The 70,195-nt window shown below is 37.6% G+C and overlaps 1 protein-coding gene across 1 annotated transcript; it reads right to left on the bottom strand.

The window, feature by feature from the left end:
* Window positions 1-9,476: 9,476 nt before the first annotated feature.
* Window positions 9,477-60,609, bottom strand: LOC584378 (neuropilin-1). Its single transcript, XM_030992430.1, has 19 exons — window positions 60,342-60,609; window positions 52,513-52,697; window positions 49,915-50,067; window positions 44,456-44,603; window positions 42,708-42,892; window positions 41,472-41,624; window positions 39,649-39,775; window positions 34,661-34,681; window positions 33,554-33,738; window positions 28,209-28,361; window positions 27,892-28,033; window positions 20,550-20,599; window positions 20,006-20,153; window positions 18,904-18,953; window positions 18,363-18,510; window positions 17,159-17,196; window positions 16,346-16,493; window positions 13,623-13,771; window positions 9,477-9,722 (listed from the first exon to the last, which is right to left on the bottom strand). The coding sequence occupies exons 1-19, from the start codon at window positions 60,406-60,408 to the stop codon at window positions 9,663-9,665; spliced, it is 2,310 nt and encodes a 769-aa protein (XP_030848290.1). The 5' UTR covers window positions 60,409-60,609; the 3' UTR covers window positions 9,477-9,662.
* Between the last annotated feature and the right edge of the window lie 9,586 nt (window positions 60,610-70,195).

The raw sequence follows: 70,195 nt of genomic DNA, 5'->3' as shown, positions 1-70,195 counted from the left end.
TCTGAATAACAATTTGGTCCACCCATTTTACCCGTGACATCTACATTTAAACACGGATGCGGATACTAGGATGCAGTCCAGTGTAGATGGCATCAAGGGGAGTAAAACCCAATCAAAACAAGTCCGAGTTTAATAGTTTTTGTTTTGATTCTCTCATTCTATACTTGTGATGACAATAATGTTTTAAATTACTATTTTCCACCATTTGTCTATAATAGATAAGATAATGTACGGGTCGTGCCAAGGGAGCCTACTCTCGGACTGTGAGGTCATCATTCAATTGTTTTTTCTAAAACCATGTTAAATCTGGTCAAGGCAGCTGAGGTATGAATAACAACCTTCCAATAGAGCACCGAGTAATATCGAGTTTATCCTCTTGCACATCTGCTTGGTGGGGATAATTGGTATATTTGTTACTCGGGTCAAGGTTTTATAAAAGCATCCCTTCTATAATTCGGCGTACTAGTAAGAGATCCCTAAAACGACTCCCCAAAAGGGGATTTCTATAAAATGCTATACATTTATAGCGTGTTTAGCGTACCATCAAATATTCTACTGATTCTCTCATTCTATACTTGCGATGATAATAACGTTTTAAATGACTATTTTTATCATTTTTCTATAATAGATAAGACAATGTACGGATCGTGCCAAGGGAGCCTACTCTGGGACTGTGAGGTCATCATTCAATTGTTTTTCTAAAACCATGTTAAATCTGGTCAAGGCAGCTGAGGTATGAATAACAACCTTCCAATAGAGCACCGAGTAATAGAGATCCCTAAAACGACTCCCCAAAAGGGGATTTCTATAAAATGCTATACATTTATAGCGTGTTTAGCGTACCATCAAATATTCTACCGTTGTGCAAAGTAGAGCATTTAACTTTGAATTGGACTTAGTAACATTTTTCAGATGAGGGAAAATGGTGCTCCGATAGTTACTTCAATGTTAGATGTACATCCTTTGTTATTTACTCTAGCTGTACACTGCTAATCTCAATCTCATACGACCATCAGACCGACACAAAATGGAAAGAGAGAGACTTAGAGAGTAAAGAACATGTATAGCACCTCCCGCCCCCGCCGGTAGTCGGCCCTGCTGTACCGCCGGGGCATAACGCATGATATAATCTAAACCTTTCTATTACATAATAGAACATATAGTACATCAAATACACCACAACATGAACAAAACAAAAGAAATGTAACAAAAACAAAACAAATCTATCCCTTGAAACGTTTTGCACATAATATAACATTTATCATTACGCAACGCGGAAATACATGTTTTGCCACTTTGCCATATGCTATTCAAATTTGTTTTTTTTACTTTATGCAATATTTTCTTCAGTGGATTTATAAGACAAAATATAATTATTAAATTGTTTCAAACTAGGCATACCCTCTTGGTATTTACAACGTAAAATGAACTTTTTACCAAGTAAAGTAAGACAATTAAAAGCTGAGGTGGCGTAATTCCAAATAAAATGATTTTGCCTGTAAGAAAATAATCGGGATTAAAATCCGCCGCTCTTCCGCTTAGCGCATTCCAAAAGGCTGCAATCTTAGGACATGTGAAAATAAATGATCCATTGTCTCGGGTGTCGCATTGCAAAAAGAGCACAGTGGGCTATTTTTTCTTTCTATATGTGCCTGTCATTCGTTAGTTGGTATTAGGTTATTCATTAGTTGATATTAGGTTATTCAAAATTTTAAAGTGCGTAATTCGGAGTCTGGAGTCAATTGTAACATTTGCTGGCCGAGTGAAAAGATTTGGCACTTGTTGCTCATTCATACAGCTCATTGAAACGAGTAAATACTTTAAAAATTTCTGGTTATTAAGTCTTAGAAGTTAGATAAAGTTGCTTCGTCATTATGTTATGGATTTGTTTGAATTCGGAATCACAGAAAACACTAGGAAAATCTTTTAGATCTTTAACAAGATGGTGATAGTGCTGCAAAAAGAAATGCTTCCATTCTCCTGTTTTTTTTTAATAACAGTCTAACAATACAAAATACCCAGTGAATTTAAGTCCTTTTTTTACAGTCTTTCCATCGCAGTGGACGTCCAAATTCATATCCGCAACTTTTACAAAACCCTTTTCTTTTATTTCTGGTTTAAATATAGATTTTCCATTTAATATAATGGTTTTGTTATTCCAAAAACATCAGTTAGCAATATCGATTTTTCTATTTAAAAAATGTCCCTGAACCCTTTTGACACTCTAATGTTTAAATATTTCATATCAAAATTACATTAAAAATATATTCTCCTCCAACGGGTGAAAATAGTTCTGAGCATATGTTTTTCCAACCTATAGAATTTGACGTGAATACTTTTGTAACCCATTTAATTTTCTGAGCTTGAGGAATAGATTTAATACAAGTCATCTTTAAACATTCCTCATTGTACTACTTTACGAAGGCTTCACGTTTTATTCTTTCTGGGCCGCCCCATACGAATTCGTATAGTACCGTGTTAACCTATGAATAAATGGATCGGGAATGGACACAATGCTGGCTACATATAACAGCTGGGAAATAACAACAGTTTTAACTATTTGAATTTTTCCATATAGTGACAGATTCCTGGCTTTCCATAAGTTCAGTTGAGATTCGATAACATTCTTTGGAGTTGTTCCATTCTATCTTCAAAAGAGTAGGAGATATCGTTTCCGAGAATTGTCAAAACATTATCAAACTTTATATTTATTTGAATTGCTAGGTTTTGTACGTCAATATCGTTTGACTTTAAGTCCAGGATATTTTGGTTTATTCTTATATTTATTGCCAGAGTTTCTATCGCTAAAATAAAGAGGTACGGAGAAAAGGGGTCTTTCAACACTTATATTAGAACTTGATGATTTAGAGTTTACATTTAGACAAATGTTTGGTAGTAAACTTTACCCTATTTGTTACTTACCACAATGCCCTCCAGTCCAACAGATTGATACAAGGACCAGAAGCAAAATAGTTGCGTTTTGTTCCATTGCTGAGGGCTGAGGCCGGCCGGCAATACAAACACTCAAAATTATAAAATAGTAAACACCATAAAACAAGCAGTGAGGCGTATAGACTAGGCTGTCTTAGAAATGATCCGACCATCCATCTGAGGAGCTTTAATAATTCATTAAAAGTAAATGTAAATGATATTATATAACGGATATAAAGATACCAATCATCTGATTGGTCACAACCACATGTATGACATTCACTATTATAAGATGGGTTCTAGAAGCTGAGAAATCCGATTGGTCAATTGACATCAAGTGGGCTGGCATTTAATTTTTCCCACCGTTCAAAACATCTCCAATCAAAAACTGATAGCGCATGCTCGATATCTACCGATATCGCTTTTGCGTAATTCAATCTCAATAGGCAGGCGACAGATGCAAGGACGCACGAGATGGGCATGAAGTTAACAACGAAAGCGCGCTTTTCCTCAATAGACATTTCAAAATACATTTTGAACGGGGTTTTTACTTAATGGGTTTCATTTGCCTTTTTAAGAATCCACAAACGGAATGCGGTATGTAAAACAAATGTTGACTGCTTAATTTTCGGGTCATGTTAAAACTATAGCTCCTCGGTGACCACAAGCCTGCATTACAGTTTTGAGATCACCTTGGGCTATAGTTTTAAATGTGCCCCTCACAATAGTGAACTGTGAACGTTTCGTGGAAGCCACTCGCTAGTGTAACATCCCCTGCAATATGAATTATCTGCGTCCTTCTAGATATCCGAAGGGGCATGTAGTCAATTACGCAAAAGATTTAGGAGTATTAGATTTGTATTATATCTTCTTTCTCTCTCCATCATCTTTCCCTGTTATACCACCATCAACATAATTCCTTTTATCCCAACTACTAGCTTCCTATTGATTATATCTACTTATTTAATACACATTCATTGTCAGATCTTAATTGCACCCTGATTATTATGGAATTGAATTTATATATGACCACTTCATGCGACTTAAGTTTATTTATTTTATTTTTTTAATACATACTGATGTGTCCAAGCCACCAGTTGGAGGTTGCGGTGGTCCGCTCCCGTGTGAGAATGGAGCCCGATGCCTCTCCAATGTGTGTGTCTTCAAGCTGGTTTCACCGGAACGTTGTGCGCAACTAGTCAATAGATCTTATTTTGAAGGTTTTTTTTTTTTTTTTAATTGGGGATGTCGGGGGGGGGGGAGCTAAGCACATTAATATGCCCTTGACGATAATAACTGTACAGTATATTTTGCTTGTTGGTTGATTGATAACAAGGCAAAAACAGAGTCATTCAATTCAATAAGGGTTTATTCATATGACGTTCTGGCAGCCGAAGCTGAATTGCAGGTCATTTATACAAGGTAAAAACATCATGATATTTAAAATACACTGAGCATTATACATGTTAAAATAAAATAAAATTAATTACATATAAAAGGATAAAATATACTAAATACATTTATACACATAATAGGCAACATCATTAAACATAAACATATACAAAAATACATGAAGCTTACTTTTTTGAATAATAATCGTTTAAGATACGAACAAAATAGGGAATAAAGCTATTATTAAAGCGGTTGGTTTTACAAATAAATTGAGAATATTTCTGTACATTTCGTAAATTAAATTTAACAATTCTTTGACTTGGTAGCCATAAAGAACACAATTCATGCTTTTCGAAATCAAAACAAAGTTTGTTCTTACGTTCTTCCAACGTTAACAAATTGCACAATTCTAGAGCATGATTATACGTTTCATAATGAAGTCCCAAAATAATTATAAATGCCCGTTTTTGTATTCGTTCAATATTATCTTTTTGTTTACGCGTTAGGTTGGATTGAAAAAGTGGTGCACGATACCCTAATATTGGTTTATGTATCCAGTATAAACAATAACAAGATCACTAATAGGTAAATTAAAACGTTTCAAGGTACGTAACATATATAACTTTCTATTGCAGTTCTTTAACATTTCCTTTACTTGGGTATCCCATTTTAAATCACATTGAATATAAACTCCAAGAACTTTGATTACATTTTCTTCATTTAAAAGTGTCTCATCTATATACAACAGTTTGTGAGTTTGATTTTTCATAAAATAGACCGTCATGGCAATGCATTTAGTTGGGTTAAGTTTTATATTAGAAGGTAGAACCAAAAATATTAACGGCAGTAATCTACTTTCTTGCATCAGTTCGATAAACGATCGCAAAGATTTTCAAGAAATTAACAACTTGAGGCAATCTCGTTTCAATATTTCAAGTCATTACCTTGATAAATCACGCTTGGATTGCTTGATTCGTTATGGTCATGTTAGCATATTTCCTCAAGTAATGCTGATTCTTGAAAGTCCTTGCGATCGCGTTCATGGCTTTTAGTTATCAAATTAATAATGTCAATATTCAATGAATTTCTTTCTGTAATTAATCTTGTTGCCGTTTGCAGACTTTACTAGAATAATCCATTATTGAATTTATTCTGACTTCGACTACTTTTACATCTATCCGCCCAAAATATGAATCTTACATAAATGTTGAACTGTTCGCATTTAAACGCCATCGAAGCTCTATGGAATATATGGCAATGTTGGTAGTAGACTGTTTGATCTAGAATTAGAACAAAACTATATCACTTTTTTATAATAAAGAGTAACATATATCTTGACACTAGAAGTGTTATCTTTCACAAGGGGGTCATCCAATGATCCACAACCAGCAATTTTTACTACCATCAAACAAACGCTCATTCATAAGTAAGGTCGCACTATTTATGAAACATTGGAACGCTTAGCATAAGCTATAAAGTGTATACTTTATATTCAATTTCTGTTTTAAAGCTCAGAATTACCCCTCTCAATACTACATATCGGAACTTGTTCATCAGGAAACCTTCACAATATATTCTTTCTGTTAAGCAGGGCTCCCACTTAGCCGAATTAGGACCCTCGAGTTGTGGCGAGCTGGCGCGATCTTATAGCAAGCCGTTTTATTATTAATTGATATCAATAAATAAATTCTTGTTATCAAGAAATAATTTTAGGTTGTAAAGCAATGGTAATTCTTGATATCAAGAATTCGATTTCGTGATATCAGGTATTCGATTTCGTAATATCAAGAATTTAATTCTTGATATCAAGAAATGTGTTTTAATGATAAAACTGCTTGCCATAAGATCGCGCCAGCTCGCCACAACTCGAAGCTCCAACTCGGCTAAGTGGGAGCCCTGCTTTACACCTACTAACACACAGACATAGGGCAATAGAGCCTCTTCAGTCTCCGTTCTTGAACTCTGGAATTCTCTACGTTAAGAAATGATAAGAAAGATTAACTCACTTGCAATGTTTAAGACTGCTGTCAAAACCTATCTATTTTCAAAGTAATTATTATTTGTTATAGGGAAATATCATTTGATGTAATTTAATTTGTATGTCATAATGCAATTATCTATAACTTGTATGAAATAATGTAGGCCTAATATGTAATTTTTATGTGATAATGTAAATTGTAAGAATATAATAATGTAAAGCGCATAGAGGATTGTCTTCGATGATTATTATGCGCTATATAGTTATACAATGTTTACCACTTAGCAATAGTCTATTCTGTAAATTTCTACTTCATTTATGATTTTCTTATACAGTTTAGATTGTCTGCCGTCTGTTTTGTTTAATTTTTTTTTATTGTGTGTGAACTGCATTATCTCTCTTCTCGTATTCAGCTCTCGATTCTTTGCTGTGAAATGTAATATTCATTACGTATATAGATAGATAAAAGATAGATAAATGGTATTTTATTGCAGCTTTCATGAATGGCAGTTTTACAACTGAATTGCGCATGAATTGCGCATGAATTACACACATTGGAAATATACGCATTGTAACAATGTACAAAACATTTAGTTAAAAATCATTAAAACGTGTCTTGTTACTATTGATTTAAAGGTAATACAAAGTTTTGGTATGGGGTCATGAATCTGATTCAAAGGAGCATATTGGAGGCAAATGCGATCCTACAATATTCATTGATCGTCGTCGCGGTTGAAATCGAGTCTAAAGTTATGAAATTGTAAATAATAAAGTCTTTATGATGTATAGCTCCCTCTCAAGGTCAAGATATTAATTAAGCCATAAAGCAATATTTCTTGACTAAAATCGACCGATTAGCTATTCCCGTTTGGAAATTATATATCACAACTACATATTCTGAGATTTTCATGGTCGCAGCTACCATTGTACGGCCGTATGCGCTATTTGAAATTTACCAAAATTTACCGGGAGCACCGGTAAATTTTTATATTCAATTTTTCTCGAAAGCAGATGTGTTTTAGGGGCTAAATTTTCTAGTGCTTATAATACATCCACAGGGGCATTCAAATATATCAAAATTGTAAAGAATCACTATCCACCCAATTTTCAAAATTCCCCAAAACTTTGTATTACCTTTAAGAAAGATTATATAACAGTTCTTCATGCTTCAATAGAGCAATCGTACAAATAATATTCTGTTCCTGTATAGAGCATATCCTATTATAACGTCTCTATGCGCTTCCAAAGAGCAGTGGTATAAACAATTGAAAAGGAGATAAGGAACGTGAAATGATTGGTAAGAGAGATAGATACAATTCATTCAAGGCTTGAGCGATGGAAATTTAGTGGTATTTGAAATAATTATACAAATTTAAAAGTAAATAACAAACAGATATCATCAAAACATATTGGTACAATAAATAAAATCATTAATCAAGACATTAAAACGATAAATTATATCTATGGTTATAAACACGAACAAAGTAACTTTTATTATACATGCGAATCACGTTTAAAATACGACAATATGGCATGCGAATTGTTTTATAGCTAAAATCCAGAATTTTCTTTGAATTTCTAAGTGTTCGAGTCCACTGTTTTTGTGGGAGAAATTGCTTTAACTGAACAGTGAGCGGTAATGTTTTTTGAAAGACGTCACACTTACATTTTGGCGTCTTTTTTCTAATGTTTGGAGTTCAGATTATTCAAGTGCATTTGTATAGTCATTATATTCCCTACGAAAAATTATCTGCAACACTCTGTTTTGTATTCTCTCCCGAATCTCTTTTTGATTTTGCTCAACGAGGGAGGGGGGAGGGGGAAATGAGCACTATTTGTTTTACTCAACGCTGCTCCCCCCCCCCCTCCCCCCCTCCGCGCGGCCCCTGGTCAAAAAACAAAAAGGTAAAATTGTGGTAGCCATTTACTCTTTTGGCCAGGGGGGGGGGGCGTCTTCTCTTTTTCGTTTTAAAGTTAAAATTTTCGTTACCATCTTTACTCCACACTCATAAAAAAGAAGAGACATATGCTTTCAATTAGTTACCTCAAAACTGACATTTACTTAACATACTGTACATATTCCATCTCGAGGTTTCATCGAATTGCAAGGGGGAAATTCGCAAGAAAAATAACTCTCCCCATTTAGCATTGTCTTTCACTCATATAAAACTGGTAATTAATGCAAAGTAAAAATTAGACGTAATTTTGTAATGTTGGTAGTAGACTGTTTGATCTAGAATTAGAACAAAACTATATCACTTTTTTTTATAATAAAGAGTAACATATATCTTGACACTAGAAGTGTTATCTTTCACAAGGGGGTCATCCAATGATCCACAACCAGCAACTTTTACTACCATCAAACAAACGCTCATTCATAAGTAAGGTCGCACTATTTATGAAACATTGGAACGCTTAGCATAAGCTATAAAGTGTAGTGGTATTTGAAATAATTATACAAATTTAAAAGTAAATAACAAACAAATATCATCAAAACATATTGGTACAATAAAGAAAATCATTAATCAAGACATTAAAACGATAAATTATTTCAATGGTTATAAACACGAGCAAAGTAACTTTTATTATACAGGCGAATTACGTTTAAAATACGACAATATGGCATGCGAATTGTTTTATATCTAAAATCCAGAATTTTCTTTGAATTTCGAAATGTTCTAGTCAATTTTTTGTGTGGAAGAAATTGATTAAACTGAACAGTGAGTGGTAATGTTTTTGAAAGACGTCACACATACATTTTGGCGTCTTTTTTCTAATGTTTGGAGTTCAGATTATTCAAGTGTATTTGTATAGTCATTATATTCCCTTCGAAAAATTATCCGCAACGGTCTGTTTTGTATTCTCTCCCGAATCTCTTTATGATTTTTGCGCAACGAGGGAGGGGGGAGGGGGGAATGAACACTATTTTTTTTACTCAACGCCCCCCCCCCCCCAGCGCCGCCCTTGGTCAAAAAACAAAAAGGTAAAATTGTGGAAGCCATTAATTTTTTTGGCCGGGGGGGGGGGAGGGTTCTCTTTTTCTTTTTAAAGTTAAAATTGTCGTTACCATCTTTTTTTTTTTAATTGTTGGACAGGGGCGGGGGCCCTCTGTGCCAACCCCCCCCCCCCCCCCCGATCCGCCCCTGTACTCCATACTAATAAAAAAAATAAAAAGACATTTTATTTAACATATTGTACATATTCCATCTCGAGGTTTCATCGAATTGCAAGGGGCAAATTCGCGAGAAAAATCGTCTTCCACGTTTAGCTTTGTCTTTCATTCATGTAAAACTGGCAATGAATGCAAAGTAAAAATTAGACGTAATTTGGTTTTGTCATCGTTGGTGCGATACTGCAGTCATCATGAAGGGATTCTGACTAGCTCATACATCCGGTGAGGGCGTTTTTGGTCTAGTTTCACCTTTAATAGCGAGGTAGGGGAGAGATGAAGAGAGAGAGAGAGAGGAAGAGAGGGAGAGAGGGAGGGAGAGAGAGAGAGAGAGAGAGAGAGAGAGAGAGAATTTCCTTTGTCAAGACAGGCTTGAGACAATAAAAAGAATACTTATATTCAAACCCCTTTATCTTACAAAAACCAAGTGAAATCGCTGAAATATATGATAACAGTATTACATTTGATAATATACAGCGTGTCCACACACAATTTTTGTTATCCCGAAACTCTATAAAGAAACGTCGTATAAAGAATCATCGTATAAATTCAAGGGTGTCCATACGCACACAAGAAAGTAATCCAGAAACTCTACAGCGAAATGTCTAGACTAGTTCTGGACCCTATATGATTTTTGTTATTCGCCTACTATAAACGTTAAGCTGAGTGATGGCGCGATCCTTATTGACCTCCATATCCCCACTAACTGCGCGAGAATTTTTTTTTTTTTTTTTAAATTTAAATCATTCATTTATTGCAACCATAAGTTGGATTTCATACAGTAAAAAAGGCAGGCATATAAATGTTTCACAATATAGTTATATGTATATATACTTTGTACAATAAAACTGTATAAATTGACACTTTAAATACATAGATATGAAAAGAAAAAAAAACACTCAAGAGCAAACGCATTTAAACATAATTAAAAGGTACATAGGACTTCAACGGACCAATAATCATATATCAACTGACATCAACGTATTGTCCAACAATTAAAATTGAGAAAGATTTTGAAAGAAAGAGAGAGACAGTTAACCCAAATTGAGTGGTGGTATAATGCATTATCCGTAAAAAATATATATATATATATCCAGTCAAATTCAATTGGTATTAAATTTGTTACATTCTAAATTATTATAAAATACATATAATAAACAAGTGTGCAATTTTAAGTAAAACATCTACACGGCACCTCAATTCAATATAAAATTGGCAATAATGATTATTAATTAAATGTAATACCATGTACAAAGCTTGATTACAAGTACCCCCAAGTTTGGTACTAATAAACCGGTGTCGTATAATAATAACAGATATGTAAAATAAGATTTAAACATAAATATAAGGACCAATAATCATATATCAACTGACATCAACATACTGTTCAGAACAGTTACAATTGAGGAATATCTTGAAGGAAAAAAAAAAAAAGACAGTAAACCCAAATTGAGTGGTGGTATAATGCATTATTTGTAAAAATTAATCCAGACAAATTCAATTGATATCAAATTTGTTACATTCTCAATTATTTTAAAATTCATATAATGAACAAGTGTGTAATTTAAGTAAAATGTCTAAACGGTACTTTAATTCAATATAAAATTGACAATAATGGTTATTAACTAAATTTAATACCCTGTACAAAGTTTGAAGACACTAATAAAACGGTAATAAAATCGTATGATAATCACAAATATGTAAAATAGGATTGATGTCTTCTTATTAAAATTATTACATTTAATTAACGAGAATATACTCAATAAAAAGGACAATAAAAATACATTAAATTTGGCAAGATCATTGTAGATTAAACAGACACCAGGGTATGAAGCTATTTTTGTATCTATTAGTTTTGCATTTGGGAGGGTACAGGTCTTTGCTGTTCCGAAGAGAGTATCTTGTTTCTCTTGGAGCAGGAAGAAGATGGTTTAGCATGTGACTGGGGTTACGAATTTGGGTAAACAAATTAAGGCATAGTTTTTGTCTACGTTCAGAAAGGGATTGGAGGTTAAGAAAGACAAGGGCGTCAGAGTATGACAGTCCAGGTGAAATAATTCTAACTGCCCTTTTTTGGATGGACTCTAACATTTCGGATTGTTCTTTGGTCAGACCTCCATGAAATACTTGGCAAGCATACTCTAACACCGATCTAATGCTTGCCACATAGTATCTGCACATATCAATCTGATTTAAACCTGCCCTTCGTAATTGAACAAGAAGGTACAAGCGTTTTGCTGCTTTAGTGTAGGTTTCTTTCACGTGGGTATCCCAGTTAAGTTTGTTATTGAGGTACAAACCGAGTAGTTTAACTTCCTGAACCCTCTCTACTTGATTTCCACCGATGGTAAGATATGGTAAGTTTGGATCGTCTTTCATGAAGCAAACAACCATTTCCTTGGTCTTCATTGGATTTATCTGCATATCATTCAAGTCAGACCAGTGTGCAAGTTCATTGAGGGTATTCTGAATCGTGCCATTTTCACCATATGGACATATCTCATACAATGTTGTGTCATCAACATATTTGACAACGGGAAGATTACAACCCAAATCCGTTATCATAATTATAAACAACAGTGGTCCCATTTTAGTCCCTTGTGGGACACCCCCATTAACTGTCAGCCACTCAGATCTTATTTGATCGATTTTAACTCTTTGCTTTCTTTGATAGAGGAACGCTCTTATCCAGTTAACAAGTGTAGGATTCACCTGCAAATTTCCCAACTTTCTAAGAAGTAAATCGTGATTTATCCTATCAAAAGCTTTCTTGTAATCTACCAACACAATCCTCACAGCCTTTCTCTTAGCATCTGTTTCAAATGACCAATTGTTAAGGAGATTGATCAAGGCAAGTACAGTTGAGGACCCTGGTATGTTCCCATACTGGTTTGGATCAACATGGGGGAGATAATCATTCCAAACCCATTTACACACATAACTTTCTAATATTTTTGCTAACACTGGTGTTAGGGAGATCGGTCTCAGATCGCTCTCAATTGAAACAGGGGGGTTTGTCTTGGGTAAGGCAATTATATCTGCAGATTTCCAAATAGACGGTACAAAACCTTCGGCAATGGAAGCGTTGAAAATGGAGCAAACCGGCTCCGCTATAATAGGGGAGAAATCTCTGAGAATCCAGGAAGGAATCCCATTTGGACCAGGTGCTTTTCTCACGTTAATATATCTCAAGTGCCTTTCTACGTCATGGGGAGGAATGATGAATGAATAGTGGGGATATGGCAGTCAATAAGGATCGCGCCATCACTCGGCTTAACGTTTATAGTAGGCGAATAACAAAAATCATATAGGGTCCAGAACTAGACTACGAAATGTCGTATAGGTGCGCAGTTTGCTACACCGGTCATGAAATGAGAGGTCAGGTCTCCTTTCGCGCGAGGTCACGTTATGCCTCGCCCAGTCATACCGTTCTAGTTCGGCTAGACTAGTTACGTCCACACACAACACACTCCGTGATTACGCATGATTCTTTATTGGGTTCTTGTTCGAAACGGTGCCCAAACCCACGTTTCGTTATACGATGTATCGTTAGTAAGCGTCCACACACGCAATTGCATCGTATAACTATCCCGAAACGATACCGTTAAGGGGTAGTTGTACGATGAATTTGTTGTGTGTTAGTGGGGATATTCTTGTATAATTTGATAGGCTGCTCATCAGAGTGTGTTTATGGATGACCGAGCACTAACAACCCATGATAAATACATGATTGCAACTACATTCGACAAATCAACTCAAGATACATTTCAACATTATATTATTTATGCAACAGAAATCATGACGATCTGTATATGTAAAACGTCATTGTAATGTTCGAATGTTTCAAACGGTGATAGAGGGAGCTATAGAACTTCCCTTAAGTTAATATTTCGAAAGTAGTTGCAATCATGTTTGATCGTCTTTACCTAAGTGTGAATGAACGATGTTCAGGAGTTGATTAATAAGATGTATGTGTGAGTACTTTCTATTCATATAGAAACCATTCAACCAAAGTTTGTATTCACTTTTTTAATTCTTTTATTCAAAGTTTGGCAGAGACAAAATCGACATGAATCAGGAAAAACAATACTGTTTAGCTGTCCATGCCTATCGATTAAGGTGTTAAATCAAGTCATTAGCTGTTTCACTTACCTCTTTTTTGTGTAATCCTTTATTCCCACGGGCGATGCAGCGAAGAAGGAGAGCAAGCATGAGAAATGTGAAATACACCGTTATGGTCGTCGAAATTGCAAAAACTACGGTTTCTGTCTCGTTCATATCCGCTAAAACACGCAGCAGACCTGTAGGTTCATAGAAAGAAGATCAATAAATGATATGACTCAAGTACGATGTAGCAGTAGCCATCATGATAAATATTATCTTATTCCTATAGAGGTATAGCTTTGAATAAAATACGGCTAACCTCGAAAAGACTTGATACTCTGACTATCAGTTATAAAGCGATTCTATTTCATTTTCAAATTCGCAACATATTGCTCAAAAATACTTTGTGTGTACATAATATGTTTCGGTATATAGCCATCAAATGACAGGATGAGACCATTCAGAAATACTATCTGCACATGTGCAGATTAAAGGGATACCGGTAACTTTGTCTCAGAATATGAAACAAAATCCTGGATTTAGCTCATGCTGCAATGATAATTATAAACCTTTAGGTCAGTCAGGAACCCCGTGACATTTACAAGCCGATCGCCTGTCTGATCATCAAGATATTTGTGGAAATTGGAACCAAATTTTACGTTTTCCTAACGGTTTCCATAACACTACAGTATATCGGGGAAAACGAATATTAAACCGGTCACTCAAAACTTTTTTGAAACACTTCTTGATCATTTTGAAGCGCAATTTTGTTAGGGCTTCAATATTATCTACACCATATCACAGACACTGATACCACGTAGGGCCATGCATCTCAGATTTAACATTGTTAACCGATCCCTTTAAAGGTCATGTATCATCAACGAGGGTGCAGTCACTGATAAGCAAGCGGCAGTATTCTTTTCATGAGGTAAAACAAAATGTATTAAAAAAAGAACCTCCACCACTTGGGCAGAGAATATTATACTACGCACAAAGTTAGACTTCTCCTTACATGTGTAGCGACCGATATTAATGATGTTTATTCATAAGTTAAATGATCATGTTACTAATTAGCATAGATGTTTGCAGGTATACGCGTAAGTAGGACCAATCACGGACCTTCCTCAGTGGGCGATTTTTAATTGATGAAAGGTCGAAAAAGAAGGCAATAGAACTAAGAGTGAATGGATATGTTGTGTATCCTTATACGTAGAGAGTGCGTGTATTAGTTGATACGGATACGGGGGCTTCGCCGTTCTCTTCCCTAACTCTACGGCATGAACTATATAGCAACAGGCTTCCCGTGGCTATTACTCATACTTTGTTTTATTTTCTGTGCCGAGCTTTCTTCAGACTTTCGTCTCGTTATTTCTCCATTTGCCTATATTGGAGATTGAATTTTATCTACAATAATCAACTCCTACATGACTATGGCATACTGCAGTGCAGTCTATGACAAACTGTTCTACGGACAAATTTATTTCTTTGGAGTTGTTTTAATTGCACCATGATACCATCTGTAACTAATCTTCAGCTACGCAGCATTAACTTTTGATCGACATCGTCTTCGATTGCGACCAAGTCTATGTCAATAATCGTCTTCTTTGTCTTCGCGATCAACGACCACCACTGTTGTCTTCATTGCGAATGTCGCTGAATAGACTCGTCATCATCGACTGACTTTTATGAATCTTCGCATTAATTTCAGCCCGTGAGAAGTTTTGTGTGTACAGCTGATATAGTCCCCGAGGTGGTAGAACTAGCTAGTCTAGGTCTACATTTTGGATCCAACTCACGTAACGTTAATTATATCATAAGTGATTTATGCATTTTAATCATTCCATTGTGATCGTTTGATAACTTTGGGTGCCTGTTGTTGATAATCAGTATACGCAAATTGTAGAGCATATTTCACATGTTTATAAAATATAAATATACGGTATTTTCTCACGTTGTAACCATGGTAATAAACACTCAGTACAAGTAGAGATTTGACTCGTGGGATTTGAACCACAATATTTCGTGCCTAAATCCGGGCCTAAATCCAAACGCTATGGGTCTAGCTTCGATTTGAGAATTAATTTTCTTGGCTGCTCCTAATATTTGTGTGTGAATAATATTTATGACTCTGTCTTATTACTTGTATTGAGCATGAAACCTAATATTTCGAGACTAGTAGTAAACATAAACCATAATTACTAATTTTAGTCTCATTTATACTTGCCCTTAGCAGTTATCAATGTTTGATGATCGTCAGTGATTACCCAGGCACTTCTTTAATGTCTAGTGGATGTTTATGTTAAATTCTAATAAAGGAAACTACTTGTTCGATTTATTACATAAACAGTTAGGCATAATTTTCGTGTGGATCCATTTCTGAGTCACAATAGTAACCTCTTTATATAAAAGAGAAGAGTGATTTTAGGTGAAGTGTTTTCTCAGTTGAAGAAGGAAATTGATTGTCCAGATTTTTGTTTTTCCAAATTTAATATTAATTATATATCAGATAATATAATCATGGAATTCACATTTCGTCATCATGATAGTCACCATCCCACACATGTGTATATATATTTGCATATGTAGGTTCTATTGTACAAGTACTGTCTCTGAAGTGGTCTGTTGGAGGGTATAGGCAGGATGTTCAGCCATTTCTTCAGAAGCAGTAATTGATGAACTATTAGGCCAAACAGGCATGTGTCTTCTCTTTAATTTGCGCTTTCACTAATCCATACATTTTATTGTGGGGAACGATAATATACGAGGTTTACCTTGAAGCCATGGGGGCGTTGTTCTGGTCGGTGCGGTCACAGCGACAGTTCCTTCACTTGATGTCTTCAAGGTTGTTGATGCTGTCCCGGTCGTTACCTGACCGCCTCGTGTCGTCTCCAAATAAGCAGTAGTCTCACCTGCAGTAGTCTAATAAGGTATTGTTCCATAAAGAGACGGGGTGACTTTTTTGACTTCTTGAAATACCTCCCTATTATTCCAAACATGTCTAAAAATATCTTCAAAATATTCTCCTGATTTTAATGCAGCATGCATAGTATTTTTTACTCGTACTTGTGTGCAGAGCTTTTCAATGTCAGTGGTTAGAAAAAGATTGTGTCAATCAATTGTCATTTGATGTTTTCAATCGTATCCGGACACCTACTCCCTGGACATCCCCCCCCCCCCCGATAACCACCCCAGTCAACTACCTAATATGACAACTAACCCCTAAGGCACCCCCCCCCCCCTCTACGCCGGCTACCCCCGGGACAGCTATCCCCTAGGACAACTACCCCCAGACAATTACCCCGGACAACTTCCCCCTAGGATAGTTGTCCTTGGGGAAGGCGTCCTAGAGGATTGTTGTCGTAGAGGGCAGTTGCCCGGGGAGGTAGTCGTCCTAGAGGGTGGTTGCCCTAGGGGGTAGTTGTCCTAGGGGGTAGTCGACTGGGGTGGTTATTCGGGGTTGATGTCCAGGGCTTAGTGTCCTAGAACCGTTTTCACTTTTGTTAAACAATGTCTATTTGATCAACCATTCCATATTACTGGAGGACAGTATATTAAACTACGCAATCACGTGACCCGTTTCTAACCTGTAATTCGTTCATCGTGGTGTCCATGTTTGTTGATGCTTCAGTTGATGATGGGGTTAAATAGGAAATACTTAAATATTTATTTAATTAATTATTCATTAATAAACTCTTTTACACATTCAATCATCTATTAAGTTGTTCATATACTATATGCATTTCTTATATTATTTAATCGATTTGGAAAATTATACATGTACAGGATGGCTCATGTAAAACTGGTCTTGCATGTTCAGTTCAGTTCAGTTCATTTATTTCAATCATAAAACCATAACATAATATATATATATATATACAAAAGTAACATGAAAACATCATAATCTTACAATTCTGGAATTAAGAAATTGGAGACTAAAAAGGAAATTTGAAAAACTTGTAAGTATAATAGTCCCCTGACATAAATAATAAATAACGTGATTACATGTTTGTATACGTTACTACAACAATAACAATATATAATTAAGATACTACACATTATAGATACACACCGATGAACACACACATACATACACCACACACACACACACACACACACATGCATGGTACATTGCAAGGTAGAACAACTTAAAAGAAAGAGTTAAGGGAAATAAGAAGAGACAAACTGTCTCTGAAATTGGTTCAAATGAACATATTGGACGCATATGCGGTCCTACAATATTCAGTGATCGTTGTCGCGGTTAAAATCGAGTCTAAGTTGTGAAATTGTAAATAATAAACTCTTTATGTTGTATAGCTCCCTCTCAAGGTCACGATATTTATTAAGCTATAAAACATTGTTTCTTGACTAAAATCTACCGATTAGTTGCTCCCGTTCGGAAATTATATATCACAACTACATATTCTGAAATTTTCATAGTCGCAGCTACCATTGTACGGCCGTAGGCACTATTTGATATTTATCAAAATTTACCGGGAGCACCGGTAAATGTTTATATTCAATTTTTCTCGAAAACAGAAGTAGTTTAGGGGCTAAATTGTCTAGTGCTTATAATACATCCACAGGGGCATCCAAATATATCAAAATTGTAAAGAATCACCATCCACCCAATTTTCACAATTTCCCAAAACTTTGTATTACCTTTAACAACCTCTATACTAATTTCATCGGTGAAAACAATGATTAGACTGCATATTCTAAAAATACTTTATATTTATAATACTAATCTACCCATTTTATTGTAGGGCAAGGAAAATATACGAGGTTTACCTTGAAGCCATGGGGGCGTTGCTCTGGTCGGTGCGGTCATAGCGACAGTTCCTTCACTTGATGTCTTCAAGGTTGTTGATGCTGTCCTGGTCGTTCCCCGATCGCCTTGTATCGTCTCCGAATAAGCAGTAGTCTCACCTGCAGTAGTCTAATAAGGTATTGTTCGATGAAGAGAAGGGTGACTTTTGTGAACGCGGAACATTACTTTTGCACTTTCCCACTTTTGTTGTTGTATTGATTTCCCTTTTCAAATAATGTCATAGTACCAATGTCATATAATGTTCTTGAAATACCTCCCTAATATTCCAAACATGACCTACATATCTTCAAAATGCTCTCCTGATTTTAATGCCGCATGCAGAGTATTATTTACTCGTACTTGCGTGCAGAGCTTGTCATTGTCAGTGATTCGAAAAAAAGATCGAGTCAATAAATTGTCATTTTATGTTTCCTTACCTAATAATACCTACTTGATCAACCATTCTACATTAGTTGTGTGAACAGAATCTTAAACTATGAAATCACGTGACCCGTTTCTAACCTGTAATTCGTTCATCGTGGTGTCCATGGTTGTTGGTGCGTCAGTTGATGCTGGAGTTAAATAGGAAATATTTCGTTATATTATGAATTAATCATTTATTTACTCTTTTACATATTTAATCATTTATTATGTTTTTTGATATACTGTGTTTGTTTCGTATATCCTTTAATCGATTTGGATAAGTATACATGTACAGGATGGCTCATTTAAAAGTGGTCCTTCATGTGACCCTGTTAACAACCTGTTTTTTGTTTTGTGGGGGCGTCGACGTGCCTTAGCGCCCGCTGCGTACAGTCATGATTCATTGGCTAAGTAATGGCCTCGTTTCTGTGAGCCATCAGGATCAAAACCGTGTCGATGTGCTATATTAGTGCCCTTTTATGAGGTATTAATCCCCATTACTGTCAGTTATGACTTAAGGACGTAGGTCCCCTAGTTGATTAGCGTAGTAGCACACACATGCTGTTAAAGGTAATACAAAGTGTTGGTATGGGGTCATGAAATTGGTTCAAATGAACATATTGGACGCATATGCGGTCCTACAATATTCAGTGATCGTTGTCGCGGTTGAAATCGAGTCTAAGTTGTGAAATTGTAAATAATAAACTCTTCATGTTGTATAGCTCCTTCTCAAGGTCAAGATATTTATTAAGCTATAAAACATTGTTTATTGACTAAAATCTACCGATTAGTTGTTCCCGTTCGGAAATTATATATCACAACTACATTTTCAGAAATATTCAGGGTCGCAGCTACAATTGTACGGCCATAGGCACTATTTGAAATTTATCAAAATTTACCGGGAGCACCGGTAAATTTTCCTATTCAATTTTTCTTTAAAGCAGAAGTAGTTTAGGGGCTAAATTTTCTAGTGCTTATAATACATCCACAGGGGCATCCAAATATATCAAAATTGTAAAGAATCACCATCCACCCAATTTTCACACTTTCCCAAAACTTTGTATTATCTTTAACAACCTCTATACTTATTTCATCGGTGAAAACAATGATTAGACTGCATATTCTAAAAAATAATTTATATTATTTTGTAATACTAATCTACCCATTTTATTGTAGGGCAAGGAAAATATACGAGGTTTACCTTGAAGCCATGGGGGCGTTGCTCTGGTCGGTGCGGTCATAGCGACAGTTCCTTCACTTGATGTCTTCAAGGTTGTTGATGCTGTCCTGGTCGTTCCCTGATCGCCTTGTATCGTCTCCGAATAAGCAGTAGTCTCACCTGCAGTAGTCTAATAAGGTATTGTTTGATAAAGAGAAGGGTGACTTTTGTGAACGCGGAACATTACTTTTGCGCTTTCCCACTTTTGTTGTTGTATTGATTTCCCTTTTGAAATAATATCATAGTACCAATGTCATATAATGTTCTTGAAATACCTCCCTAATATTCCAAACATGACCTACATATCTTCAAAATGCTCTCCTGATTTTAATGCCGCATGCAGAGTATTATTTACTCGTACTTGCGTGCAGAGCTTGTCATTGTCAGTGATTCGAAAAAAAGATCGAGTCAATAAAAAATTGTCATTTTATGTTTCCTTACCTAATAATACCTACTTGATCAACCATTCTACATTAGTTGTGTGAACAGAATCTTAAACTATGAAATCACGTGACCCGTTTCTAACCTGTAATTCGTTCATCGTGGTGTCCATGGTTGTTGGTGCGTCAGTTGATGCTGGAGTTAAATAGGAAATATTTCGTTATATTATGAATTAATCATTTATATACTCTTTTACATATTTAATAATTTATTGTTTTTTTTTCATATACTGTGTTCGTTTCTTATATCCTTTAATCGATTTGGAAAAGTATACATGTACAGGATGGCTCATTTAAAAGTGGTCCTTCATGTGACCCTGTTAACAACCTGTTGTTTGTTTTTTGTGGGCGTGCCTTAGCGCCCGCTACGTACAGTCATGATTCATTGGCTATGTAATGGCCTCGTTACTGTGAGCCATCAGGATCAAAACCGTGTCGATGTGCTATATTAGTGCCCTTTTATGAGGTATTAATCCCCATTACTGTCAGTTATGACTTAAGGACGTAGGTCCCCTAGTTGATTAGCGTAGTAGCACACACATGCTTTAGCAGTCACGCAAAACAAACACTCCCCAATTGTCATTCAATAAAATCTGAGATGTATACTATTATCTAGATCTATTAGGAATAAATCATTGTCAAATTCATTCAAAAAATTTGGGTAAAAATAATTGTTCCACCATTATGACCAACAGTGTATCTCCTTTCTTTATTCCCCTTCCATTGCTTCCTCAAGATATAAAAGCAAGTAGGAAGATGAGAGAGGAGAACTACCTCGGAGCATATTGTTAAAGTTTTTTTAGCGATATGTTTTGGGTAATGGGATCACGAAGCGAAATTTGATATACTTTACTTGCAAGTCAAATGACAATGCAATTAGTTAGCTCTTATTTTCGTGTTAAGGGACCCTACCAAAACAGTTTAACTGACAGGGTTAATGTATTAAGCCACATTTACGGGAATTGTCATCAAAATAAGGAACCCAGGATTGGTATTATTGTTGTAGGAGAAAAGCATCACAATAGTGTCGGATCGAAGGTGGCCATGAGTGCACGTGTGAAAAAGATACGTGACCCAAGATGAACAGCAATTGTAGCCTGTTAAACTTTTCAGAGAACTAATTTTTTTGTTTACTTTCCGGAAAATTTTCGGACATGTTCCAATCGGCAGGTGTTAAGAAACGACTATATGGACCACTTTGAGTGGAGTAGGAATGATATCATAATACTGTGATATTTTGACCCGGATCGCTGATCTAAATTAATATATATATATATATATATATCCATGCATTCATTACTATGCAAAGCAGTGTTCGCTTTGGTGCTTTGGTTCATACAAATACAGTACTCAAAACCAAACTACTTAAATATCACAGTATTATGATATCATTCCTACTCCACTCAAAGTGGTCCATATAGTGGGTCAATGTCGCTATTCATAAGGTCCGCTATTCATAAGGTCCGTTATTCATAAGGACCGCTATTCATAAGGACCGCTTTTCATAATCAGAGAAGAGGGTCGGTATTCATAATACGAGAAGAGGGTCGCTATTCATAATGCAAAATTGGGGTCGTTATTCATAAGGGTCGCTATTCATAATAGGAGAAGAGGGTCGCTATTCATAATGCAAAATTGGGGTCGTTATTCATAAGGTTCGCTATTCATAATAGGAGAAGAGGGTCGCTATTCATAATACGAAATGAGGTTCGCTTTTCATAATAGGAGAAGAGAGTCGCTATTCATAATAGGAGAAGAGGGTCGCTATTCATAATAGGAGAAGAGGTTCGCTTTTCATAATAGGAGAAGAGAGTCGCTATTCATAATAGGAGAAGAGGGTCGCTATTCATAATAGGAGAAGAGGGTCGCTATTCATAATACGAAATGAGGTTCGCTATTCATAATAGAAGAAGAGGGTTGCTATTCATAGTACGAAATGAGGTTCGCTATTCATAATAGGAGAAGAGTGTCGCTATTCAAAATAGGAGAAGAAGGTCGCTATTCATAATACGAAATGAGGTTCGCTATTCATAATAGAAGAAGAGGGTCGCTATTCATAATACGAAATGAGGTTCGCTATTCATAATAGGAGAAGAGGGTCGCTATTCATAATAGGAGGAGAGGGTCGCTATTCATAATACGAAACGAGGTTCGCTATTCATAATAGGAGAAGAGGGTCGCTATTCATAATAGGAGAAGAGCTATTCATAATAGGAGTAGAGGGTTGCTATTCATAATACGAAATGAGGGTCGCTATTCATAAAAGGGTCACTATTTATAATATGAAATGAGGTTCGCTATTCATAATAGGAGAAGAGTGTCGCTATTCATAATAGGAGAAGAAGGTCGCTATTCATAATACGAAATGAGGTTCGCTATTCATAATAGAAGAAGAGGGTCGCTATTCATAATACGAAATGAGGTTCGCTATTCATAATAGGAGAAGAGGGTCGCTATTCATAATAGGAGGAGAGGGTCGCTATTCATAATAGGAGAAGAGTGTCGCTATTCATAATAGGAGAAGAAGGTCGCTATTCATAATACGAAATGAGGTTCGCTATTCATAATAGAAGAAGAGGGTCGCTATTCATAATACGAAATGAGGTTCGCTATTCATAATAGGAGAAGAGGGTCGCTATTCATAATAGGAGGAGAGGGTCGCTATTCATAATACGAAACGAGGTTCGCTATTCATAATAGGAGAAGAGGGTCGCTATTCATAATAGGAGAAGAGCTATTCATAATAGGAGTAGAGGGTTGCTATTCATAATACGAAATGAGGGTCGCTATTCATAAAAGGGTCACTATTTATAATATGAAATGAGGTTCGCTATTCATAATAGGAGAAGAGGGTCGCTATTCATAATAGGAGAAGAGGGTCGCTATTCATAATACGAAACGAGGTTCGCTATTCGTTATAGGAGAAGAGGGTCGCTATTCATAATAGGAGAAGAGGGTCGCTATTCATAATACGAAACGAGGTTCGCTATTCATAATAGGAGAAGAGGGTTGCTATTCATAATAGGAGTAGAGGGTCGCTATTCATAATACGGGATGAGGGTTTTTATTCATAAAATAAAATAGGCCTAAGCAATATCCAAAATGCTCATAACAAATGGAAATATTGGACGGAGGACACCCCCAAGGCGACACATGGCCCTTGAATATTTCTCTTGTTTTTAAGTAGGTTTGAAATTTGTTATCCAATGTTATAAACATAATTGAGAATTTAAATCAATAACATTTGAATCATGAAACATCCTCAAGCTCAACTCCCCTCCCCCCTCCCCCCCCCCCCCCAAACCCGCCGCCTTCGCCTTTATGATGACGACTCGGACATTCAGGTAGCGAACCTTAATATTTATTTTCGGGGGGGGGGCTGAGGTGGTTTTCCTATAATATATATGGTCTTGTCACCAAAGTAAATTTTCTTAAGTTTGACTATCAGTTGAGGGGAGGGGGGGGGGGGTTCGCACAAGGGACAAATTATGATAGGATTATGTGTGTGTTATGTTTCCCTTTTTTGTCACCACTGGAGCGGGGGAAATATATTAGCTAGATTAGGGGGATGAATTTTTATATAATTATCAAAGCTTAAAAGAAAATATAGGCCTACTTTAAAAAAAGACATAATAAAGGGGACGCCACCGTTTGCATAATGCTTTACGGTCGCAAAATCGTATCTTAATTGACTTTAAATCTTGAAAATGTTACTTCCTTACTTATGAGGAGAAAAACAAAATCGTGCAATATTATATATTTACGAAAAGCTTGAATATTGTATATAATCTAACTCTCTACAACCAGGGGCGTCGATAAGGGGGTGTGGAGTGCGACAACCCCACCTGTCAAGATATTGTCGGTAAAATTGCGCTGCTGACGGGAAAAATGAGAAAAGGGGGAGGGAAAAAAGGAGAGGGAAAGGGAAAGAAAAGAAAAGAAAAGGAAAAGAAAGTAAAGAAAGGAAAGAGAAGAGAAGAAAAAAGACAAAAAAGACAAAGACGAAGGAGAGGAAAGAAAGGAAAAGAAGAAAAAAGAAAGAAAAGGAGCAAAAGGAAAAGGGGATTAAAGAGAAAGAGAGAGAGAGGGGTATGTTTGGTGGAGTCGCCACGTCGAGGGAGCAAGATAGATACGCATAGATAATTTTGTTGCTGTGTCGGGTCCGCTGTGTCGGTATTCTTGCTCGATCTTTGTATACTATATTTATGTAGAAGTTTGAGGTAGGTGAGATGTATTATGTCGGTAATTTTTTTTCCCTACGAAGTGTGACTTTTTATCTGATAAAGAAACATTTTTGAGAATTCAGACAATGATTAAGAGTAGCCCGAATCGTCCGAATCGTCTTCTTTGTCTAATATTTAAATGAAACGTTAAAGCTTCCGCGCTTTAACGGGTTATTTTCGTTTCTTTTTTTCTTCATTTTCTGAATGCATTTCATGAACTAATGTAGATGAAATGAATGTTGATGATGTGGGAGGAAAAAGGAGTTACCTAAAAGTCATTTCGAATATACTGAAATAACTTTCCATCTATCACTGTACGTCCCATATAATGTACACTAAACACTCATTACATGTCGTGGGAAGTTTTTTTTTTTTTAAAGTAGAGCAGCAAGCCACATTCCCCAATACGCGCATACCTCCTAGTTAATTTCAAACAGCCCATCAATATGTAAGACCTGAATTGACCTTAATGCAAGCAAGCACATGCATCTAAAACCATCTGCAAGTAAAGCATTATACAATGTACTAGGTCATCATGGAAGTTCCAGAAAACAACAGGGGAGGGATCAAAATAAGCTTTGAAGGTCACTTATACGGGGAAAAATGAATTCAGACAAGGATTAAGAGTAGTGAACGGTACAACGAATCGTCTTCTTTCTCTAATATTTTAATGGAACGTCAAAGCTTCCGCGCTTCGCACGGGAAGGGGGGAGGGGTAAAAATAATTTAGCTCCTGGCCCCGGATTTATAGGGTTAAATGTGTAGACATTGGGACATTGGCATTAACATATATATATATATATGTTAATATATAAATGGTAGCTATTTTTGTCGGTATTCGGTGGCCTCTTCAACCCCCCCCCCCCCCACCTCAAACTGAAAAAGGTCTAGCGACGCCCCTGCCTACAACCCCTTTTTGTCGATTCCATCCTATGCTGAAGCTAAGGGACATGATAGATCAACCCCTTGATGGCAACACTGCTACACCCCAACCGCACCCCCCCCCCGTGAAACACAAACAGTCTACGCCATCTATGAACTAATTGGACGAGAATTGTCAGTACTTGTACCACGGAAATACTGCAGGGAGGGTAGACCTAATGGTCGGACTGATGGGGGGGGGCACGCCTTTTTCTTTTCTTTTGTTCAGAAATGTTTTCAATATGTTTTCAATAAATGTTTTCTAAAAATATTCGGGGCCATATGGCCCCCTCCCGCCTACGCTACAGCCGTGGGGTATCCCCTATCCATTATTTCGCCTACTGATGTTTATTGCTTATTTAATTTACATTTTTTTATGAATAGCAACCCTTATACCGTATTATGAATAGCGACCCTCATTTCGTATTATGAATAGCGAACCTCTAGTCGTATTATGTATAGCGACTCTCATTCCTTATTATGAACATCGAACCTCTAGTCCTATGATGAATAGCGACCCTCATTTCGTATTATGAATAGCGACCATAACTCTATATGATGAACAGCGACCATCATTTCCTATTATGAATAGCGACCCTCATTCCATATTATGAATAGCGACCCTCTTCTCCTATTATGGATAGCGACCCTCTTCTCCTATTATGAATAGCGACCCTCTTCTCCTATTATGAATAGCGAACCTCATTTCGTATTATGAATAGCGACCCTCTTCTCCTATTATGAATAGCGAACCTCATTCCATATGATGAATAGTGACCCTATTATGAATAGCGACCCTCATTTCATATTATAAATAGCGACCCTCATTTCGTTTTATGAATAGCGACCCTCTACTCCTATTATGAATAGCGACCCTCTACTCCTATTATGAATAGCGACCCTCTGCTCGTATTATGAATAGCGACCCTCATTTTCCATTATGAATAGCGAACCTCATTTCGTATTATGAATAGCGACCCTCTCCTCCTATTATGAATAGCGACCCTCTTCTCCTATTATGAATAGCGACCCTCATTTCGTATTATGAATAGCGACCCTCTTCTCCTATTATGAATAGCAACCCTCTTCTCCTATTATGAATAGCGACCCTCATTTTGTATTATGAATAGCGACCCTTATAAGTAATGAACCTTATTTCGTATTATGAATAGCGACCCTCTCGTCGTATTATAAATAGCGACCCTCTCGTCGTATTATGAATAGCGACCCTAATTTCATATTATGAATAGCGGTCCTTATGATTAATGACCCTTAATATGAATTATGAATAGCGACCCTCATCTCACGTTATGAATAGCGGTCCTTATGATTAACGAACCTTTTTTCTTTATGAATAGTGACATTCTTTTGCCATTATGAATAGCGGACCAGGAAGTACGGGAATTTACACGTTATGAATAACGGTCCTTATGAATAACGAATAGACCCCAGCGATCCCATTACATTCTTAAGGCTTAATTCGTTCCACGATGCCTTCGCATCGGATCGGGTAGTCTGGTTACACGAACATTTAAGAAAACATTCTTCCCATATATCCATGAAAGGTCGAGTAATTCAAATGATAATGCTAATCTTTTACACATTTCTGAAAACTATCCAATGCAATGTCGATGTGTCGGTAGCTAGCTATTTTACGAACTCTTAAGTGGATTATTCACCTCGTATTCAAAAGTATGGGATCAAGATGCGAGTTTTTGTAGATTTGCTGTAAGTCTTTAGGAAAGTGTCCGCGTAAACTTGACATAACAATTTTTTTCGAAAGCAGAAGTGTTTTAGGGGCTAAATTTTCAAGTGCTTTTAATACATCCACAGGGACCTCACTCATTAGCATTTTATTTGTATGTCAGCAACTTTTGAATACATTTCGTAAACAATCAAAGAGAAATTGCAGGTAGTATGTCTTTCCCTGGCTAAAATATTGGGCTTAAATCTACTGACATGACTGTAGAGCTGATGAAAAGTTGCCTTTAAATAATGATTTTCTTTTTCTTCATATTTGTCTCGAAATGTCACTGTTCTGAAATTGTTTCTTCTTCTCATTTATAAATATTCCTAATTGTTTGATGAAAGAGGTTTATAATGTGTTTCATTCTAAAGCATGTCATAACCTGAGCAGTTGAAATATTTATCTGTTAACTGTGAACTCAACACCCCCCCCCCCCCCCAAAAAAAAAAAAAATGAATAAATAAAATTAAAAAATCAGGGTGCGTTCCGCGGGCAATAGCCCGGGGTGTCATCCTACTAGCTCATCTACACACTCACCAAGGAGTTCTCCAAAGAACTCCATACGAAGGGAAATATGTTCATGCCATGTGTAAGGTAAAAGGCGAACATATCGACACGACATTGGCACGGGAAAGCGATTGTAAACCACGGTGTTTCGATCAGTATTGCCGGGAAAGATCTGAGGAAAAACACGCAAAAAGAACAACGTGTAAATTCAAAAAGAGAGAGATAAATGCTAAGATTAACATCGTGAAAAAAAAGGAATTGAGAAACGCTCAATAAACGAATCACACTTGACTGGTAATCGACCAATTAACTGATTAGGGTCGAAAGATGAGTAAATCGGTACCTACATTGTCGTTGTCGGTGTTAGTGGGGTCTTTCACTGTCTCAAAGCTAACACTATTCATACTGCAGGCAATCTTGAAGCTTGTTACCCACTGGGACAAATCCTCACGACCTTGTGTTGCCACTCCTACGATGCTGTACGTAGCTAAAAGATCAATCTGAGATTCGAATGATAATGATTATTGAAGATAATAAAATGGAAATTACAAAAACGATATTTGTATATAATTATATAAAAACAGTATAATACATATATATATCAAGTATGTATATAACATTGACAGTGGCGGATCCAGGGGGCCCGGGGGCCCGCCCCCCCCCCCCCCCCCTGGGGAAAAAAAAGGAAACAAAAGAGAGAGAGAAGGAAAAGAAGGGAAAGAGGAGAGAAAGGGAGAAGAAAGAAGAGGAAGAAGAAAAGAAAAGGGGGAAGAAGTGATCGGGGGGCGAAAGAGCCTCGCCTCCTAGGCTGTCGCTTCCCCCCCCCCCCCTCCTCCCCCAATCAAAGAAATAAGAAAAAAGGAAGAAAATAGAAACAGGGGGTATCAGTTGCAATTTTTCCGCCAACAAGTAGTGGATCGGGGTAGGGGTGGGGCAAAATGCCATTGCCTCCCCCCGCCCCGCTAAAAAAAAAGAGAGAAAGAAGGAAAAGGAAAAAAAAGAGAGCTAAAAGGGACCGAAAAAATGAAAAGAAGGGGAAATAGATCATTTGCAGTTAATCCCGCCAACAACGTGTGGAGAAGGGTGGGGCCGAAATGACCTTGCCTCCCTCTCCCCTTTCAAACCTAAAAGAGAGAGAAGGAAGGGAAGGGAAAGGGAAAGAGAAGAGAGAAAGGGAAAAAAAGAGAAAGAAGAAAGGTAGGGGAGATCAGTTGCGATTTTTCCACAACAAAGTGTAGATCGGGGGGGCGGGGCACTGGCGTATTGATCGGAAAGGGGGCTCGGGGGAAATAACATTTAAACGCGGTTTATTTCTAATTCCATAACGGTTGTTTACACATATTGCTGAAATTATATAATTTTCCGAGATTTTTCCTCATTCTTTAGTAAATTATACTTTTGTATGCGTTTGTAAGAAATCTTGAGATGCCTACATGTCAGGGCCCGCGAAAGGGCGGGGATCGGGAGCCTCCAGTTCCTCCCCCCCCCCCCCCCAATTTTTTTTTTGGAAAAGCATATCAAGGAGAAATAGAAAGAAAGAGAGCAAGAAAGAAAAAATAGTTAACGACCAGTGTCACAACAAAATAAGGTATCAAAAATTGCTCATCTGACCGTAATTAAACGCCTAAAACCCCTGAGCTTCCGGGGTTCTGCCCCCGGGACCCAACCAAGGGCCCTTGGGCAGGCCACTTAATACTCATCTGACCACAATTTAGTGCCTAAAACCCTTGATCTTCTGGGGGCTCCGCCCGCTGGACCTCACGCCAATCAGTGTCCTGCCAATGTCACAAAAATATGTTCATCTGACCGTAGTCAAATACCTGAAACCCCTGAGATTCAGGGGTTTCCGCACCCTCGACCCCACCAGTGGCCCTGAGGCGGGCCCCTGAATGCTTATCTGACCGTAATTTGCCTTCAACCCATGAGTTTCCGGAGGCGGAAAAGGTATCACAAGATGTTCATCTGACCGCGGGCGCGTAGCTAGGGGGTAATGGGGGCGCCCCCCCCCCCCCATAAAAAAAAAACGCCGGCAAAAAAAAAGAGAGGAGAGAAAAGGAAGAGGACGTATGAAGAAAAAGGAGCAGACAAAAAACATTTTTGAAATTCAGACAAGGATTAAGATTCGAAAACGCTACAACGAATCGTCTTCTTTCTCTAATGATTTAATGAAACGTAAAAGCTTCCGCGTTTTGCGCGGGAGGGGGAAAACTGTGTTCAGACGAGGAGTATTTTCGAGAACGGTACAACGAATCGTCTTGTTTCTCTAATAATTAAAATAAATGTCAAAGCTTCCGCGCTTTACGCGCGCGGATGGGGGGGGAAAACTAAATTCAGACGAGGATGAAGGTCGAAAACGGTACAACGAATCGTCTTCTTCCTCTAATGATTTAATGAAACGTAAAAGCTTCCGCGTTTTGCGCAGTGGTGGGGTAACTGAATTTAGACAAGGATTAAGAGTCGGGAACGGTACAACGAATCGTCTTCTTTCTCTAATGATTTAATGAAACGTAAAAGCTTTCGCGCTTTGCGCGCGTGGATGGGGGGGAACTAAATTCAGACGAGGATTAAGGTCGAGAACGGTACAACGAATCGTCTTGTTTCTCTAATAATTAAATCAAATGTCAAAGCTTCCGCGCTTCGCGCAAGAGGTGGGGTAACTAAATTTAGACAAGGTTTAAGAGTCGAGAACAGTACAACGAATTGTCTTCTTTCTTTAATGATTTAATGAAACGTACAAGCTTCCGCGCTTCGCGCAGTGGTGGGGTAACTGAATTTAGACAAGGATTAAGAGTCGAGAACGGTACAACTAATCGTCTTCTTTCTCTAATGATATAATGAAACGTAAAAGCTTCCGCGCTTTGCGCGTGCGGATGGAGGGGACTGAATTCAGACGAGGATTAAGCGTCGAGAACGGTACAACGAGTCGTCTTCTTTCTCTAATAATTAAATGAAACGTAAAAGCTTCCGCGCTTCGCGCGGGAGGGGGGAGGAGCAAACTGATTTCAAACGAGGATTAAGAGTCGAGAACGGTATAACGAATTGTCTTATTTATCTAAGGATTTAATGAAATGTAAAGGCTTTCGCGCTTCGCGCGCGCGGATGGGGGTGGAACTGTGTTCAGACGAGGAGTATTTTCGAGAACGGTACAACGAATCGTCTTGTTTCTCTAATAATTAAAATAAATGTCAAAGCTTCCGCGCTTTACGCGCGCGGATGGGGGGGGGGGAAACTAAATTCAGACGAGGATGAAGGTCGAAAACGGTACAACGAATCGTCTTCTTCCTCTAATGATTTAATGAAACGTAAAAGCTTCCGCGTTTTGCGCAGTGGTGGGGTAACTGAATTTAGACAAGGATTAAGAGTCGGGAACGGTACAACGAATCGTCTTCTTTCTCTAATGATTTAATGAAACGTAAAAGCTTTCGCGCTTTGCGCGCGTGGATGGGGGGGAACTAAATTCAGACGAGGATTAAGGTCGAGAACGGTACAACGAATCGTCTTGTTTCTCTAATAATTAAATCAAATGTCAAAGCTTCCGCGCTTCGCGCAAGAGGTGGGGTAACTAAATTTAGACAAGGTTTAAGAGTCGAGAACAGTACAACGAATTGTCTTCTTTCTTTAATGATTTAATGAAACGTACAAGCTTCCGCGCTTCGCGCAGTGGTGGGGTAACTGAATTTAGACAAGGATTAAGAGTCGAGAACGGTACAACTAATCGTCTTCTTTCTCTAATGATATAATGAAACGTAAAAGCTTCCGCGCTTTGCGCGTGCGGATGGAGGGGACTGAATTCAGACGAGGATTAAGCGTCGAGAACGGTACAACGAGTCGTCTTCTTTCTCTAATAATTAAATGAAACGTAAAAGCTTCCGCGCTTCGCGCGGGAGGGGGGAGGAGCAAACTGATTTCAAACGAGGATTAAGAGTCGAGAACGGTATAACGAATTGTCTTATTTATCTAAGGATTTAATGAAATGTAAAGGCTTTCGCGCTTCGCGCGCGCGGATGGGGGTGGAACTGAATTCAAGCAAGGATTAAGAGTCGAGAACGGTATAACGAATCGTCTTCTTTCTCTAATGATTTAATGAAACGTAAAGGCTTCCGCGCTTCGCGCAGGAGGTGGGGTAACTAAATTTAGACAAGGATTAAGGGTCGAGGACGGTACAGATATCGTCTTATTTCTCTAATGATTAAATGAAACGTAGAAGCTCCCGCGCTTCGCGTGTGATTGGGATAAACTGTATTCAGACGAGGATTATTTTCGAGAACGGTACAACGAATCGTCTTGTTTCTCTAATAATTTAATGAAAGGTAAAGGCTTCCGAGCTTTGCGCGGGAGGGGGGGGGGAATGAATTTAGACGAGGATTAAGAGTCAAAAACGGTTCAACGAATCGTCTTCTTTCTCTAATGATTTAATGAAACGTAAAAGCTTCCGCGCTTCGCGTGTGAGGGGAAAAACTGTTTTCAGACGAGCAGGCGCGTATGCAGGTGGGGGGGGGGGGGTGAGGGGGTTGAACCCCCCTCTCCGTTTTTTTGTATGTGTGTATTTTGGAGCAAACCCCCTTCCCCTTTTGTGATCTTTTTTTATGCCAATGGCTGACCTAAAAAAAACGTGACCTCACCCCCCCCCCCCCTAACGGAACAAAATGTCAAATTTTCAAATTTCGAGACTAAAAAACTAAAAAAAAGTGTCCTTTTACCCCCCCCCCCCCCCCGCTTATTCAGCGGCTTGCTGAGTCGTTGCGATTTTTTTTTTGACCAAAAAAAAAAGTGGGCCCCCCCCCCTAAGAAATCCTGGATCCGCGCCTGCATTGATGCTGCTTGTAAGTATTGGTTTGGATGTTGATGTAGATATACAGTAGGCTTGCGGGTGCACCATGTGAGAGAGAGGGAGGATTGAGGAGTTCTGAAAAGGACTCTCGGTAATCTTTCTTGACTGTTGGGGTAGTCTTGACGACGGATAGTCTACCTGTTCGAAACATCGAGCCACTCCCGCCAATCATCCTGTCCAAGCGCTATAGTTCTCCTTAGAACTATAAGCTAAGAAAGATACCCAACTGTCTTTTTCAAGACTACCCCAACAGTCCTTTTCAGGACTACACATCCTCAGGAAAGAGTACCGAGAGTCCTTTTCGGAACTCCTTAATCCCCCCTCTCTCTCACATGGTATACAAGCAAGCCTACTGTATGTAACATTGATGTTGCTGATGATAACATGATATTCTCCTATGGGATTTTGTCCTAGGCCTTCGAAAAATGCATCTGTCTTCCGAAGTTGGTGATCTTATCTGGAATGAAACAAAGCTATTGAGAGAAAAGGTTTCTTTTCAAAATAAAAAGATTTTGATGTTTAAATCCAGAAGGGGTAATCAATCCATGTCCGAATTCAGTGTCGGGTCTATGACAGGTTGCTAATGCCTCAAAGATTGATTAATAAACGTTTATCTTGTTTGTGATCGACGTCTGTGCTGACCTATCGAATCAGAAAATCCTCGCTAGATCTACAGGATCCATCATGTATCGCAAATATATATAATCAAATTGAAGCAGTCCTATCCAAATCGAAAAGATACCAAAAGAGTCCATAAGAAGTCGAAAAAGATTTTATGATTTACTTGAGACCTAAAAAGAGCCGAACTTTTTCAGAGCAGCCTGCAGAATAAAATGAGGCTCCCTCAGAATAGAGACTGACCTGAATCCACTGGCGCAAATCGTTTGTTACTGCAGACCATCCTCCGCTCAGGGTTCCGACTCTAGCTATGTTTAACCGGCTTCTAGAAGGACCTTCATCAGCATCCCACCCACTAGAAGCTGTCAAGCTCGAATCTGGGATAGCCCCGCTTTCTAGGCCTAGAGGGCTAGCATCCTGGATGGGACCTATGTTTACAGAAAGGAACTTTGAACTTTATATAATTCAATATCATCTACTCAGTATATAGTCTATTAATTCCTTCTATTCAATCTCAGAAAGCATATTGCAAATTATAACTTTAAAGGTTGGGTGACGTCCAAATATAAGTTGATTCCTGTTGATGTACAGGGCTGCACACAACTCATATTTTGGTATTAAAACATATAAATATTATTTTATAGATTGTTTAATTTTTTTTAAATTATTTTATTAGACCTGCTAAGCTCCACCCCCCCCCTCCCCTAAAAAAAAATGCTCCAGATCTCATTCATCTGGTGACATCATTTGTCAATCATTAGTGAGCTAACAAGAGACAGTGGTTTATAGCTTCACCAGAGCTGACCACCTGTTTACAATAGACCATAAAATACCAACATAGGAGTTGATATGTCAGACTTGCTGATGCATCACCAGGAAATAGATGACAGCCCAAAACAAGAATCTTATGAAATAGACGAAAAAATGTATAAGCATAAGGCCTAAATAAATGTTGTCTTGCCCTTTGCGACCAACCGAACAATCTTTTTTACCGTTTTTTAGAAGAAAAACAATGTATTAAATCAGTCAATACTGTGAAATATCGGCCCGAAGAAGGAGACAAAAAGTAGGGGGACAAAATTTAAACAAAAAAAAATTCAAACCGACCGACCCATGTTTCGGCACCTAAAGAGCAATGCAACATCCGTTATTTAGGCCTAATGGACAACAAAATGAAAACTTCGGAATTCTTTAAGGAGCATTTATTGATACCAGGTTTGATAACTAAAATGGTCTCTGGAAGATTTAGTATGGTTACGTATGGAACTACTACACAATATGCCAAGCATCCTGTTGGAACCATTTCTTCTAAACCCTCACTCGCATAATTATATCAGGGTCTTAACTTACCTGTTACAGTCCCTTCTCGATATAGTCCGGCAGCCAAATCCAGATTATTGGCCTAACCTTGTTTTAGGGTCTATAGTTTTTTTTTCAATGGATTTTGATTGCCTAGACCTTCTATTTCAAGAATCCGATTGCTGACACTCTGTCAGCCTTGAGCAATTTAAGATATATGACGTCATACAAAATGGCCGCCAAAGTACATGATTTTCCTTTAAAAATGAATAATAAATATATAATAAGGATTTTTTCTACAATTTTTGGCAGCCAAATGTCTGTATCTCTCTTGAACCATCACTAAAAAAATGTTTCGTGATGTTGCATGGCCAAAGATGACCAGCTTATTTGCATATTTTGAAATAGCGCCCTCTATAAACATATTAATTTGAATAAAATATGTGTGCCAGCCAAATGCCAATTTCTTAAATCTATGTCACGTTGAAAACATATTAAATGTTTTTTGGGGCAACAATTGCAGTTGTGCTGCATTAATCTTTCATCGTGTTTGGTACAAATTTAGATAGGGTAGGTGTGGGGAATGGAAGACCCTTAAGCACATTTGCATAATTTACATAAACATGAACAATGTTACACATACAGACATTGTATTCACTTTAGTATTTTTTCTCTGTATTTGGTAACGAAATTGTGGTCATGATGTAACTGATTAATAAGATAACAATGATTAATGACGTCATCGCCAAAGGCCTCTCATTACCTACATGTGTAGGTAATAAGGGACAGTTACAAATCAAGGCATTTTAAATACAATTTGAATGAAAATGGGATTGTTATAGTTCAAACACTTTTTGAAAGAGATACATGCAGACAATGAACTTACTGTAATGTTGAAACGGTTTTAAAACAATGTGGCACAAAATATTTCTGTAGTTTTTTGTTTATAGTAATAAAGGTGCTCTCAATTATGTTAAAATACTTTCAGAATAATGTTCTGGCAATATGACTTTTACATCGATCAAACTCCCAGCATAGAAACAACTTCTTAAAATTAAATGCATTCAAATTAGAATGGTGTCACGTACAACCAAATATGTTTCATGATAGTGCCTTTCAACATGAAATGGACAACTGGGGAGAAGTAGGCCCCCATCTTGGACCTGGTGTCCCCCATTACCTACACACATTTCTGATCAGACACCATTCATGGTTGGCACATTTCATAAACTTCGTTTTAAAACTGATTTTTAGGAGCCACCCCTAAATATCTGCATACACCACAGCATTCAGTGAAAATTGTGTTTTTATATCAGAACAACATTTTACGATCAAAATTGCTTATCTTGGTCAATTTTGCCAATTTTCTCGTTGAGAGAACGCATAGTAGTCTTCGAAATGAATTGGATATATGCAGTAGTGTTGTTGAAGACCACATATGTCGCTATACCAATATTGGAGCCAACACGGACAGACAGTGATGGGTTCAAGCTTGGTGGTCTCCAATTCCCTAAACCTACCCTACATATGTCAAGAAAAAAAAATGACTATGAAAGAATTCATTTTTCATCAAATCGGTGAGAAGTGGTTTTACGGCACACATCATTATTCAATTGATAGGCTTTATTTAGACCAGCATTGCTCCAACGTCAGTAAATGTGGATAAAGCAGTTGACATCTATACTAGACAGATGCATGATTTTCAAAAGAAATTACCTGGTGGATTCTATGACACAATTTCCAAGAAAGTTCAAACCGTGGCAGCCATGAAGAAGTCAATGTTGGGGGTACGAAAGTCTATGAAAAGTTAATCTACTCCAGAGTGATATGACTGCAGACAAGTTCAAGAGAGGTCAATGTCAAGGACATTTTGTCATAAGAGCTTTCACCAGTCCCAACAGCACTTTTTGATGATTCTGGAAACGAGCACTCCCATGTCAAAGACGGACTTATAGAATTTGACAAAAGTTGAGATGTCAGCCAGGCATGAGACACTGGAACAACCATGTACAGTTATTGATGGTTGTGCTCTGCTGTGGATGAAAATCTGATGATGTTTGCTTGGTGTTTGACAGATCCGACAGTATCTAGAGGTCATAACGGGTCGAGAGTCTTCCAACTGAGTCCCGCGTCACTGCTGCCCTCCAAGAAATATCTTACTGTTCGTCGTCGTTGTCATATAGATCATGGCTCACCCTTGTGACCCGTTTGATGAGACCTTTTGATCGGCATCTGTCTCCTGCAATCTGGTAGAGTGTCTTTAGTATTTAGAGGGTGGCTAGTGATTTCCCTAAGGTCGTCAGTCCATCTGAGCTTGAGTCTTCCTTTGTTACGTGTTCCTTCAAAGGTACCTTGAATGATAATTTGTCAAGGTTGTCTCATGATCTTCTGCTAACTTGACCAAACTATTTGTAGCTTGTACTTGTCAATCCTGGTCGCAAGTGGCGATTGATCTCCGATGATGGACATTAATTGTGTCCATTGGTGTTGTAATCTCTTCATGATATCCCAAGTAGCTTCGATCTAACACCACATTTCAAAGGCAGATATTTGCCGAGCTTCCACCCTCCTTGACAATCATTGACCCAGGAACATTATATAAACTTGTCCACTTGATCAACTTCTTCTTCATAAACCACCATGCTCTGTTGCATGTAGTTAATTTCCACCAATCATGATCTTGGTCTTTTTCACATTGAGGTAGGGTCCAAATTATTCACTTGCACCCTTCACTCTTTTTTAAGGAGTTCTAGTAGTTCTTCTGATGTTCTTGTTATAAGTGTTGTCAGTGGCATACTGAGCAAAAACACTTAGAGGGGCTGAAAAACAATCTGCATCACCACCACTCATACATGTTACATGCAGGCCCCGCGGATCTTTTTTTAAAGCGGGGGTGGGGGGGTGAAGTATTTATGATCAGGAAGAGAGGAGCGCAAATTGGCATGGTGTTCAAGGGGCACAGCCCCCGGAAGCTTAAGAGTTTCAGGTATTTATTAACTGTAAGATGAACATATTTTGATACCTCATTTCACCTCGGGTCACTTTCTTTCTTTCTAGTTCTCTTTAACATACTTTATACAAAAAGTGAGGGGGGCTTGAGTCCCCTGAGCCCCGCTGTTCTGCGGACCCTGACATGTAGGCTTTTAAATAAGCATATTTTTTGCTTGACTGTGAATTTAGGATTTGTCATTTTCCAACATACGCTTAACAAATAATAATTTACTAAAAAGTGAGAAAAAACCCAGGAAAATCATGTCATTTCAGCAACATTTGTAAATTACTGGTATCGAATATGTAGACAAAACAGTTTGAATTCTGTTTGGGGGTCAACTGTCCCCCCCCCCCTAACCCTTCCCCATCAATACGCCAGAGAGTGTTGTATTGTCGGCGTATCTTAGGTTGGTGATCGTTCGTCCACCAACAGAAATTTGACCAGGGAGAGAAGTTGTTGAAACGTGTCTCTAGTGTTGCTAACCTCACTATCTTTTCATGACAACAAACGACAGTTGATCGACATCATAATTATATGCGCGAGTCTGCAGGATGATTGGGTGCTCAGAAATAGACAAAAGCACGAGCAGGCCTTTACCGTCAAGATGAGGTTCCTGTTCAAGTGATTCCAGACAGTGATGTCATGCCAAGGAAAGGTCTGTCCACAACATAGTTATGATGAAGCAGGCAACATCAAAGTACAGCAAGCGATTTGAATTGATGCTAATGAGAAGATGTATGTTAGGGTCTTAGTGGATGACACGGACGTCTACGTACTACTTTTGCATCATTATCTACATGACGGACTTATAAAACGCCAATGACCATGGAGACGCCCCTTCACAAATCGAACTGTTACTGATGTTCCTGCCAATGTAGACAAGTTAGGAGATATCATTCCATCGATGTTGGCAGGACATGCGTTGACGGGATGCGACACTCTTGGGGCATACTTTGGCATTGGATAGGGTACAATGCTGAAGTGATGAAGCAGAAGATTCGACTCCCTTAGGACTCAGTTGGCAATGTTGATGCAGCATGGTCATATGTCATCACTCAACCTACTCAATGCTTTGCTTCATGTTATGGACAGTCAACAATCAACTGAATGTCAGAGGCTCGTATCAACGTGTGGCTATCAAGGGTCCGAAGACTAGGAGCTCCAGATACCCCCAAACCTTGCCTCACTACCTCAAACTACTGAAGCGTTTGTAGAAAATGTTAAGAGAGCTCATTTGCAAACATGCGTGTGGAAGCACGCATAACAGTCACGACCTGACTGTGCAGAATTAAGTGTTAAATGACATCCTCTTCGGCATGGAATATTTTAGGGTTCCCAACACTTTAGAGGGTTTTTAAACAAATTTCAAGATTTTGAAGCAAACTTATAAACGGATATAGTCCTGTATCGTATTGGTAGTTTGTAATTTTTAGGTTAATTTAAAAGAATCTAGTACCTTAGAAAACAAATCTAGTTTCTTAACGCTGTCACTGAAAATGGGCATTTATCACCTTATGCCACCTCATATCTATGGGACAGAGAGCATAAAATTCAACCGTGTTTTCTTTGAGTATTAAATTACGAAATAAAAAAAATGTGCAGCATAATTTTTACTCACTGTATCCAGTGCATCTGACTCATGACATATGATAATCTCATGTTAGAAATTGGTATTTGGCCATCATTTAGAACTATGCAAGTTAATGTGTCTATAGAGGGCGCCATTCCGAATTATGCAAATTTGCATATCATTTGTGATCATACAGTATCGCAATTTTTATTTAGTGATGATTCTAGAAAAAAATCAAGATATGTCACTGCAATTTAATGTAGTAAAATGCTGTTAAAACTTTTTATATCATTAATTTTGGTTAAAAAGGGGATTTTGGCGGCCATTTTGTATGACGTCACATATTTCAAATTGCTCAATGCTGACAGAGTGTCAGCAATCGAATTCTTCAAATTGATGGTCTAAGGAACTATAATCCGAAGAAAAAAAAACTATAGACCCTAAAACAAGGTATATCGAGATGGCTGCCGGACTAATACAGCTCCATACGCAATCCAATAAAACCAGTCCAGGCGACAGGTATTAGACGCAAATAGCGGCATAAAATGGCCTCGGGCAAGGGATTGAACACTACGGTGTTGCGGTCACTATTGGCAAGAAATATCTTAGAAGAAAACACACAATATCATTAGGTGGGCCGATCTATAGTTTAAAGGGATAGCTGATTTGTGTTGCAGAGGGCGCTACAAAAAATAATATTGTTGTGAGATAATGGAAAACTAGTGTCAAATTTGAAAGAACATACAATTTAAATGACAAAATCATCTTTGTTTGATCGGTTCAGAGACGGCTGAAATATCCATAAATATAACAATTTTTCATATTTGTGTACCACCAAAAATATTAGATCATTTGAAAAAGATGTTGAAAAAACGAAATAGCGCCTTTTTCGTCGTATTTCAGCCAATGCTGAAGTTGGCTGGGTTTTGGGGGCATTTTCGTGTTGGTTATATTACGCACAACCAGCCGGTCCATGAATTGTTATTTTTAATTAAATAATTACTTAACGGTCACCATATTGTTTTGAAGGTGGAGCTGATTTGGTATGATCGCATTGGCTAAATTTCACACATTTTGAGGTCTAAAATTACCTTCAATAGCAATTTTAGGTTCTAAAAGGGCACTAGAAATGTCATAGATAAGAATAAGAGCAATAACCTTGCACTTTGAAGGCATTTGCGGTCTGAAAACAGAACTCGACTATCCCTTTAACCATGCCCAAGGGTGAACCACACCTCTATATATACCTCCTTAGGATTATGAATAATCATTTTAATATATCATAGATCTTATATTTCAACAGCATATTAAAAACGTCTGTAAATCTGCATATTTGGAATCTTTAAAGTTGGGAAAAATAGGAAACTACTTGACCGACCCACAACTGCAAAATTAACCCATGTCTTTGTATCCTCCCACCTTGGTCAGGCCTTTAAAACAATTATTATTAAAGATCGGCAATATTGGACAGTTATGAATAATGATTTATAATAATAATAAGATGAATTTTCACCCGCCTATACCCATTAGGAGGACAACGTCACCAAAATTACAATTTCACATAACACCAAATATACTGATGCAATATGATATACAAAATAAAAGAATAGATGTAACAGTTAAATGCTTAGAGGAATTTGAATAAATTGGTTTATAACATAGCTTTGAAGGTGTGTAGGGATTGAGCATTATTGGCTTCAAACTCTCCGGCAACAGGACTTTTTCCAATGAGTTCCATGAAAGATGAGTTATGATAATAATGTTCATATTATATTTATTCTTTGGAACCTACAAAACAAGCTATGCTTTCCAGTAGGTTCCTGTTTCATTTCATAATTTTGATCTTACTTTGTCAACTATATTCTTTATTGTGCAAACAATTGTTATATGAAATGAATAAATAAAATCAATCAATCAATCAATCAATCAAAAGAACGATAACCCCAGGTTAAAATAGAATAATTTCAGCTCAGTAAGCGCGAGCACTATACTATACGTTTCCACGTTATCGCGACGAAACTTGTATGTTATGTCACAACTTATTGATATTGTATGAAGTAGGGATACAGATTGATTGCTAGAAGCGGATAGTTTACACAATAGAAGGACGAAACCCAAAGTTAAATAGCCTAATTTCTGCTTTGTAAGCACGCTCCACTTTGAATCAACACTTATATAATTTATCGCGAAAAAATCATCATGATCCAGAACCTAAAGCTTAGTCAGGGTAGTTTCAAAACTGAAATAACTGTTATATAGAAACCCGCTTCTCCCATATCAAAAGACAGATGGATACGCACTTTGTCGGCGTTGGTGTTATCGGGGTCTTCCACTGTATCAAAGATCACATTGTCCGAACTGCAGGCAATCTTGAAGCTGGTTACCCATTGGGACTTTTCCGACCGACCTTGCGTTGCCACTCCAGTGATGCGGTACGGTGTTAACAGATGAACCTTATAAATTTAGTTCATAATGGTTATAATAATGATATTAGAATGATAACAATAATGTTGATAATTAAAACGTGGTATTCTCATATTTCAAGATGGACTAGTCCTTCTAAAAGTGAAGCTCTGTTCAGGCTTGTTCAGATATGATGCGTTAAACCGTCGCTTTAAACATGAATCTGAATGACAGCTACACGTGTCACGGCGAGATGTATCTGCGCGAAATCATGTCTATGAGACACATCTCTCCTGGCGATATGAGTCCAGCAGACAGCCGATATCCGGTGATTTGTATCCATAAACACAGACCGCCACCCGGACACCCTCGTGCCACACGCACAACTATAAGGTCGTACGCGTAAAAGGGAGTTTACAGATAGCACGTGGTACAAATGACCTCAAATATCCACAGATCTTTTACACAATGGAGAAGTTCCACTTTGAGCATCTTAGAATAATAACTGCCAAAGTCCTAGATGTGCTTCATGAATACCTTTTGTTTGACCTCTTGAAAAGAATACTTCCACCTGCGTATCATAGAATGTACCGTTGGTGCATAAATGAATAATGTTACATATCTTTCATGAGCGTATATCCAGTATTCATCTCTGTGGGTTTTACTTTTTTGGTACAAATGACCTTTATCTGCCCCTGCGCAGATTGTATCTGTAAACTCCCTTATTCACCAAACTCTGTGTTCTAGATACAGAAATGTGAAGCGCATCATACTTTACGTTATGATTTTTAAAAAACGCTGCGTTTTGACAGCGTCGTATTTGAACGAGGATCGATGCACTCAAGACTGAAAAAATGAGACCGTCATTTTAGAGATAATTCTAGAATGCTCGATGAATTTATCAATTTAAAAAATATCGAATTTTGTTTTAATTTTTGATTTGTTATCAGAGACGGAAAACATGTTCGACTTGTTTCGAAGAATTTTTGTTTATCGCCTCGGGCGTGTTAGACTTTTCCAAAGGTATCTTGCGCGGGTAATTCTTACTAATGCCCTCACTGCTGTGTATTATTTGTATTGTACGGAGGAAGCTTTCAAAAAAACATGAACGAAATTCAGGAATCGAGACTTACCTGAATCCACTGATGGATATCAGCTTTTTTTGCGACCCAGCCTCCACTCCGTTTATGCTCTGCAGCTATGCGTAGCCGCCCCCTCCAAGGGTTAAATATACTGTTTTTCTGACTAGAAGCTGTAAAACTCGAATCTGGTATCGCCCTACCTTCCAGTCCGATAGGAACCTGCTCGGCATCTGTTCCTAAAGAATAACAATTGTTTTGAAATAAATGAATTAATTCTTGTAGAACAAAACTTAATGTTGAGAGCCAAAAGGGTGCTAAATATCTGTTGAATTTTATGAGTTAACACTTTTCTGGTTCACAACAGAAGCCTCGTTTCTTTTCTGTAGCTGATCAGATGTTGCTCATTAAATATTCAAGTATCCGTCTAAAAATGGGAACATGGCAGAATCTGCATGGAAAAGTTAAGAAATTACCAACGCGTATAAAATCAATGATATTAACTTTTATAGTGTTTTAGAATTTTTGTTTTGAACCCTGTTGGAGTAAACTTTGAATTGCAACTTTTCACTTCCAAAATGCGATATTTGGACGTCAAAATTTAGGAATAGTAAGACAATTTCAATAAATTTAAACGACTATATAAGCAATTTATTTTTGAAAACAAATTATAATACTTAAAATGTAAATGTTAATGCAATGTTTTCTCCTTCTTTTCTCTTCTTTTTTCTCTTCCTTTAAAAGAAATGTTTTTAAATGTATCGTTAAGTCATGTTCATGTTATATATTTGTTGAGTATCATTTCTAGCAAGCCATTTATGTGTTTTCGTGGTCCTCCCGTTTCAGATATTGCATTATACATGTTTGTATTGAAGAATATAATATTTTATTTTTATATTGACGTGGAAAAAAATAAATGAAAAGATCCTCTCACGTTTTCCAGAAATCTGAATAACATATTCAGAAATATTAAACGCCATGTACACTGTTGGTCATAAAGGTGGAATAATTATTTTCTACCCCAATTTATGGAATGATTTTGACAATGATTTATTCCTAAGAGTTTTATATAGTTAATATTATAAATTCTCAGATTTCATTTAATATTACTTTGCGAGTGTTTATTTTACATGACTGCTAAAGCATGTGTGTGCTACTATGCTTATCAACTAGGGGACCTACGTCCTCAATTCATAACTGACAGTAATGAGGATTAATGCCTCGCAAAAGGGTACTAATATAGCACATCGACACGGTTTTTATCATGGGGCCTCACAGTTACGAGGCCATTGCATTGCCGCTGAATCTTGACTGTACGCAGCGTGGGTTAGGGTAGGGGGCAGCCCCCACTAATAAATAATAATTATAAAAATGCAATCAATTGTCAATAATTCATTGCATTTTTCCTTGGTCTCTAACAGGAAAAAATCCTCTGTGTGGCCATGCATTATGGTTCAAGGCATCATGGGGTAACAAAACATTATTCCACCTTTATGACCAACAGTGTAGTTGTTCAGTTATCTTTACTATGGGTGGCAGTGACGTGGGCAGGGGCACGAAAAGACACCCCCCCCCCCCCTACAGCAACTGTAGCCTTTTGATTCAACCATCGACCTCATAGTCATTGTTTTCTTTCTGTGAATTTTCGGTTACGTGTCCAAGCATTTTCGGCTTCGTGCCAATCGAGCCAGAGGAAATTGGCGTTTGAACCGACTACAGCATATTAAACAAGTGGTGATATATGAAAGAGTCTTAACGGTGTTCAATCTGAGAATGAAGGTTCAGTTTGGGTTTGAACTCACCTGTTACACTGCCTTCTTGATACAGCTCCATACGCAGTGCAATAAAAGTATGCCAGGTGACAGGTATTAGACGGACATACCGGCAAAAAATAACCGCGGGCAAGGCGTTGAACACTACGGTGTTGCCGTCACTGTTGGCAGGAAATATCTTCGAAGAAAACACTAAAATCATTAGGTATAGGCATATTTATAGTTGAGACACCCTTTTCTGTATCTGTTTACCTCTTTTTTATTGTAAATAATCATATTAATACATCATTAATGGGCAATATTGAACAGTTAAATAATGATAATAATACAACTAATAAAACGGGGAATTTGAACGCCCCTAAAACTATGTATCTAGGAGCGTGTTCACACCGCAAGGGGGGACCGTGGGCGGATCGTGGATCGCGCTATCGTGGCGCGACCCACGGTCCGCCCATTGGCATCGCCGGATCCACACCGCAGTGAGATAGCGCGGTCTATCGTAGCACCCCCTTTTTTGAGAGGTCCTGTTGGCATGACGCGTGACGTCATGAGGTCAGAGCGGTCAAAGATTTCGCGCGCTATTACGAGTTGGAGTGTTGAGTTGTACCGATTCAGACTCAGATCGCACTAAAATAGAATGAGCTAGACCGCGCTATCTCTGCCGGTGTGAACCCGAGCTACGATAGCATGCCGGAAGTCATCGTTCTACACGCGGGGAATTTTATACTCATTCTATTTTGGTGCGATCTGAATCTGAATCGGTACAACTCAACACTCCGGGTTCGTAATAGCGCGCGAAATCTTTGACCGCTCTGACCTCATGACGTCACGCGTCATGGCAACAGGGACCTCTCACAAAAGGGGGTGCTACGATAGACCGCGCTATCTCACTGCGGTGTGGATCCGGTGAAATGCAAATGGGGGTACCGTGGGTCGCGCTACGATAGCCCAGAGTCTCATGACTAAGTCCCATGGTGCTGTTGTCCTAGCAGCCTTTAGGTAAAGTATAAAACTTCTACTCATGTGAGAGCTACGATATAACAGCACTACAGTTAAATAATATGAATTACAAAATAGAAGCATGAATGTGTTTAAAGTCCTTAGGGAGTTGAATAAGTGTGTTTCAAACATGGGTTATGAAGGTGTGTAGCGATGGGCAATATATTGGCTTGAAACTCTCCGGCGGCAGGACTTTCTCCAATGAGTTCTATATGCAGGACTCCGTCGTTATTAATAGTGACTTAGCTTTAGTTTACTCACTAAAGGGGCGATGGAACGATTGGGCGCACCGGTCTTGCTATTATACCTAGGTCAGAAATACACCGGGCCCCACACGAAATTTCCTTATGCCTGGATTACATTTGCCCCGGGCACCGTACGATAAATTAGTCTACGATTTTTCGTAGACATCGTAGGAGGCTACGGGGTACGATGTTTGTGTTTACATTATATACGAGCATCGTGCTATATATTGTGTTGGCCCTCGGGGGCAGGCCAGGGCAAATCCGTACAGAGTCTGCTCGGAGATTGTATGGAAATCGTGCAATTTGAATGCAGTAGCCGTGCAGTCTCCGCAGCCTCCGCATGGAAATCGTACGGAACCCGTGCAGCTTCCGTGCAAAGATGACTGCTCAATATCACGGATACTACACGGGCAGCGAGCAGCAACCTTGCGATAGCTGTGCAATGGCCGTGCGAAGGACCCACGAGTCTACAATCTCTGTACGATTTTTTTGCCCCCATGTTCACCGAAAAATCGTACGTTTGCTGCACAATCAGTGCGAGGCCTCCGGGCGATGCCCGTGCGGGGATTGTGCAATGCCACCTACGACATCTATACGGGCTACGGGCTTACGATTTTTTCAAATTTGTTTAACTACTCGCGAAACAAAATCGTAAAGGCTGCGAAGCCCGTGAATCCGTACGTAAATCTCACGGTCGCCTCCAGCCTCCGCACAGAGGCCGCACGGAAAAGGGGATACGGACAGGATACTGGCTCCGTAGACCAATCGCAGGCCAAATGTAATCCAGGCATTACCCGGCGGCTTGCCGTGGATTTAAGAGAACGCACGGGACTTTTACGATTTTCATTTCTACGGCATGTATGGTCACTTATTCTGCGGCGCCCGGGAAGTGCCCGATGAAAATCGGTCGAGTAAAAATGCAAGGTGCCCGTAAGGCTGCCGGCCGGGTTCCGCCCAGGAAGCTTACGGGCTACGTCCGATGGACAAGTGCACCCCGTGGCTCCCGGCCGGGGTCGTCAAGGCGCCCGGCTAGGTGTCGTGCGGTGCACTGATCAAATATGTGTCCTTTGACATCCGCGACTCCGGTATTTAAAGTTGCGTTGTACATTGAGAATTGACAGCAAAAAAACGTAAGGGGCCCGTACGGAGCCTCACAGGCCCTTCATATTGCACCGTTTGTCTCATTTTTTCGCTCGCTGGAACATTGCCAGAACAAACCACTGACCTCTACCTCCTGGACGGATCATCGCCATTTCCATTCACTATACGTTACGTACTAAAGGCTGTAGTGTCTGACCGTTCATGAATATTCATGTTTTTGCTTACCTTGGCAAAATGTTTGCTTTTACTAAATGGAAAAATGACGGTGGGGGTGGATGAAATGGACATAATGAACCAAGCAGAAGGGATCTATGATAATTCATGCTTCTTATCCTTCGTGTGCTTGACCTATAATCTAAAATCGCTTGGCAAACTGGGTCCAAAGTTCGACTTGTTTAACATGTGTATTATAGGCCATGACAAGCTTGCAACCTATTTTGATCAAATTACGGTGGGTGAACTTTCAAAAGTCAATAGGACATGAGAGTTCCAATGAAAAAGCTAGTTATAACGTACGTCGGGGTGGATGTGCTTTTCGTTTAAACAAAAAATGAATTTTTAACGATTTTGGGGGGTAAAATTCCATAGGCTAACATGTTAGGCTGCTGACTCTGACGATAGGGGGCGTTGTGAAATGAGACTAAACGGAGCTATATGTACGGGCTTTCTACAGACTAACATTAAGATGAAAACGCCGGGAGAATTGGGAGCAGCCAACTTACCACCACGGGGCCCGTAAGGCTGGTGAAAAATGTCTTTGCGCCGGTAGGAACTGTACGGGAGCCGGCCTGACGCCGAAAATTCCCCGAATTGCTGTCATTTACTCGCCGTACGGGCTCCGGAGTGTATATGTGAAAGCCCCATGAGAGAATGAAATGCAAATTTGAAAGGCTACCGATTCGGGTAGGTTGCGGGAGGTGGTCCACACTTTTTTAAGCGCGTCAATTTGCCCTCTTTAAAAGTAACGATAGTAAGACGTTGCACAGTGGGCCAGGGAGGAACCAAAGTGTGCCAAAACTAATTTCTGGGGATTTATTTTCTATAAATCCATAGGAAATGTTTGGATGTCTAGGGATTTCCGCTTAAATGGTATTACCAACATTTTTTCTGATATCTAAGCTTTAAGTTGATACCAGATTTGGCTGCCCGATTGCGCCCGTTATTATGTTAGAGCCGTTTTCCTTGCAACATTGCCCCGAAAAATGTGTTTATTTTGGTCCGCGGTGTCAGAACAAGTGTCACGCGCCCCCAAGCGACGTGATTTATGACCGAGAATCCTTCATCATTCAGCCGCGGACTAAAAACAAACATATTTTTCGCGACAATGTGGCAAGGGGAATCGGCTCTAACATGACAACGGGCAAGATCGGGCAGCCAAATTTGGTATCAACTTAAAGGTACTATGTCCCTTTTGCAGCCAACCTCAAATGCTGTAGAACTTTGCAGGAATTATGAATATGTCATGTATGTCCTATCTGTGAAATTTAAACGTTAGCAGTGTCCTCATATTCAAATTATGCAAGGAAACCCATTTACTTGCTAGACTTCACTGTCAGACACTATTGAGTGACTGACTGGCTTTTTTCTTCTTTGGTAATAACATACATGAAAAGAGTTGTAAAGGGTACATGAGCATTTGTCTACATCAATAACCCACTTCTTGTGATGGCCAAGATTAAACTGATTGAATCTGTGCGCAGCATAAAACGTATGACCATTCTGTACAATTGTCTGAAAATCAAGACTATTACTTTTGGGCTCTATAGCCCTAAAGTCGATTTGACAACTAATAGTCGTTATTTTCCCACTTGAAGACGTTTTCAAGCCCCACCTTTTTTAGGGAAGTTCTAAATTAATATTATCTTTCAAATGCAGTTGGAATTTAACTTTTTAATTTTTTTGGCCTGCAAATGGGACATAGTACCTTTAAAGCTTAGACATCAGACAAAATGGTGGTATTTAAATATAAGCGGAACTCTGCGGAAATCTAATCGTTTCCTCTGGATTTATAAAAAACATGGATAATTAGTCCATTTTTCAGTGAATTAACCTTTAATATATAATGAAGATTGTGTTTCTATACATATTAACCAATTCATGAAACGAAATGAACTATCAGGAATATGTGAGAGCAATTTCATATCAATAACTTAAGAACTTCATGTTAAATTGAAAGATTTATAAAATAAGTCACTTTTGCACTAAAACTGTGAATGTGTAGGATTTTGCTGTTTGAAGGAGTAGATTTGTACCCCAGTTGTGCTTACCGGAATTAAATTTTTCACTGAGGTATTCCTCAATGTATTACAGTTCAACTGGTCAAGAAGAGAATTGAAAAGAAAAAAAAATCACCAAAAATGAGTTTTGGCGCACTTTGGTTCCTCCCTGGCCCACCGTGCGTTGCCATGGTTACGCGGACGAGCGTTGAATCGGCTGTGCGTAAACGAAAACAGTACAAATGTGTACCGATTATGCCTAATAATAATCGATGGACGTGGGGAGGAAAAGCGCCTGCACATGCAGTGTAGCAAATTCTAGCAAAAAGAAATACCATACATGGAAAGCTTAGGTTTGGGCGGACATTTTGAGATTAACATTATTGCGGGAATCGGCCGGAATCCTAATAAACATTCTACTTTTATATAAAAATTGCAATTTTTTCCTTTTTTGTGAAATTTAATGCTCATTTTTCCCAAAATGAAGCTTCAATAAATTTGGTCCTTGTATTTTCTAATTGGGTTACCAATAGGCAAGAAGTGCACGCAGTATCAAGTTGATTGCTTTTCCCTTCATAAATTCTCAACACCTATTGTAAAGTTGCCTCTTTTATCATTTTTGGAGCAACATATAGATTTTCCCATGTTCTCAGGGGAATATGACACTTTTAAAACTCGCTAAATATTTAAATATGGGTGGAAAAATATTCTTTAGAATGTTTTCTTCCCCAAGCGAATGAAAAAAATATAAAAATTCAGATTCGCCGATTTTGAATTTTGGCATACTTTGAGGCGATTCTGGCCCACTGTGCGTTGGTGGAAATCAATGGGATAGGCTTGATGAATCTGAAAGGAATGCTGTTCGAACAATCATTTGATTATAAGGGTCGGAAATGAGTTCAATATCAAAAGACAGGTTGATACGTACTTTGTCAGCTTCGGGGTCGACGGCGTCTTTCACTGTATCAAAGATATTGTTGTCCGTACTGCAGGCAATCTTGAAGCTGGTTACCCATCGTTCTTCACCCAAACGACCTTGCGTTGCCACTCCGGTAATGCGGTACGGAGTTAACAGATCAACCTTATAGGTTTTGATAATGATATAAAATAATACAAGTTTCGATAATGATAACATGGTATTCTCAAATTTCCAGCTGGCTTAGTCCTTCTAAATGTGTATCTCTGTTCAGGCTTGTTCGGACATGACGCGGTAACCCGCTGCCCCCCCCCAAAAAAAAAAATGTATATATATATATATATATATGAATGGACTATGAACTATGGCAACCACGATCCTCCTTGTATCCACCGAGCTCTGTGTTATAACATGAAATCATTTGAAGCGTACGTCATCTTTCATCAAAACCGCCGCCGTTTTGCAGCTCATATACCCGAATGACGCTTGATGATGACGGTGATCTTAACCTCAAATGTGTGTGAAATTACTAAGAATGAAGTATTTTCTTTTATGAGAGTTCATTGAATGTATGGAATTCATTCAATGAGTGAGTTCAAGTACGGTATTATTCGGTGCTGGTATTGAGAGCGTGGAAAGGCTGCTGAACCGAACCCCAACACCGTCAGTTTACCTATCACGTTATCAATAGCTCAACTCAACACTAGTCTCAACACCGAGTTACGTCCTCCTAAAATGAATAGATAAAATATAATTTCTCTTGAAAAAGATATAAAGCTCCAATGATTTACAGCTGTTTTTTACTATTACCTTAGCCTTTTGACAAGGCCTCGTGACTCTGGCTAAGCGGCTGAGATGAGTCTAGATACCCAGGGTGAACGCGCGACCGCCACGAGAGCCTTTTGCAATGTAGATATTACTGCTCCGCATGAATTATTCATAGCATTGGATTTATTGACCAATTAGAACGGATCCCCCAGTCTTAGCCCGAACGTCAGTGTGTGTGTGTGTGTGTGTGTGAACTATGAACGTCAGTAGTTAACTTAGTAGGTCCATGTTTGTACTATACGTACAGTTTACTCCGTGTGTGTGTGTGTGTGTGTGTGATGGATACTATATGCTGACGTAATGCGAGGATACGTTTGGTGATTGGACGCTACTTCTTCTTCTTCTGGGATACTCCTCAACGTTCTACTATTTCGGTAGAGTATTCCAGTCGGAAACAAAGGTTAACATAAGAAATCAAAACCAGATTACCAAAGGCTAACTGGCTGTGATTCTCGCTCTGTCGTTCACTTGGGCTTTCGCGATTAGTCTCTTTTTAGTCGCTCGGCGTCTATCAGACAGGTGGCCTTGTTCAAAGGCTACTATTACCTAGGCATGATCGTGAGATTCGTGCAAGATTTCCGCATAGGTACCTAATACTGCAACACCAACACTAACACCAAACTTAAAATCAATTTCCCAATCCCTAAGGGCTGGTGTTGGCAAAAGGGAAGATTACACGTAAATCGTCAACACCAACCGCAATACTCGGTTTAGAAGACGCTATTCAACACCAGCCCTCAACCCCCCCCCCCCCCCCCCCCACTCAGTGTTATTTAGGGTACGCATATGCTCGTTCCCTCTTTTTGAAAGCACCTCCTATCAGAGGACTGCCGACATTTCTGAACCCCCTTTTCGCGGGCTTTTCCTGCCTTGGAGACCCCCCTAAATCAGGAAAAATGCTCAATGTACCCCCCTAATTCAGAAAAACTTCTCAGGAGTCCAAAGAGATGGGAGAATAAAAAGGAAAAACACCCCCTTTTTAAAGAAATCTCCGGGTGAAAAGTCAAATACACCCCTTTTTTTTTACAATTTCCGGGCCGGACTTTGTCGCACGAAAAGTACCCCCCCCCCCCCCTCATTTCGACCCCTGAGTCGGGGGGGGGGGGCGGGCCCTCAACACAGACTACCGGAAATACGTCATATTTCCCGAGGTCGATCCCAACACCAGCCTGAAATCAAGTTCGGTGATGTAGCTGGTGTTGGTGTTTCACAACACCACCACCAGATTTCTACACCGAACTTAAAATCACACAATGGCACACAGATTGAATATCAAAAGTTCAATTTGCATGGCATATAATCATATTCAATGCAATACAAATTAAAGCCCAATGATCGAGCTATTTTATATCAATCTCAACATCCATGGACCAAAATCTGTAAATCACCTTCGATAATCAGGATTGGGTTGGGTGATTTGAATGAGTAGGGAAGCTGATCCTCGATCCTTGATTGGTTAAATTTGAAATTCTCTAATGAAAAAAAAATCTTTCATTATGTAAGTCTAGGTCGATCCTTTACGATTTGATTGTTATGACGTTTAATGTTTGTCATAGGCTCAGCCTATGATGTGCATTAAGAATAAATAAAAGAGACCGATGTTTTAGAGATCAAATTAGAATGTTCGGTATTACTATCAATCTTAAAGATCGATCGTTATGTACGACAAAAATCGATGATTGAGAAAGGGATTATTTTTTAACTTGTTTAGAAGTTATTTTGTCTATATTACGGAGGAAGTCTTCAGACAAACAAGAAAGAAATTCCGGAATCGAGACTTACCTGAATCCACTGTTTTTTATTAGCTTTTCTGGCGACCCAGCCTCCACCCTGTTTTTCTACTGCAGCCATGTGTAGCCGCCCCCTCTGAGGACCCTCTGTCACGTCCCACTGACTAGAAGCTGTAATACTCGAAGCTGCTATCGCCCCACTTTCTAGTCCGATGGGGACCTGCACGACATTTGTTCCTAAAGAATAACCGTTGTTTTGAATTAGATTTACTCATTCGTGTAGGACAACTCTTAATGTTGGGAGCAAGAAGGGTGTTAAAGTTCATGAGTTTACGCCCTTCTGGTTCAAAACAGAAGCCCTGTTTATGCTCTTGATGTTGCTCATTATTAAAATAGTCAAGTGTCTGAAAAGGAGAACATGGCAGAAACTGTATGATGAATCAAGGAAATTACCAACGCATATCGCAATGATATCAATATTTTTCGTTTTAAACACTTTTGAAGTAAAACTTTGAGATGCAATGTTTAACTTAAAAAACGCGTCATTAGTGCACGCAAAAACTAAATGTTGTAATATTTTATCAATATTCGATTTCAAACACATATCTTGTGAAAATCCTTGAAGAAATGACACCCTCTTTCACAGTATAATACAATTTAAGTGACATTTTGCCATCACATTTAGGGGCTCTACACACTTTAAGGTTTTTAAGGTTATCGTGCATCTACCGCACAGACGTTTTTGTAGTAACCGCATTCTTTTAAAATTAAGAAATACTTTTTTTTCGCGTCACCCCAATTCCAAATTTACTTACAGGAGATTCATTTTGCATCAAAAATGTGTATATACGTGCACCTCACTGCCAAATACACGAATACAAAATCATGATGTGTGGTCACCTCGATGCACAAATGTGAGGATATTCGGGCATCTCATTGTTCAGAATTATCCTGTTTCTGAATGTTGCAAGCAAGTGAAGCAAACAAGCACGATAAAAATGTAACGTCCATAGAAAATATACTAGTAATAGAAATTTGGGCACCTGCAAGGCCAATAGAAGGCTATTCGCGAAACTCGTTGCTGAAATATGTAGGTATTCAGGCATTTCGCTGCCTAAAATCAACATCTTTCTTAATGTTGAGCGTGAGCTAAGCGAGCGAGGGAGAAGAACACTTTACTATCTTTAAAATTCTATTTCCTCATGAAACAGGATGTACTCTAGCAGTATATAATATTTGGTTTTCACGAGATCGACTTTATTCCAAAATAATAAAATTAACAAAAAATATTTTAAAAATCTGGATTTACCGTTTCTAAGCGCTTTACAGATATTATTATTTATATCACTAAAATACTCTCGCGCCATCCCGATTAAAACACCGCTTACTTAATATTCTGGAAGCGAGATGCTCTGTTTTTATTTCAATGTTGGTGTTCTGGCAAAAGACGTTATTCCATCACGTTATTGACGAAATTGGGTCCTTCCGCGCATGGGACCAATTCAATTTAATTCAATTCAATTCAAATTCAATATAAATGAAGATTTATTTTCTTCCATTCAATTTTACAACATATTTTATGTTCAAACAATTCAAGTCATACGTAGGAACATAAATACTAATTAAAGAACTTGTATTACAAGGAAGAAGGCGCGAATCCCGATAAGCAAACATAATATACATTATAAATAGAAGAAAGGAAGAAAGAAAGAAAGGGATAGGCAAGGAGAAGAGGATAGAGAGCTTGGAGAAAGAGAAAAGAAGAGGACTGCAACATAATAGCAATGGAGTGTATGTCATGCATAAACAAAATTATGGCAAGATATAGGTGAAGGGTATAATGTGGAAATATATATGCACATATATATACCTACACATATATAGATTTCGTTACAAGTACATACTTTTATACAATATATACATATATATATATATATATATACATATATAATCAGGCGCGGATCCAGCCGGCGGCAGGGAAGGGGGCCAAAGAGGGGGCCCAGCCAGTGAATAAGCGAGAGGGGGGGGGGTGGGGTGGGGGTAGTGAGCACTAATTTTGTTTCCCTCGAAAATCTAAAAATCGCACCCCCTCCCCCTGTTACACCCACAAATGTAATAACGCCTACAAATGTAATAACGCCTACAAATGTAATAACGCCCACAAATGTAATAACACCCACAAATGTAATAACACTTTACCCACAAATGTAATAATTTTGAATCACCCACAAATGTAATAACGACTTTACCCACAAATGTAATAAATTTGAAGTGATATTTTGTCGAATTTGTTCAAAACTAAAACCCTGTAATAAATCATGGGTAAAGTGCGCAGTCTCTACTCCAGACCCGGTTATTTCAAAAAATTAAAAAATCTTCAAAACTAAGACCCCACAATCCTTTTCCAGTGACATAACATGAGAATCGAGCATAGTCTTTCCTCCAGACACGGTTATTCAAAAGTGTTTTTTTTTATTTAAAAAAAACTAAACAAAACAAAGAAAAAAACCTTTTAAACAAAGACCCCACCATCTTCCAAATTAAGACCCGGTAATAAAGCATGGGATAAGAGCGTAGTCTTTACTTCAGGCTCGGTTATGTAAAAAAAAAAAAAAAATCTTCAAACTAAGACCTCACCATCTCATTCCTGTGGAATAACATGGGTACAGAGCGTAGTCTTTCCTCCAGACCCGGTTATTCCAAAAGAAATAGAAATTTAAACAAATCTTCGAAACTAAGACCCACCATTTTATTCCTCTTTTTTTTTTCATTTAAAAATAAATTACATTATTACATATGTGGATACAACACGTCACAAATAAATGATTGGTCGGCGGTCACACGAACTGACGAATCAGTCAAAATGGTCCATATATATAACACAAAGAGGAGGGACCGATTCGATGGTTCGTTGACCGTCGACGATTATTTTAATAATGTAAATATTCTAACGCCCACAAATATCCTGGAATTCAATGTTCGTAGAAAAAAAAGGAATCGAATAAGTGACCTTAAATGTATTTAAATATTGACGCTGATTGCTTTATGCATGTGATTATGAAATATGTTCACGATATGTAACACAATATATATATATATACGCTATTAGTGACATTGAAACGTTGGATTGCGATGTTATATTTTCATGAGTGCCCCTTTTATTTTGACACGTCCCTATTTTCGTTCGTAATAAATGCTCTTTTTCCTATTTATAAGTGCCCTTTCCCCTTCTCATAATTACCCCTTTTCATCTTTGATAATTGCCCCTTTTCACCTCTGATAATTACCCTTTAAACAAATATATGTGCCCCTTTTTCCTGTCTAATAAGGAACTTATCCCTTTTTCATAAATACCCCTTTTCATTTCTTATAAATGCCCGTATCAAAATTTGATGGGTGCCTCTTTTCCGTCGACAAATCCCCATTTCCCATTCTCATAAAATCCCTTTTCATCCCTGGTGCGTGCCTCTTTTTTTAGGTGTAAGAAGTACCCCATTTCTACCTCTCATAATTAGCCTTTGTACTTTGACTAGAGCTCCTTTTCTTTTCTAATAAGTGTCTTAACCATTTCGTAAGTGTCCCCTTTTCCTCTCATCATTAAACGTGCCTGTTTCGATGATCGAAACTTATTTCTTGTGGATTTGCTGATATTTACTTTTTTTCTTGTTTATTGAAAGATACCATAGGTTTTTCGGTTTACGGCCGTTTATAGGTGGATAATTTTAGCTTCGAAACGTGTCAGAAAACCCGAGGCCACAAGTTTCGACCGAAGGCTTGAAATTTCAACCGTATGTGCAGATTTCGTCAAGCTAGAAGTTTGGCCGACTCTCATTATGTTTAAGAAAGTTTATAGTTCCTGCCAAAGAAGTAAGTGTGCTTTAATATTAGGTTTAATGACTTTATGAACAAATTACTAAAATGAAAATGTGAAACGAAAAATGAATTCTCGTGGTTTATGTTCATTTGCATTTTAATTTGCATATTTCCTGTCGCTGTAGTAAGATATAAGAATGCGACAAGTTTCGTGGGAAAAATGAGATATGAAAACAAAATATAATCCTTATAATGGAAAAGGGTATGAAAGGAAATAACTATCGAGATAAGGTCAAGCTGTTTTCATTAATAATTCTTCAAGAATTTAATGTTACTTCCCTGTGTTTAAAAGGAAGTGCAATTTACATAGGTTTTGAGCATGAAACCAAAACTGAAGTTAGCACATCAATTTTTTGCATTGTTTACATCAATGAGTGTTTTTGTCAGGGGCTTATGTTTATGAAAGCTTATAAATCTGTACAACAATTATTAATGGAGAAATCAAGAAGGCATGAGTGTCTGAAATGAATCAAACTGGGCTAGGTTATTTTAACTTGGTTAGAGAAAAGTTATGCAAGAGTTGTGATGTGCATAATTACTTGTTACTTGTAGAGATAATCCCGATGGCAGCTATCATACAGCTAAACTGGGATGTCCGTGCAACGTGCTGGCATAGTGACAGTGCATGAAGTAATTCAAAACAGTGAATGATGTCTATTATTTACAATAAACAGTGGACGTGCAAGTAAAAACCGAGACGTGGAGTCTACAGTAGCTTGGACCCAACAGGAGGAGGCAACGCTCTGATGATAGGTAGAGCAGCCTCCTGGAAGATGGTCACTGTTGGAGATGTTACTGCAGCAGCTGATAGATGGTTCCACGTCCAGATGGTGCGAGGATAGAAGGAGTACTTAAAGCTATCAATGGAAGCTGGGGGTACTGCATACTTCAGAGGGTGATCATTTCTGCCCAGATATGTATTAGATATATATGTATCCCATCCCAGTTTGTTGACAAGTGCTGTAACTGATGTTATTCTCCGGTAGTCTTGGTATACAAAACGGGCGGCAGCTCGCTGTACATTCTCAAGACTTTGTATTGATGTCAGAGTCCGAGGGTTCCAAGCTTCACTGCCATACTCAAGTTGAGGACGAACAAGCATTGTGTAGGCTTTGGATTTGATGTTCTTGGTGCATGGTGATAGAGTTCTGCGTAGGAGGCCAAGGGTTCTATTGCCTTTCTGGGTGGCGAGTTTACATTGGGTGTTCCATTTAAGGTCATGGGTAATCGTGACACCAAGATACTTGTATTGTTTCACTCGAGGAATTGACTCATTTAGTAGGGTGTAGTCCACTGTGACGGGGTGCTTCTTGTTTGTGATTGACAATGTAGCACACTTCTTGATGTTGAATCCCATCAGCCATTTAGTGGACCAGTCTGCAAGAACATGGAGATCTTCTTGCAGTATATGAGTGTCAGAGGGAGAGTCGATACGCCGATAGATGACACTGTCATCTGCAAATAGACGCATTGTGGACTTGATGTTGAGTTTGATGTCATTGATGTAATAACATTGCAAGTTGAATTTTGCTCAAGTTGAACTTGATATACATGGCTTGAGATTTATTTTCCAATACAAAAGGATTACTGGAGTAGTTTACACTTTAATATTTGCAAGGTAATTATTGCAGATATTTCATGAAGATAATTATGATTTAGACTACATGTATCTGATGACTAGTGGTCATGATGCAAGATAGGATACAACAGTTATTATTCAATAATGACACAGAGAGACATGTTTTGATGGTTCAGTCAAGTTTATTATTTATATAAGAAGTACAATTCAGAGCTTCATAGTCTACACAAATATTACTGAAGGTACATGTCTAATTTCCGGTTCAATTTGTTTGTTCTTTTTATGCAGATTGAATTATATATTCTTCAATATCTCTTGAACTGCGTTGTTCGACGACATTTGACTCACATCGTTGGTCATTTGATTAAAGTACAAATCAACGCCATAATACAATTTCGTGCAGAGAGTCGTCTTTTTGTCCTCAGCTAACCAGTGCCCCTTATTTCAAGTGACTAAGAGCAATTTCTCCCAAAGCTCGCTCGCTGCGCTCGGTTGTGGTTAAAGATGTTATAATTATGTAACTTATCAAAGGCCCTTTCAGCTTCCGTTATGAGAATGTGCTGATATCCCCATCAGAGTTGTTTTTTCCTCTTTATAAGATGTAATTTTTCGCACTGCGATCTCACAAATCTTACATTTTTTTCAGACCATCATACCCAACTGCAAAGCAGGATGCTTAAGCAATATCTTATATGATGTATAAAGAGAATCAAATATTGAAATCATTCCTCATAATGTAATCACATTATCGGGGTATATAGCGATGTCTAAACAAATTGTATATTTTCGCTTTGAGATTTTCCTTTGAAGGTGCCCTTTTTTGTTGGTGCCCTCCCACTTTGGAAGTCGCTCCGGCGCCTCTGATTCAGATAATCTAGTACCGTACATATGTATATTTGAAACACGTTGGAATTGGCCGCAAAACTGCGAAGGTTCATGTGACTTTAGACATAATATAATAATGAACATTGTTGATGTTTATTCATATCTTCAATACGAAACAACTTAAAGGGATACCTGAGTACTGCTTTCAGACCGCAAATGCCTTCAAAGTGCATGCGTATTGCTCATATTCTTATCTGTGACATTTATAGCGCCTTTTTGGGACCTAAAATTAATATGAAGGTAACTTAAGACCCCGAAATGTGTAAAAATGTAGCCAATACGATCATACCAATTCAGTTCCACTTTTAAAAAAATTCGGTGACCGTTAATTAATTAATTAATAATAACAATGATGGGCCGGCTGGTTGTGTGTAATATAAACAACACAAAGCCAACAAAAAATCCAACATCGGCATTGGCTGAATTACAAGGTAAAAGGCGCTATTTCGGTTTTTCAACGGCTTTTTCAAATTATTGAATATTTGTGGTGGTACACAAATATTGATTTTGATCGATTTTGATCAAATTTGACACTCAGTTTTTCATTATCTCACAACAAAATTTTTAGCGCCCTCTGCAACACAACTTAACTATCCCTTTAAGCGATGTTAACCAGGAACCGCTGCTGGATCATGAGTGCCTAGTGTCAGAGAAACTGATATGGTACGTAAAACCTTATTTTGCAGTGCACAAAGCTTTTTTTAAGGCTTGTTCGAAATGTGTTTGCCCATATAATATCACAATAGGATAGGGATGGGAGAATCAAAGAACAATATAAAATACGTAATATTTTTTTAGGTAAAAACATACTTAGGCGGTATATAACACCTGTGTTTTTAGATTTTTGTGCATTTATATGATTTTTCCTTGTTAATTTACTGTCTATGAAAATACCAGGAAACTGAGTGGAATCCACTCTGGGAAGAACGTTATTATTTTAATTTGATGTGTACAGATGTTTGATGTGTACAGACAGGCGCGTACGCAGGGGGGTGTTTAGGGGGTTAACCCCCCCCCCCCCCCTTTTGTATTTTTATGTGTATAAACCCCCCATGAAAAAACCCAAACCCCCCTTGGGTTTTTTTTTTTTTTTTTTTTTTTGAATTAAAAAAAAAAAAAAAAAATATTCCCATGGCTGACCTAAAAAAGCTGACCTTACCCCCCCCCCCCCCCCCAACGAAGCAACTTGTCAAATTTTCAAATTTCGAGACCAAAAAAAAAGAAAAAAAGTGTCCTCTAACCATAAGGTTTATTATCAAACATTAAATTATCTTAATATTTACTGGTAGTTACTACACTAAAGTGACTTGGGACTTGGGACTTGGGTGAACAATACTGTTATACTGTAGGTGTGTTGTATAAGGCACCATCCATAATTACTAGCAAATTTATCGAGGCGCTCGATGACCTTGTTCCACTCTATCGATGAAAAATAGAGCCATAATCTTAATGGGTGATATCAATATAGATATTAAAAACATTTCTCAAATAACCAAGCAAAAAAAAAGTAAATAGTTTATGTAGTAACCCTACTTTTTACTTACCACATTGCCCTCCAGTCCAACAGAGTGATAAAAGGACCAAAAGCAAAGTAATTGGGTCATGATCCATTGCTGAGGCGCCAAGAAAATCACTCGAAAATATAAAATAGTACACACTTAAATGAAGTAAAGAGGCGTATAGACTACACTGTCTGTCCTACAAGTGTTTTGATCATCCATCTGAGGAGCTTTTATAATTCATTCAAGCTACCTGAAGTTGATATTATATCTATAAAAACCAAGGTGCAATACGATCTAAACGGTCTAAACAATGTTATATTACACCCCCTGCCAGTCAATATCTGTATACTATTTAATACTAGTATATATCAGTTTGCTTTAATTAATTAATAAAATTTAATGATTTTCTATTCCACGTAAAACATGTAATAGGCGTAATAAAAATAAACATAGAAGGGCATCACTATCTAAGACGGAGTGAGAGAGAGAGAGAGAGAGCGAAAGAGAGAAAGAGAGAAAGAGAGAGAGAGATAAACCAACCACCAACATCACCACTAAGATCAACATATACAAATGTTAAGCTGAATTCTCAGAATAAGTTATCATTTCATGAAGAATAAAAAGCATCTTTCGTGTTCTTTTATAAGTACCGTTTTCAGTCGGCGTTTATTTCTTCCTGGTCATTTTGTGTCCAAAAAATGTAATTGATGGCGCGTCATGTCACCAAACTTTGTTAGATTAGTTAATAAAAATCATTGTTTTCGGCCCTAATTTCTGCTGGTTACTTTGCTTCCATAAATATTTTTGATACTGTGGCATTGAGCAACTTAAACTCGTTTGCATACACATAATGCATGATGGTTATCGTGTGTTAACATGAACCTTGTAACAAATAATTTGCATTCATTTGTTCTGTTTTATTTTAAGCACTTTCAGAGTATTTTGGTTATTACGTTTAATATGTGTATTGTAAACGCCTTGTCCTCCATCTATGTGGATATGTAGCGCATCATATATGTCTATATTTCCATTGTTATTGTTTTTATTGTTATTATCATCATAACTATCATTATTCTTTTTCTATTATTACTATTATTATTATTATTATCATCGTTATCAACATCATTAATATCATACAAGCGACGTATCAAAATATATTTTTTTTAACAAACATGACATTTAGAGTCGTTCACTCGTTTGGACAATTACATACATCACTTATATTGTATCAATCCACCGATCAGTTGTTAACAATATAGCTCAACACAACTTTCATTTTCGGATTCACAATTATTTTATACTTTCAAATACAGATATCTATATTTTTACTAATTCAATTAAGACTGAGACGAGAAAGCAATCCACGTTGAACAAAGGGAGACGATTAAAGAACTCGGTCATCATGTCGATCTGCATTCTTTTGATAAACTCGCCTTCAGCTACTTTACACCGAGAGTTGCAACAAACAGAGTTGACAAAAGACTTAACTCCGTTTCGTTGACAATCAGCCATGCATGAAGTCTTATGTCTTGTTGCTACGGCAGGCACCCAGTGAAAACGAATTCGTTTGATAAATTTATAGAAATGCAAGCACTACTTTAAACAAAGAGAACTTTGTTATTCCTTGCTCATTTTTCCTGAATGAGGTGTCATATGAAAGGGCAGAAACTCAACTTTCTAGAAATGTGATTTTTTCTTTGAAATTCAGATACCGTCCGCCAAATGACTTTTTGGTTTCCTCTCTTCAAATTCATTTTAATCACTCATGCGTGGAATGTGTATTATATGAGTTGCATCAAATGAAAGAGGAGGATCTAAGCTTTCTAAATATGTATCATTTATCAATTATAAATGTGATTAAGTTATGATAGAACATCGATACTTCTCGGTTTCGTTTTTTTCTGGGACGCACTGTTTACTTTTTTATATGCTTATATTTGTATTTATACTTACACTTCTTCATTTTTTCTTAAGCATTAATTTCTATGAATTTTCATTTACATGTAAGAAAATATTCAACTAAATTATTCAAATTTATGGATGCTTCCTAGCTGCCCAGGTGTTTGTGTTGCTGTTGAAGCATTTTATTCACCTGCTATCATTCTTTGTACTCCAATTGCCAGAACGCAATTTTCATTTTGGTTTTATAGTTTCATCGGAGTCGTTTATCAACTATATGTATTCAAATTTATAAATGCTTCCTCCCCAGGTGTTTGTGATGTTTAATGCATTTCATTCACCTGTTATTATTCTTTGTACTCCCATTGTTAGAATACAAAATGCATTTTGGTTTTATAGTTTCATGCAATAAGTAAGTCAAAAAAAGAGTACGTTCTGCACGATAAAAACAATGTGTATCCCCAGGGGTGTACGGAGGGGGAGGGGGGGGGGTTGGGGGTTCAAACCCCCCTTTGGTATTTGTATGTATGTAAACCCCCCTAAAAAAACCTAAAACCCACCCCCCTTTGTTTTTGTTTTTTTTATTATTAAAAAAAAAAAAAAAAAAAGTATACCCACGGCTAACCTAAATAAGGTGACCTTACCCCCCACCCCCCTCAACGAAGAAAAATGTCAAATTTTGAAATTTCGAGACCAAAAAAAAAAAAAAAGTGTCCGCTTACCCCCCCCCCCCCCCCCCCCCCCCGATTTTCAAATTTTCGGGAGCAAAATATTTTAACCCCCCCCCCCCCCCTTTAAAAAATCCTGCGTACGCCCCTGTGTATCCCTATTGTACAATGTGATGTGTCCCCTCATTTTGTAATAGTTAATTCACCCATTCACATAATGGAACTCCCTGCGCGATGAAGCCAGTGGCCTGTGACCCCTGAGCACTCAACACCGTGTGGGAGTCAGTTTGTGGTCAAATTCTTTTATGAGACAAATACAAGGAAACGTTTCCATATGATGCTTCTTAAATTAGTTTTTCTTTTTTGCAATATCTTCTTCAGTGGATCTATAAGACAAAATATAATTATTAAATTGTTTCAAACTAGGCATACTCTCTTGATATTTACAACATCAAATGAACTGTTTACCAAGTAAAGTAAGAAAATCAAAAGCTGAGGTGGCTTGCCTTTTTCGTTTAGTAATTCCAAATAAACTGATTTTGCCTGTAAGAAACTGAACGGGATTAAAATCCTTCACTCTTTTGCGTAGCCTATTCCAAAAGGCTGCAATATAAGGACATGTGAAAATAAATGATCCATTGTCTCGGGTGTCGCATTGCAAAAAGAGCGCAGTGAGCTATTTTTCCTTCCTATACGTGCCTGCCATTCATTAGTTGGTATTGGTTATTTATTAGTTGGTATTAGGTTATTCAAAATTTTAAAGCGCGTAATTCGGAGTCTGGAGTTAATTGTAACATTTGCTGAAAGAGTGAAAAGATTTGACACTTGTTGCTCATTTCTGGTTATTAAGTCTTAGAAAAGTTAGATAAAGTTGCTTCGTCATTATGTTATGGATTTGTTTGAATTCGGAATCACAGATAGCAGTAAAAAAAATATCTTAAATCTTTAACGAGATGGTGATAGTTTTGCTGCAAAAAGAAATGCTTCCATGCTCCTGTTTAAAAAAAAAAACAATCTAACGATACAAAATACTCAGTGAGTTGTAGTCCCTATTCTTTAAAGTCTTTTCATCGCAGTGGACGTCCAAATTCATATCTGCAACTTTTACAAAACCTTTTTCGTTTATTTCTGGTTTAAATATAGATTTTCCGTTTAATATGATAGTTTTGTTATTCCAAATACATTAGTTAGCCTTATCGGTTTTTTATTCAAAAAATGTCCCTGAACCATTTTGACACTTCATTGTTTAAATATTTCATATCAAAATTACAATAAAAAATATATTTTTCGCCAACGGGTGACAATAGTTCTAAGCATATGTTTTTCCAACCTATAGAATTTGACGTGAATAGTCTTGTAGCCCATTCAATTTTCTGAGCTTGAAGAGTCGATTTTAATACAAGTCATCTTTAAACCTCCCTCATTGTACTCCTTTACCAAGACTTCACGTTTTATTCTATCTGGGCCCCCCATACGAATTTGTATAGTACCGTGTAAACCTTATGAATAAATGCCTCGGGAAATGGACACAATGCTGGCTACATACAACAGCTGGGAAATAGCAACAATGTTAATTATTTGAATTTTTCCATATAGTGACAGATTCCTGGCTTTTCATAAGTTTAGTTAAGATTTGATAACATTTTTTGGAGTTGTGCAATTCTATTTTCAAAAGAGTAGGAGATATCATTTCCGAGAATTGTCAAAACATTATCAAACTTTATATTTATTTGAATTGCTGAGTTTTGTACGTTAAAGTGTCCTATAAACATTTTCTTCGTCTTTTCGTAATTTAGTGAAGATGACGAACAAATTTGAAAATCATAAAGCATAGCCGTTAAATAAGAATATGATTCGAAATTGAATAAAAACCTGCTAGGTCGTCTGCGTACATAGATAATTTAATTTCGTCAATATTGTTTAACCTGATGCCCTGGATATTTTGGTTTCTCCTACATTTATTGCCAGAGTTTATATAGCTAAAATAAAGAGGTACGGAGAAAGGGGGTCCCCTTTTCTTACTCTTTTTCCTACTGGATAAAATCCAGTTGAAATGCTATCGTTCATTAATCATTACGCAGCTTTCCATGTCTTTGCAAAGAACATTTACAAAATTGCAACAATTATTTCCGAAATTGAAATATTTCAACACTTCTATTAGAAATTGATGATTTAGAGTTTACATTAAGACACATGTTTTGTAGTAAACTTTGCCCCATTTGTTACTTACCACAATGCCCTCCAGTCCAACAGATTGATAGAAGGGCCAGAAGCAAAATAGTTGTGTCTTGTTCCATTGCTGAGGGCTGATGCCGCCAATAAAAACGCTCGAAATTATCAAATAGTAAACACCGTAAAACAAGCAGTGAGGCATATAGACTAGGCTGTCTTAGAAATGATCTGACCATCCATCTGAGGAGCTTCAATAATTCATTAACAGTAAATGTAAATTATATTATATAACGGATATAAAGATACCAATCATCTGATTGGTTACAGCTACAGGTATGAAATTCACTATTATATAAAGGTGGGTTCTAGAATCGAAGAAATCCGATTGGTCAATTGACATCAAGTGGGCGTGCATTTATTTTTTCCCACCGTGCAAAACATCTCCCATCAAAAAATGATATCGCTTTTGCGTAATTCAATCTCAATATGCGGGCGACAGCTGTACTAATGCAAGGACGCAAAGTTAACAACGAAAGCGCGCTTTTCATCAATGGACATTTCAAAATACATTTTGAACGGTTTTTTGTTTTACTTTTCGAACCGACGTGTCAGCCGTAACGCGACCCCCTTATCGGTCACCGTGCGCGCATATCATGCATTCGATCGTGCGCGCATTCATTCGTACGTACGTACACACGGTTTAGAAAACGTATTGCATTGTCCTAAAAAAAAACGCTTAAAATTCGACCATAATTATGAGCTTCAATGTTGACTTTGGATTAGTTATTCTGCATTTGTGATCATTTCTATTTTGGTCATTTTAATCGTATTTAGGTCTAGATCTAGACCTCTAGACCCTAGTGCATCTTAGGATGTTCTGGATGTTTTGACACCATACTCATAGATGTCTAGATCGAGACTAGGCAGTAGGCTAGGCGCGCCTAATCATACTCATCATAGGCCTAGCCTAGGTCTAGACTAGACAAGGGCAGAAATTGTAGAATTAGATCTAGATGCTACCCAAAACTCTAGTACTAGGTCTAGAGTTCCGGCTTAATACGCTCGTTGGCTCTTAATTAGACTAATCCATGATTGTCTTATAAATATAGATTTAGCTCTAGATCTAGGCCTACGGGTCTAGGAATTACTCTGAACTCTTATCCAACCTTACAATTTTATTTTAACTCGCCTTTGTTTACATCGTTGGCGTTGGGACGCAATTCGAAAATGTTTATTGCACTCACAGTTTCAAAACTACGTGAGCTTTACGTTAAACTAAAGGTATGGGCCTACTATATTTGTTTTCATCTGCAACAAAGTGATACGTGTTGATTTAGATCCTACTTTGGTATTTTTTTAGTTTCAAGGATTGTCGTACTATATAAATCACACAATCTTATATAAAATACAAAATCTGAAGACTTAGAAAATATTAGGCATAAAGATTCAATAAGCATATGAAGTATCCAAATTAATGTTCAAACTTGCCGAATGCATAAATTCGCAAGGCCAACTTTCATCATCCGCACGCGATGTGTGTGTTGGAGTCAGCGAGCTAGCAATTGCAAATCGCTGTTTGTTTGCCTATTTAAAAACGACAGCGATGCAAAAAAATCATTGTCGCCATGATTGTGAAAGGTTTTTTTCTTCCACAAGAGGTCTCTCCGGTCTCATTATTTACAATAATTCGTCGTAATGCCTTTTAATGGTGTCTTCTTCTTCTCTGAATATCCAACAAATAGGTAGACCTGACTTAAGCCAGACTTAAACTAGGGCGGGTACCCCATGTTTAAATATGTGTACAATTTCCACAGAGTTAGACCAAGCTTATATCTAGGTTTAAGTTAAACCTGACTTCAGAAACGCAATGTTAAACCTAGGTTTAAATCTGAGAGTTCGGCGAGGCTTAGACTAGACTTAAACCTAGGTTTAAATACGGGCAATTGCCTTTATTTTTTTGTTTTTGTTGAAATAAATCTTTATTCAGATAAAATCATGGAAAACATAATAGTACATAAATATGCATAACAAAGCACTAAATCACATGTCTTAATGAGGTCAAATCAAATTATATCTCTATTTATTTGATAGCAGATTTTAAATTAGTAATTGTCTTCTTCCACTTAATGATATTAATATTCGTTGTCTTAGTTTTGTTTTTCTCTATAAATCATTCTTCTGTTACGTAATATGTCATTGTCATGTTCACACATTTTCTCAAGTAACGCTGATCCTTGAAAGTCTCTGCGATCGTGTTTATGGCTTTTAGTCTTAACATTAATAATTTAAATAATCAACAAATTTCATTTCTGTAATTAATCTTATTGCCACGTTCGGAATAAACTAGAATAATCCATTTTTTTTTAACTTAGTCCGACTTGGACTTTATTTACATCTATCTGCCTAAAAGGCTTACATGAATGTTGAACTATTTGCATTTAAAAGCCATCGAAGAACTATTGAATACATGGCAAGGTTGGTAGTAGTCTGTTTGGTTAAGAATTATAACCAAATTATTCCACTTTTTGCATATTAAAGAGGAATGTTCTTGACACTTCCAGTGGTATCTGTCATAACTGGTCAATGATCCACAACCAGCAACTTTTATCAGTTTCGACTGTCTACTGTCTGTTTTTCTCCTTCATTTTGTTAAAACTACATTATCTCTCTGCTCGTATTCAGTTATCATTTCTTAAGTATTTAGTATTCAAGACGTATAATACCTGAATTTTAGAGTTGTTGAGATTTTTTTTCTTTATTCTTGCTACATATAGTGTCAGATTTACTGGTATAGTTTACAAAATAATAATAGCATGTCTCTGTTTTAAGAATATCAAGAAAGAAGGTGTGGTGTTTAACAAATAATATATATTGATAGGAAATGGAAATTGCGTATTTTGAACTGAGTTACTGTTATTATTTGTTTCAGAAATGTTAAAGGAGAATGATATAATTATTGAATCAATAGAATAATTTATAAATAAATTAAGAAAAAAATGACTGCTATTTTAAAGCATTAAGATTACAATAGTTTGACATTGTACGTGAGTGTGTGTGCGTTGATGTGTGTGCTGTGTTTGCGTGTGTGTGTGTGTGTTTCAGGTCAATTGTGTGCCAATTGCATAGGAATTCACTGAAATTTAAAACGATAACACCATCACCACTGCAACATTGTGGGTAAGATCCTAACTTAAAACACAGCTTTCACTTAAAAAATAACACATGTTATAAATTACAAATTATGATACAGGAATAATTTGTGCTAGAAAATATCATATCATATAATACCATACTAATACAAAATTTGACTGTAAAAATCATGACTGACAGGACACATAAGGGGATTTAAAGCGCATGAGAGGAGAGCGAGGACAGAAAAGAGGGAGTGGATAGCGCGCGATATATATAAAGAGAGCGATGGACAGAGAGAAAGAGAGAAAGTGAGAAAGCAAAAGAGAGAGAGAGAGAGAAACAGAAAGGACAGAGGGGAATAGAGATAAAGCGAGATAGAAGGGGGAGGTAGAGAAAACAATTTAAATGTAATCGTAAATTTTAATCTCGGATCTAATTGTGAGCTCTTACAACGTTTCGCAGTTTGTTCCATATTAATTTATTGTGTGCAGTGTCATTGGTAGTAGTGTCATACGTAGTAGTAAATATTGATGTTCACATATCAAGGCGTTGACTTTAGTTCGGAAGGGGCATCTGTAAGTATCGTCTGCAGGGAACGAAAAGGGCGATATCTCAATTAACATGATTGAAAATTAGAGCAGGTAGCGCATTAAAGAGAACCAAAACTTGTTGTTGATAATGTTGGGCAATGGGTTCCATGATTTCTAACCAAATGATTTCAAATATCAACCACTCATAACGGGATAGTTGAGTTCTGTTGCAGAGGGCGCTATACAAAAAAAATATATCGTGAGATAATGAAAAACTGAGTGTCAAATTTGAAAGAACATACAATTTAAATGACAAAATCATCTTTGTTTGATCAAAATAGGTCACCGTATTTTTTTCGAAGTGGAGCTGAATTGGTATGATCGCATTAGCTAAATCTCACACATTTTGGGGTCTAAAATTACCTTCATAGCAATTTTAGGTTCTAAAAGGGCACTAGAAATGTCATAGATAAGAATGAGAGAAGTAACCATGTACTTTGAAGGCATTTGCGGTCTGAAAACAGAACTCGACTATCCCTATAAGGGTTGTTTGCTGAATGCCAAAAAGGCGAGTTCCATCTGACGGACTATATTTTGAAAGTGAATTAGCTCGCATATATTATCATCCTACACTTGTACTCCCATAGACCTTGAAGCTAGGGTTCAATTCCAATGCTAGATCCTGTATCCCGCACTGGGCCGTGTTCGTGTAGTGACCCAAGAAGATCATTCCACACTCATAAAAAAGAGCGACAGTTAATTTTAATTATTTATCCTCAAATGTATAATATGTATATAAAATGTATGCATAAAATGTATAAAATAGTATAATATTGTTTAGTAGTCGCTCAATGCAGTGCAAATCTATTTCATTTTATACACATTACATGAACAATGACAAGATAATCACAATGACATAAGCGTAATGATATAACACAACATGAGCATGGAAATATCTTCGACATTGTTTTTTGTTTTTTAAATCTTGCAATACGAATTATTTAGTTACTAGAAATGAAAAACGAAACTTCTTGGAAGCAATGCTTGTTTGCTATAATTTCGCACAATAATAATTAAAACTGTTTACATTCACAAATAACGTTCTTGTTATTGGTAGGTGATAAGAGCTAGCTTATCTTGTGGGATAACTATGGAATTCAGTATTTTTGTTTCACATATTGGAGAGAATTTGAGGCATGTCATTTGTCTGAAGTGTGTCCATAAATATTACAAGGTTATATTATAGGAAAATAAGTCGTGTATCTTCGAAACATTATTTGCGTGAAAGAGTTCGTGAGTATGAGCGAAGAAATTTATGTGACATATAATTCGCATTGCTTTCCTTTGTAACATTAAAATTCTACCGAGTTCAGTATTTCCATAGGTGTCCTATGAAAGGATTTCATAATGCGAGTAAGTAAGTACTATTACAGTCGAGTACAAATTAAGCAGTATACGAGATGGAAATTACAGTGCGTATCAAAAAAGGTGTACC

Source organism: Strongylocentrotus purpuratus, unplaced genomic scaffold (genome assembly GCF_000002235.5).
Source record: "Strongylocentrotus purpuratus isolate Spur 01 unplaced genomic scaffold, Spur_5.0 spur5_scaffold_2, whole genome shotgun sequence".
In the NCBI taxonomy this organism is placed as follows: domain Eukaryota; kingdom Metazoa; phylum Echinodermata; class Echinoidea; order Camarodonta; family Strongylocentrotidae; genus Strongylocentrotus; species Strongylocentrotus purpuratus.
This window is presented reverse-complemented; position numbering and strand designations above follow the sequence as displayed.

Excerpts from the sequence above, each read along its gene's own strand:
- LOC584378 (XM_030992430.1), bottom strand. The coding sequence starts at position 60,408 with ATGGATCATGACCCAATTACTTTGCTTTTGGTCCTTTTATCACTCTGT. Across the intron at positions 41,625-42,707 it reads ATATCCATCAGTGGATTCAG|GTTCATCTGTTAACACCGTA; the intron begins GTAAGTCTCGAT and ends TAAATTTATAAG. Across the intron at positions 39,776-41,471 it reads ATAACACCAACGCCGACAAA|ATATTTCTTGCCAATAGTGA; the intron begins GTGCGTATCCAT and ends TTTTCTTCTAAG.